At 39.4% G+C, this 72,089-nt stretch overlaps 2 protein-coding genes across 3 annotated transcripts; one reads left to right on the top strand and one right to left on the bottom strand.

Moving 5' to 3' along the window:
• The first annotated feature begins 13,095 nt into the window (after positions 1-13,095).
• LOC139728064 (uncharacterized) lies at positions 13,096-59,914 on the top strand. Its single transcript, XM_071639027.1, has 45 exons — positions 13,096-13,262; positions 14,081-14,098; positions 14,776-14,881; positions 15,400-15,511; positions 16,153-16,289; positions 17,214-17,462; positions 28,690-29,039; positions 29,572-29,712; positions 30,494-30,660; positions 31,077-31,171; positions 31,891-32,112; positions 32,849-33,037; positions 33,624-33,779; positions 34,225-34,443; positions 36,107-36,381; positions 36,786-37,067; positions 37,633-37,813; positions 38,390-38,459; positions 38,954-39,026; positions 39,365-39,392; positions 40,032-40,087; positions 40,590-40,646; positions 41,484-41,561; positions 42,124-42,273; positions 43,189-43,279; positions 44,351-44,449; positions 45,124-45,308; positions 46,044-46,164; positions 46,735-46,844; positions 47,116-47,338; positions 47,945-48,147; positions 48,704-48,797; positions 49,445-49,572; positions 50,607-50,826; positions 51,551-51,697; positions 52,366-52,580; positions 53,050-53,242; positions 53,952-54,032; positions 54,750-54,802; positions 55,871-56,005; positions 56,688-56,824; positions 57,432-57,694; positions 58,406-58,483; positions 58,827-58,974; positions 59,781-59,914. The coding sequence occupies exons 1-45, from the start codon at positions 13,096-13,098 to the stop codon at positions 59,912-59,914; spliced, it is 6,636 nt and encodes a 2,211-aa protein (XP_071495128.1).
• A 5,501-nt stretch (positions 59,915-65,415) lies between these two features.
• On the bottom strand, positions 65,416-72,051 carry LOC139728093 (uncharacterized). Of its 2 annotated transcripts, none has more exons than XM_071639056.1 (3): positions 72,006-72,051; positions 67,830-67,988; positions 65,416-66,894 (listed from the first exon to the last, which is right to left on the bottom strand). In XM_071639056.1, exons 1-3 carry the CDS (start codon positions 72,041-72,043, stop codon positions 66,660-66,662), a joined length of 432 nt encoding a protein of 143 aa, XP_071495157.1. In that variant the 5' UTR covers positions 72,044-72,051; the 3' UTR covers positions 65,416-66,659. The 2 variants fall into 2 exon arrangements, with proteins under 2 accessions (XP_071495157.1, XP_071495158.1); XM_071639057.1 differs by lacking the exon at positions 72,006-72,051 and adding an exon at positions 68,657-68,701.
• Between the last annotated feature and the right edge of the window lie 38 nt (positions 72,052-72,089).

The raw sequence follows: 72,089 nt of genomic DNA on the forward strand, positions 1-72,089 counted from the left end.
GTGGCATTCAGGCTCTGCCCACAGAAGGGAATAATCCTAATTCTTCGTCTCTCCAATCGTTTCCCTAGGTAGACACAGCGCTGCAGCCATTACTTTTATCAACTCAATCGGAGAGTAATTACATGTATTATTATATTAAACAGCTAACGTTAGATACTAGCATAGAATCGGTGTATGGCGTTGATGTAAACAAATAAATGCAAGTATGGTACCGAAACACACGATTCATAAGACGTACACAAGCGCGCGAACAGAGCAAGAAGCTGTGGGATACCCCTCGAGACACGCATGCGCACAACGCACAATGACGTCATAGAATCATGATTGAAATCACGGTTGCGTTCATGCGGTTTCTGCGATCGTGATTCTGGCAGAATCATGATTCAAAACGCCCTATTTTCTGCGTTTCAGATCGGCGTTTTGAAACGCGTTTAAATGGAAAAATCGCATGAACGCAACGCAACTAAACACGTTTAGCGACTAAACGTGTTTAGAAACGCAATTCTAGTTTCGCATGAACGCAGCCAGAGTATCTAGTCTCTGTCCCCCACGGCTCTGCTGCTAACTACGTCATGGTTGCTTGAACTTGGTGATGAGAAGTTCAATCTATGGTGGCTTGTAAACCCTCAAGCCGAACGATGAATGCACCTCACACTGTACACCACGAAACCCAGGCGGTGGAATCTCGTTCCCTCGGTGAAGGAGCCCCGGGGAGCCCTGGGGAGGCCCGTTTGGTGATGTTCGGTGACTTCTATTCCCTTCATATATCATATTATCATATCATCTATCAATGTTGACAACGAAGACAGATTATACCTTGAGACATGTGCGTTACGTCCGTCAGTACCAGATAAAAGATTAAACGCAGCCGCTGAAGAGGAGAAAGAGCAGTGTCGAAATCAGAAAAAGAGAAACAGAAACGGAGAAAACAAGAATGAACGAAAGAACGACGACGACGACGACGACGACAACAACAACAACAACAACAACAACAACAACAACAACAACAACAATAAAAGAAATTCGTTCAATGTCTTATCCTGGATGTCACGTTTCCCAAGTCCTGAGAATAATGTGCTCGGCGCATGCGCAGCTTATGGTTAGAGCAAATACATGATACTGTATTTTGCTGTTTTGGAGTTTGCCGTGAAGACATACTATCATTTATCATGATTGTGAAAGCGTTTCGTCCTTGTTCACTATAATGTGTTACAATCATCAATGTATATGATGGTCATAAAATGTGTGCCAATACTTTTTGTCAACCCATCGCATGTACACGGAAATAGAATTCCTGAACATTCGCAATGCTGCTAAACGATCACAGTACTAACAGAAAAGTGTAGAAGGGACATCCAAAGATCGTAAAAGTGTCGAGAAACACAGCAACAAAATACTAGTACCGATTCCCTGCATTTGTATATATATTTTTCATAATTCTTCTTCTGCTAAGCCCTTGTAATGTAAGCGAGAGAGGGATTTCTTCTCAGTTTATTAAAACTATAAAACGACGTACTACCGGAATACGATTTAATGCTGCTTTCTAAGCTTACGGGGCCCAGGATTCATTTATTTTTTTTTCTTATTCAGTAGCCAAGTGATGAATAGCGTGAGCTTGACCGCACAGAACGCGCCAAAACAATAGCGCACTTCCCGCGTGCTTGACCGTCTACTCTCTACTACGAAAATGTTTATAGAAGCTGAATGGCAGCATATAGGTCGGAAAAGTGTGTCATTCTAAGAACTAAACTTTCGGCAAGTAATGCGAGTCGTCGATCTTGGCAGGTCGAACGAGCCGCAAGATTTACTGTGAGCCCGCGCAGTCCCGACGGGTTAGTAGCGGCGAGAAGACACAGCGGCACCGTTGTCATGGCGAGTCGTACCGAGCAGCCCGCCTCCATCGCAAGTTGGCAAGAAAGAGGTTTTTCACCAAACTTTTTTTCATCCCCCTTTTTGGCGATGTGGAAGATTTATGCTTTATAAGTGCCCGGTTTACTCTAAGATGGGCAATTAAGGGTTTCGTTGTGGCTTGGTGTTATTGTTTGTGGCCAAGGTTATGGCAAGGGAAGAACCAAGGTTCAACGGCGACGCTTAGGTCAAACGGGTCGGGCAGGTGTGGGGATGCAGTGAAGTTTCGGTTACAAGAGTTTTCTAAAAGCGGAGTCAAGTCTACTCCTGCTGATGCTTTATACGATTCCAATAAATTATTTTATTTCATTTTATTGCGTTCTCAAGCATCACCGATTTCTTGTCGGATTCTTGACGTATGATTCATCCAGCTTCATTGTGTTTAATTATTCCATATTGCTATGGTAATTTACGGGTCGGCATGATAGGCTTGGCTGTCGCGATGCTCTGGTTGGTTGTTCTATCGTAGGACACGGAGAAGCCCTTGTAGGTCGCAATCCTCACGTTTCAGAAGGCATAATAACCTTGTGGATGACGAAACGCAGACGATCATACTTCTCTTTTTTTCTTTACCATATCCTTTTCTACTTGTGTTACCCATCTGACGTATCATGTGAAGTTCCATGTAGCTACTTTATGATACTACATCACAAAGTTTATCTCTCGCACCATTTGTATAAAATGTGGCACTGTTAGAAATGACATAGACTGGTTCATGTTGATTCATCTACGTCATATTTCACTTAGCTTTCCAATTGTTTGTACGTTGTCTTGTTCACATTTTATGAGCCCGTTTCGGTTTTCTTCTTTCTTTCACTCCGTCAGCTCTGTAAATCTTTGTTGGTGTCCTTCGCGCAAAATGAATTAGCTACAGAGTTTTGAAGGCTCGGTTTTCAAAGCTCAATGAAAGTGATGAGTAAGTTGATATGCTTTATTTCGTCATACCCTGAAAGTTTGATCATAGCACATAGAGGCTATGTTAGGAATAATCAAACTGCGCATGCGTCGGAATTTATCAATTCTAACTCTGCGATAGAAAAACGCGCGTTCGGCATCACTTCACTCCATCCGGTGTCCGGAGATCAGTGATAAACGTTGGTGATTGAACAAGACGTATATTCGCAAGATTAGGCCTATACCTTTGTTGTTAACTCTTGAGCATGATCATGTATTTTATTAGGAGTTAGATAAACTGGTTTGTGAAAACGGTCTTCACGCCAATCAACATTTTTTTTTCTAACGCAAGTTTGTTTTCTTTTGTTCATTATTTTTTAGATTCTTAATTCAACTCACAAACATTTCAGACTCATTACCTTATCGGCAAACATGAATAAAAGCAACAAAGACAATTTGAATAAATGTTTCGTTTTACACTATAAGAAGGGATAACAGAAATACTCCGAAAAAAAGAATAAACGAAACTGTATTATGCCAGTGCTTCACAGACACTGATTGTCATTCCTCTCCCTCGGTTTCTTGAATTCGATAAACGGTGAAACCTATCTGCCCCAATTTAACCCTCCTCCCCCTGAACCCGAGCAGGAAGGGTATATAGGGTGCTTTTGAGTGGGGAGTGCAGGAGCTAGAGCGAAGATACAATTGCTTCTATTAATAATGGACTTATAGGAGGAACAGCATCCATTATAATCACTGATATTACTGAGAGACACATCTATCTCATAGCGGCACCCAGCATTGTTACCTACAGGACTGTACATACAATATTTTTTTTAATCATCGCTCAGAAGTCAGTAAAATACAGACATGATCCTTAGAACAGACAGTAATTTGTTCATGTCGCACAGAAGTGCCTACTTTGCTCAATGACATTGTATGCGATAAACATATACATCTATCACCATGTACATGACAATTCTACCCTTTCCTTTTTAGAAACACGAGTTGAACATGAGATTAAGTAGAAGTAAATGGAAAATGTTAATATCATTATCTCAAGTAATAATTCCAAGAGGCGCATATTCCTGTGCCTGTGAAGGCAGCGTGCCTGCGTTCGGATATTTATCGTCCTCTAAAATGCTTTGTCCTTTTTTTACGAGATAAGAATGTCGATAAAATAAGACCCCTATACTTTGTACATCTTGTCCACCATCTGTTATTTCCTTATCCATATAGAACCTGAATGTTTTTCAAGAACACATCCGTGCTTTACAAACGGGAATCGACCCGCATATCTACGTCTTGGGCCATAAACCCCCGCTCCTTTTGTTATATACAGTCGTTATTATCATGACACAATACGAGTATCATTTTATGAGAAACATATTGATGAGGATTTGAATGTTAACAATGCGATGGTAGAGGTGACCTTTCCAAGCACTTTTTCAAAGTAAGCAAAGAAAGAATTAGCCTCTATTGTCACTCTTCATCTCTTTGTATCACTACAAGGTCTTTCTGAACGATATCTGACTTTCTTGATCGCATCTCGCAGCCGCTAAATATCATATGCTTTTAATTCATAATTCAACAACTACAACCCTTCCTCTCTAAACATTATGATTGCTAATTCAATGGAACATTCTAAAGTATCTAAAGAGCAGAATACAAATCTTTCTTCGTCAAAATTTAATTTCATTTTTTTCTTTTGAATGAACAGTTGTATATTGATCTAATGGAAATTTGTGTGGGCGTGATAGTTACATGTACCATAACCTTATCAAATTTGATATCTTGCTCCTTTCGAAAAAACAACAACCCAGTTCTATGAAAGCATGTTGCACTTCGTTTACTTTATTCTATCGATGCGAAATTGCACCGTATCTCCCCCACGACTGGCTATACTGATGTATAAAATTCAAAAGCCATTTTACGCATTGCAGTACCCAAACAGAACGGCTTATATTAGAGTGGTAGCTAAGCATGACCCGGAGCATTTTCGTCTCGGCAGCTTCGCTCTGTCACATGGATATTAATGAAGTCGATGTTCGAGAGTCAATGTTTATGTTTGCTGCGTGGATGTGACGCTCCGGACCACCGAGCTAGAAGTGCGCAGTATTGACCGTGGCGCAAAGGCAACTCTTTACGAGGCAGGCACTGGAAAAAAAAAATGAAAGAACTAAAGAAAGGAAAAAGAATCCAGTAAATTTTTTGTTATGACGAGGTTTGTTTCGATCCATTCAGCTGTCACTGTTTGATACCCCTCGAGTTGAATTGATGTCGTATGATAGGTTGGAGAAAGGAGAAAGGGGACATATTCAGCTGCATACTGTGCAAATCACACAAGACTATAGAATAACCGACCTCGTCGTTAACATCCATCCCGTTGTCTTTGAGGAACTCATGGTTCTCTCCTGCACGAAGACGAGGGTTGTTTTCATCCATCCCTTTTCTCTGTGAGAACTAATAAATTTCAGACACGAGTATACCTCAGCCGAAGCCAGGTATATATCTTATAATGTGCCACAATTTGCTGTGTCGAAATAAGAGGACTTAGCCCTCTGTGGATTGCTGTTGTAGCATATTATCATATTTTGCTCAGTGGTATTTAGTGATGACGGGCGAAGTTAGATTAAACTCAATGTACACGCAGCGACGAAAGTCTTTCACAGTACAAAATTGAGCGCAATGGCGTGAATACTATGAATTCAAAACCAACCATGTGATAAAACAAGAGTCCGAGATTTAACGGTGCTTTCATTAAATCATGTAACAAATAAACTAGTGCAACTTAATGCAGTAGAATGAGTAAAGAAACAAAACAAAAACAAAAACTGAGTATCCTCCTTAAACGTTGAAATCGAATGGTTTGCAGCATAATATGTCTAGTGGATGATTGGAAATTGTAACGACAATGATAACAATAATGATGATGATAATAATGACAACAACAACAACAATACTAATAATAATAATAATAATTACAATAATAATAACAATAATGATAACAATGATAAAGATAGCTTACGACGTTATAATAATAAAAAAAGACAACGATTAAGATTCAGAAAGGGACTGTATCGATTCTCTTTTATGTGATTGATATAAATCTCAAGAAAGGTCAGTCTTTCAATGTGATCTTTCCAATAAGAATCATGAAGCAAGCTAGTTACTAATAATTCGCTGTCATCTTCAACAAGTCTTTGCTTGATGTGAGTAACAAATTGGTTCGAAGCGGTAAAGCAAGCTTTCCTTTTATTTCAGACGTCAATGTCCATTTATATGTCCTTACTGTTCTTTCACTCCTACAAAACTATCATTACTCTAAACTCGGTTTTCAATCAGGCAAGCTTTCACAGTCCGATGTAGTGTTGAAATACAGAAACCATTGCTGGGAGAGTGTCAGGATATTGTCTAAGAAATAGCTCTCTCCCCGAAAAGTTTCTAATCGAAATTTCAGTGTAAGCCTGGGATAGTTATATACAATAAATATTTGCAAACATAGAATGTTTGCTTCCGAAAACATTCCATCATGACAGTAATGAAAAACAACAAGAGGTAGCACCTTATGAAATTATCATGATGATAAAAACTACACCAAAAGCGCAGTGTTACCTTTACCAACACACAAATAATCCTAATACAGTGTTGACTCTTTACCTGTATTATGGGTATACTTGATTGTGAGTGTCTTGCTATTTTATTCGAGAGATAGAAAATATAAAAAGAAAGAGTGTTCGTACTAAGAAATCGTAGGCGAAGCGATGTTTTTCAAGCCCTAAAACATGATCATGACAAAGTTTTATAAATCAGTCTGCAAATAGTTGTCTAAATCATGAAAATTAAGAGTAATGTAAAGTTTATATACCGGTAATACAAATTGAGAGAGGAAGAGAGGGAGAAGGGAAAGAGAGGGAGAGGGAGGGGGGGGGGGGGGAGAACGAAATTGATGATGATAATATAATATCATAGGAGTAATTCGTCACAGTATTCATGAAAGTTAGGACGCTCCTTCACGAAGACAAAAACACGATTGACCTTCTGGAAAGCGGCGGGGAAAATACAACCATCACTTCACACCTCATTCGAGTCCCATTCAGCCCAGCGCCCAACTTCCAGCGCCTATCATCAATCGAGGTGCTGCCAGTCTTACGGCCAGAAGAAGTGAAACTTTATCAATGTTGAGAAAATAGAAAGTATAGAAGGAAAAATTTTCTTCGTCTAACACTTCCAGGGGATTGTAAATCGCGGCTAGGTCGTAGGTAGGTGGCGATACGCTTGATGGGACAGATTCGGAATGTCAAAATGGGCGTGGCCAGGGGTATCGTAGAGTTTTCACCACATTATTTTGTTTAAAGTTGCTTTTTTTTAAAGAAAACCTTTTTTTCTCACCAGGGAAGCTTCATCTGCATCACGAGTCAGACTTTTTCATACGTTTATTTTTTTGTTGTTGTAAAGAATATTTTATTCTTCATCAATTGAAACATATACAAATAAATTTGTACAAAATTCTCCGGACCAATTTTATAATCCTTTACATCGGTGAATACAAAACTGATACCAAAACTTTACATCAGTTTAACATGTTTTGATACACTCTGGTACATTTTTTCACAATCCATATACACAATCAATATATAAACATCTCTTCTTTTCTAGTTTTACATTACTAATTCCTCAATCTCTTAACAATTTTATTCTTTCATTACATAATAAATTCTATTAACTAAATCACTTACCCAATAAAATAATTTCTTTTCAGCTTTCATTCAATCCAACCTAAAATATCAATATCCATTGATTGAAGTTTATTGTTAAAAAAAAAAAACCCCTCGCAACCCCCCACCACTCTATACCCCCGTCCATTCTCCCTCTTACTACCCCACCCCATCCCCCCTCCCCCTTTCAAAACCCCCATCACAACAAAACCTCAAAGGCAAACTGAAACCTGTGTTATACCTTAACGATCGATATAAAACATGTGTTAATGCAATTATACATAACATGTTAAGAGAAATATATCAAGTTTCTATTTACCAGAAATATTTACAGTTTGAGATTCGAGAGTTGACTTTTCAGGACAACATATTCGTATTACCATAATGGGCAATTTGAACGCCTGATTAATCATAATGTTATAGGCTAAATTGCGCCTTATTTTGCATTAAATCTTTACTTGCCATGTCCTTGACTTGAACTTTGTAATGTTGATTTAAAAGTTATATTGATTGAACGTGCTATAGTATAATTGTCTACAATAAGAGATTGACGATTTGAAATTAGATTCTTGTATATAGCAGGATGTGCCCTAAACTCAAGGCGGGTAGAATTACTCATGTCCATGCCTCTGTTTTTACTCCTGTCTAAGTTACGTTTGTTTGTTTGAGGCATGTGACACAGCTTAGGCAACGGAAAGAGCGATGTGGTCACTTGACGGTCCTTGATAGTAAGGCAACATCTGTGTTCGCCGTCTGTCCGCAACAGTGGGCGTGTCCACTGATTAACGGTACACATCCTTACAATCCGGTTTACACACCAATATCCGTTATCCGTACGCCGGTAAAGGTGTCGGGTCATAACGTCTGTTGCTTTCCGAAGGACCGGTGATAGATAACAGTAAGCGCATCATCTGACAAGAATTAGGTAAATGTAGTTACGCGCATGATTTGATTTAGGTACAGACAAAGTAGAACATACGAAAGGCATGCCTCTGCTTCGAATTTTGTCTGGCTTCAGAACAAGGTACACAATATGAACGCCCTGCTTTCCGCAAAGTACATCGCTTGTTTGAAGTTCATAATTGTGGATACAATTTAATCGTTACGCATCGTGTTTGTTGATTATTCGTTTGTTATCTTTTGATCAAGGGAGACTGAACACCGGAAGGAGGAGGCTGCGAAAACTAGACAAATTTAGAAAGTTAATTGTAGAAACTCGATGATATCACCTGGAGAAAAGTCACAGGTTACAGACTAAGTAAAAAGAATGCATTTATAGCCCCGGTTTATTATGGCACGGCACGTCGTTGGACCAGTGTGTGACAGAGTGCGTTGACCTGTTTTTTAAAGTACACGGGTCTACCTAGAGGAATTAAATCCTCGAGATATTTTGCCCCGTTTCTGGGCAAACAAATGTCACAAGTCAGCTTATGTCCTGTCATTAGACTGCCACATAACCCATTCTCCGTTGTATCTCCCTCGTCTGAAAAGAAGAAGAAGAAGAAGAAGAAGAAGAAGAAGAAGAAATTGTTGCTATTTGAATCCCTCAATCTGAATATGAAAGTATCCACGCATTTCTGTGTAAATCTTAACGAAATTCGATGAGGCGCTCATGTTTGAAACGCTCCGCTCTGCATACACTCTTGCGTAATGCTATACACATAGTCTTCAGTCGTTTTAATAAATGAAATACAAGTATCATGTCCTTAAAGAAACATCGACACAGTTAGAAATGATCTTTCATCTAAATGAGGAGCAAACTTTCACTTTGAACTCTACCCTCCAACTAACAAGATCTGACCCCCCCCACACACACACGCAATCAAACGATGCATCCCTTCATAATTATAGTATTACTAGTATTTCACACGTATAAGTGAAAAATAGATATGATGTTTGCAGTTTAAGAAAGTTGAATTCATCCTGACTTCATTTGTTATTTTTTAATGCAGTTTGTGATGATCACAACTTACACACTCACACATACACACACATAAACACACACACACACACACACTCAAAATCAAACCATACAATAGAAATTGACGCGAGTGTATGAAGGCCTATTCCATGATGCTTTTATAAGGTATGAGTGGCCCGAGGGTGGTGTACCTGAAAAGGAAAATTCCCCAGGGATCACCTCAACATTTTCACATCCGTCTGGATAAGCTATAATGGATGGAAAATCCCTTGTCGTGTATAATAATACCAAGGTATAGAGTCACGACTGGTTAATAGTCCCTGGCCAAATTCTGTGTACATTGTATCTGCTTTTCGTTTTGTCTTGGTTCTCTTGACCACTTTTTTGGCGAGTCCAAATGACATTGGGCACACATTTCCGTCGCTAGGTTACAGATGGGCCGGAGTGGTTGGTTACTGTCACAATGACGTCACACCTGTTGGACACGTCAGTCACGATATTCAACAGACGTGGTCTGTCATTACACTCGGTGCGTTTTCCCTGTTCTACCTTTTGGTTTGTCTTTCAAACTCCCTTGTCTGCCAAAAATTAGCTAAGAGCTAGAATATAAAGTTGTATTTCTACCTGTCAAAAAGTGAACCTGTACCTCTTTACCACCATTGTCCCCTGATACAACATCTAAATTAGCTTCATCAATCACTCCTATGATTCAGTACATGCTTAACTCTATACTACAGATAGCAATCACAACACTTATCTCCAAAATCGTATGGCTTATTCCAACATTACAAATTCTACTTAAGGTCAAGGCTGTCAGTGAACTAGCTACCAAAATATGCTGGCAGAACTGCGGAATGCCTGCAGAGAGTAGATCAAACATATACTAGTAGTCAATCTTTCTTTTTATAAAATACTTGTTTCAAATAAAATAGCAATTTGTTTCTATCAGTATTATCAACAATATTCACTTTTATATCTTTCTGTCTCTTGAAAAAGCATAATGTGCCGATTAAGCTAACGAAATAACCACCAGCTAAACTGAGTGGTCATGAGCGTCCGTTAGTTTTGGATTACCTTACAAACCACATATGTATACAACTGTATAATAGTAGTTCATGCTCAAAGACAATATTGTTCCATCAGTTACGACAAGGCTTCATCATCGCATTTTATCAAATAATGTCTATGTTTACATATTTGCAGGTATCAACATTCATTCAATTATCATTATTATCCTGTCTGTTTTTCTATCATTAATGAAACAATGAAATGACCTACCTAGATTACCTACAAAATAATATGTCCATTGCACTGCAGTTGCATCGTAGACAGATAATTATTGAAGAAGAAGCTATCATGATATAGACAATTCTCCATTATAGTTGATGTTATGGTCCGTTTTACTTATCTTTGTTAACCTGTGCAATCACCTTTGATAAAATTTTGTTGGCAGATTCCTTTGTTTTGGACTGCGGAACCCCCACATGCGCTTTGGGCTACAAATTGGCTATACAATAATCTAATAGGGCAAAGTACAATCGGCAACTATCAAAATAAAAAGAAAGCTGAATAAATAATCCAAACTTAAAATTCCAATAAATCTTTACATTTTCATAAAGTTCTGTGCCCCTCCCCTCAGGCCCATGGCCCGTTGTTACCCTTGAACTTAACACATTTACAAAGAAAATTGAATAAAAAGGGAAACAAATACAGAAAATAGAGGGAATTTTTTTTTTTCATTTTAACAGCCCTGGAAGTCTTGCGCTTTGCAACTTGACTATTTGAGGATACGATCTGGTCAAATAGAACAAGTAGAACCCGAATAAAAACAGCAACAACAGTACAAAACGACATTTGAATTACAGTTCATGAAATGTTATTCCTAAATCGAGTCTACACTAAGTTTATGGGGGGGGGGGGTCGAAAACAAGACTAAATTTATAAAGGTAGAAAGAAAAGAAACACAAAGGCTCTATCCCCTAGCATAAAGGCTCCTTTGCATGGTTTCAGCTACCCCCCCCACACACACACACACAAGAGCAAAAACAAAATTAAAAAGAAGAGAAAACGTCACCACAATATCCCAGTTATCAAGCTGGAATACCTTCATCTGTTAAGAAACAAACATGACAAAAGAACTGAATCTTTTCGCAATTACAGACTACTAGTTTTAATCGAAAATAACAAATAAACAAACAAAACTTTTTTCGAGGAGAAGAGTGGTAACCATTCGACACTGAGCTGAGCTCATCTTAAGAAATTACGATGTTTTTAATGTTTTTATTGAAGAAAAAGCATAACGTACTAACAAGAACAGAGAGTACGATGTTTAATGTCAAGGGCTGAAGCGCAGGATTGGTGCCCAGAACGTTGGATAGGTGCCATGTTAGCGTGTACGTCAGAAGCTAAGAATTAGACTGAAATATGTTTGCTGCCCTCTTGTGAGCTATACGCTGCGGGGTAAGGAGTTATTATAGAAGATCGATGTCTATTGGCTATAAGGATACCTTTGACGGCTCAACTCTCCAAATTGTCCAATCATAATAGTTATCACTTGGACATCATCCGGTAACTAGACTACGCTATCAACAATTCTGGCATTTCGGAACTCATTCAGGAGGGATGTTCAGAATAATGTCTTCTTTCACAATTACTCCGTAAATATACTGAGACCAAGCAGTACCTGTAAGTACATTATTTTGATAGCTGAACTGTCATACTGATATACAACAGTTTATAAGGGAGAGAAATTGTAATACCAACAATGATCAGACAGCGCAGCGACAATTGACCCGCGGTGGCAGTAAAAGGTGCCGTGTATCGAACGTCATCTGCCCCGAAACTCTGGCAGCGTTGTGGACGCGTATATGGTGCATTCCAATATCTGCTGCTTTCTTCGGGCTCGTTGCGTGCGGGTATAGCGTTGCCTCTCGCCTCTTAGACCGAAAGAGCAGTCTGTACTATTTATCGTTGGGGATATGGCTTCACGAAATCCCATTCCAGACAATCGTCAGTATTTCACAGAGATTGAAATTGTGACTTAAGAAATCTAGATTCCAATTGAGATTTGGTTTATCTGCATTCTGTGGCCAGGAGGGTCCCTCCGGCCAGTCATTTCCTACGAAACTGCATAAAGCGCTGCCACTCGCACTCGTATCGTATGTTGTCATTCTTTATGTACATGTATCGTGTGTTTCGGTATTTCAGGAGGATTGCCCAATTTGATGTTTGCAGTGGTTACCATGATCCAGAGATTATTTGAGATTTATTTCTAGTTACACTTAGATTTTAGAGTGGTCTAACATTGTTAGATCAATCTATCTAGCTCTAGACCGTCTATACATCTTGAAACACTCCCTAGTTACAACTTTACAAGTTGCTCAAGGAGACAAAGAGGAAAAAGCGATTACCGGTAAAACATGTTGTTCATCCAAGGTTCTATACACTGGGTATATAGACCTCTACTACTCTAGTCAACCCATAACCTCTTGGAGCTCATGGAGTCTAGAACCTCTCCGTACACCACAGCACTTTTTTTGTAGAAAGTTGTACATTGAGCCATTTGACTGACAATGACAGTCAATGTCAGTTTCCTGTCCTCATACTGTAGAGATCATGCAATTCTCCATCTGATTGCAATGCAGATCGAGTGAAATGGAAGACAGGGGTCAGTTCCGCAGCGGCCCCACGAGGGCCGAGATGCTGCGCATCAAGAAGGAGATTGAGGACATCAAGAGGAAGTCCCAGCTGGGCATGGAAGACATCCGCAAGGAGCAGGAGTTGCTGGAGCAGAAGATCAAAGCAAAAGAGCTGAAAATCAGGTGAAAATAAAACCCCATCGCCATTCGCACACCTTGAAATGCAATTAATGACTTGTAATGTCATATAATGATGTCCTTCTCCAGTGCTTATTGTCTTTATTCTATAGATTTGTAGAATATTATGTAAGTATGTGATTTAATAGTGACAAAATATGAAGTATTACTTTCCTCATGATATGAACCACTTTTCTGTGTATGATGAGTCTTTCATTTTGGGCATTGCCTTTCTTGAATTGAGTCATCTGTTTAAGATTAGAAAAAAAAAAAAACGACATGTGAAGTTTGCAGTTTACAAAAATTCAATTCAAAGTATGCTAAAAGATGATTGAATGTTTTAGGTGTATGGATTTGTCAATATACTCTTCCATGGTCAAAATGTATTGTACTGGTTCAGATTACAGAATTCACATGTGCATGAAGAATTGCATCCATCAATTATTAAAGCTAAAACTACTTTCTGTTGCAATATGACAGTATAATCAGAATTATAATTTTATCAGAATCATATATTATAGTATAAAATCATTAAAACAATTTTTTTTTTTTGCTCAACTGTCTGAAATGGGATGGTTCTTGTGTGTCTGTTAAAGAAAATGAAATAAAAGAAGCCTGCTCTCAGCAATGTTTTTTTTTATCAACATGAGTGGTAATGTGGTACGACAGTCAAATATCCTGTAGGCCTACATGCTACCAGTAAAAAAATCTGTGCAATGCTCTTGCTCCTAAGCTAGTTCCTTTGTCTGGATCTATGTACCTGAATCTACATATCTTCTTATCATTTGCATGTTGTCTCTCCTGGCTCATGGATATGATGGCAGTGCCAAAGTCCACAGTGTGTAAGTATATCTTTTTCCTTTGTAATAGTTCTCCTTGACTAAAACAATAAGATTTGTCTTCTTAATCAAGTGAATGACTTTACTTTGAAAAGCTACCTGGTAAGCTGTATGATTGCATTTTTTTCCAACACTGAAATAATCACAAATACTGACAGTAAAGCGGCAAATGTATGGGGAGAGCATTAAATGTGTGGTGCATGCTGATGCATTCTGGAGGTTTGACTCTCAGTAACTTTTCCACCTGCCCTTCCATTCATATTCTTTTACAAAGAACCAACAATGCCAACGTATGTTGTTCTCATGGACAGATCTCCTTTTATTTCAAGGACACAGTTGTGTAATGTATGTTGCTACCATGGACACATCTCCTTTAATTTTAAGGACACAATTTTATCTACACTTCCAAGGTAAAGTTTTCTGAAATATTGCAAATTGTGCGGAGTTTAAAAAACTCCAAAAAAACTGAGGAATTGGATTGGATAAGAATACTGTGACAGCATATTTTGATGAAGACTTAACATGCTATGTGACAAAACTTTCCAAAAATGTGTCGCCCTCATTTCAATGCTCATGGAATAAATGCATGTTTATATTAATTTTCATTCATCCATTTTTTTTTCTTTACCAGCATGCTGATCTTTCATTTTGAGTAATCACATCCTTTCTTTTTCATACAGGGAACTTGGTGAAGACTTTGGAAAAAAGTGCATGCCTTACCTTCGGAATTCGGAGCCCCACTTTGACGAAGAATACCTGTTAAAGCCTGTTCCACCACCAAAATATGTACGTAGTTGAATACACAATAAGAGTGAAGTTACTTTGTAAAATACTGCCATTTATTTTGTGTAAAAAAACCACACACACACACACACACACACACACACACACAACACTTTTTTTGTAATCATTCCCCAAAGATAGCACAGAACACATATTTCTAGATTATTCTAATGTCAGTTAATCAGCCAGTGTGATGTAGTGTGGACATAGCCATAGTTATAAAGGTCACCTGCTTTATCCTCATTTATTGTGTGTATGAAAATCATTCATGTCATCAAATGCTATCAAATCATGACAATTTCATCATGACACTCAAAGAGAGTACATTCTGCTCAAACTTCCTAGAGAGACCCCTTGTATTCTTCATACAACTAAGCAAATAATGTTTTGGTTTTTTTTTCGGGGGGGGGGGAGGGAAGGGGGGGTGATGTAAAATTGAGCAGATGATCCTATACAAGCTGTATTGAGTGGTATGCTGGTAGAGTCTTTGATACTATAATTTTTTCTTTTGCCTCTTCCAGGACACAGGCACAGTTCCAACGTACAACCCACTTAACAAGAGCAGCGTGGCCCCACAGCAATCCCAGACCAAGAGATTTCCCTACAGCAAGGCAGACACGGTCACAGTGGAAGGTAAACTTTTTGAGCTTGCAGGGATAACTCTTGCAAATTTTGTGATGTAGGGCACCTTCTGAACTAGCCACAGTGATAGAGATATGCCTTCCGTCATAAAACATGAATTGGACAGATAAAGTTTCAAAGACAGTCATGTCAGATGTCTTCTGGAGCGCTTTCTTCGCCCATTGGCACAGATGCCATTGCCAGTGAATAAAGATTGTCCGATCCCATTGATGATCCCTATTGCGTTGCCATGGCCTTCCTGTTGGACTGAAGCACATTGTTACACCTGAGTGGGCTGGCGTACTAGCAATATAAGTCAAGTTTATAGGAATTATCCACATGCTGATGACCATGTATAGCAAGTTATGGTTAAGTGTCCGGGCACATAAAAGGCTAAAGGAAAGATAGAGTTCATTTCCATTTCGGTTTTATTGCAAATAAAAAGAAAGCATAACAGTAAGTCTGCCGACTAAAAGTGCCATGCATCTAGAAAAAAATGCATGTATGAATACAAAAAACTCACAGTTAAAGAAAAAATAAAAATGTAAAAACCCTAAATGTTCTTTCATATTAATATCATATTCCTTACTGTCCTATAAAACATTGCACAGAGTGGCTTGATGCTAACCTTATACTGTTCTTTGCCCCGACAGAGATGAGGAAACCCCATGTCCAGACAGTGGGAGTACTGCCCGTCAGGAGCACAGGGGATGTGGCTAACCTGAATGTGATGCTACAAGGCAAGCCAGTCATATCTAAGCAGGATGCTGAGATCTCAGCTATCCAGGAGGTAACTAGCACAGTCAATGGTTTAACGAGTGTGGCCTTGCCAATCAAGGTAGCAAACGATCCTTAGACCAATTTTGTCTCTGAATATTCCACAAAAATTCATGTTTTTCCTTGGGTTTCACTGTAAAAGTACTCAGAAGGTTGACATTATCTGATTTGATTGTAAATAAGTCATGAACACTGCAGTCTTGCTTCTTCTCAAATCATGGTAAATTTCATACTGTTAAGACTTTCAAAGGCACTTGTGACAGCAAAACACATGTTATTGCCAGCCACCTATACTCCGAACATGGAACCAGATGATCTTTAACTCAACAGAGTGCTATTGTCCTTGTACAACTGTACCGCTCATTGGCTGTTGGTACAGGTGTGAATACTTGCTTGTGAATGTATTTCATTAGTATTGTGAATGGAAGACTTTGGCTATCTCTCATTCATGCTCACTTTCAGTAAACTTTACAAAGGAAAAGGCATCTTGACCTCATCGATGTACAGAAAAGAACAGAAAAAGTTAACTCAGTACCTGTTACTGGCATTTCTTTGATAGACTCAGGTGCCCTTTTGTATGATATGCATTAGCTGCATATTGCCATGCGGAATGTTTTGATTCAGAAACTGAATGACCATTGTTGTGGTCAGTATACTAACAGCAAGATACAAACTGAAATTATGATATATGAGCAATTTCTGGCCAGATCAGTTTCTGACGAGGAGTGATAAATGTATCATGGATAAATTGGTACACTAGTACATGGATTCAAAATCCTTGAACAAAAGAGGTGTATGCAAGAGAGATTAAAGGTTATTTCTCTGTTTTTATTTGCTGTCAAGTAAAAAGACTAATTAATAAAAACGACTGAATACTAAGACTTATTGTTACATAATGTATACCTTTAACACCTTGAACACTACTCTCTTTCTGCAGGAAAATGCAGTTCATTCTACCACCCCAGTCACCACACGCCCCCAGACTGCAGTCGATGAAGTGCCCGAGGCAAACCAGGCATTCCTGGCCCAGGACCTACCACTGAAACCCCAGACCCCGCCCAAGAAGCCCGCCATCCTCAGCTCAACGGGGACGCTGGCAGCCGTCACCTTCCAGGAGCGGGCCAAGCCGGCTCCCAAGCCCAGAGTAGAGAACCCCCCGGACCCAGTGCCACGGAGGAGACCCAGAGTGAGGCAGGGTGAGTCAATTTTGTTTTCTTTCTTCTTATCTCATCTGATCAAGGGTTGATGTTTACATATTTGTCATAATTTGTACCAGTATGTACAGTATGGTATTTGCAATTATAAAACTGAAATCAAACATGATGTGCAGCTTTGCCAAGCAGAGGTTTTGATTGCTCATAGTGATGATATGTTTGTATGAAGCATGAACATCTAATAATTGCATTATCCTGTGATGATGGCAAGATGTTTATATGTCAACTAATGATGAGATTGATAGTGTTATCATTGCATGGTCAGTCCAAAAATAACCACTTATAACCGGAGGGCCAAACCCCAAAAAGTCGCTTACTTTTCGAGTGAGTTGCACTCTCTCTACAAACTAAGTAGACCATGCTTATTTTCAAGCTTTGATTGTAACAAACAAGATTCCACTGGTCTACCTCAAAAAGTTTGTTGCGAAAGCCTCCAAATCCAAGATGGCGTCCAAAATGGCCGCCATATTTACTGAATTTGTTATTTGAATGATAGAATTTGATAGAAACATCAAATTTCAACAAATTTGATGTCATATGAAAGAGAATAAAATTTCCTATAAGTTGATACCATTTTTGTGGGTTATTGTAATAACTGGATCGAGATTTTAAGGAAAAAACCTAATTTTTTTGATTTTTTTCTCAAAAAACGAAAATCATGAAAATGCTTGATTCAGCATAAATCCAAGAGACACCAAAGTATTATCTTGAAACTTTTCAAAAATTTTGTTCACTATATAATTAATATTTGGAGAAAATTAGGGGTCAGTATCGTTTTTGGTTCAGGAGTTATAATGTCTCAAACTTGAAAACTCATTTTACATAATATTGTATTCAAACGCATCTGTTCCCAAAACTTCACAGAGGGTCAACTGATCCCAAAACGTGCTTACTGTTCGAGTTCCACTTTCTCTACAAACTAAGTAGACCATGCTTGTCTTCAAGTTTGAATTGTAACAAACAACATTCCACTAGTCTACCTCAAAAAATTTGTTGCGAAAGCCTCCAAATCCAAGATGGCGTCCAAAATGGCCGCCATATTTACTAAATTTGTTATTTGAATGATAGAACTTGATAGAAACATCAAATTTCAACAAATTTGACGTCATATGAAAGAGAATAAAATTTTCTACAAGTTGATACCTTTTTTGTGGTTATTGTGATAACTAGATGGAGATTTTAAGGAAAAAACCTCATTTTTTGTATTTTTCTCAAAAAAGGAAAATCATGAAAATGCTTGATGCAGCATAAATCAGAGAGGGACCAAAGGATTATCTTGAAACGTTTCAAAAATGTTGTTTGTTATATAATCAATATTTGAAGAAAAGTAGAGGTCAGTCATGTACTTGATTCAAGAGTTTTAATGTCTCAAACTTGCAAACTCCCTTTACATAATATTATGTATTTACGCGCATCTGTTCCCAAAACTTCACAGAGGGTCAACTGATCCAAAAAACGTGTTTTCTTTTCGAGTTCCACTTTCTCTACAAACAAGACCATGCACATTTTCAACATTTAGACCGAGATTTTCTGAGATTGAGACACAATTCAAATTTTACGGAATTGCAGGCGATATCGTACACTGTTGACAAGTTCACATCTTAAACTTAAAAAAAAAATGGCTTTAATGCATTTGCACCAATGTGTTTACATGGGCACATGTAATACTGTAATGGTCTAGTGACTTCCCTCCAAGAAGTGACAAAAATACCAGGGAGCTAATTTTCACACCTCGGCATTGCATTGCACTCCTCGCGTGGACATAGGCCTATGAGGTAAAACTGCACTGCGCATAACCGCCAAAATAGATATGTGGTAAAAACACGTACAATGAATAAACTGTTAATTAGGAAAAATGAAAAAAAAAATATGTATATAATTTCATATACCTGTACATTTATATGACCACTGTCAATGCAATACCAATTTCTAATAAGCTGAATGCAACTCAGTTTACGTGTTTTGCCAGTGGCAAACAGCCTCCTAAACTTTTGATGCCAGTAATGAAAAAGAGCACATCAATACCGAATAGCTTGAGCGGCGATATTTTTGTGAGTTCGAACTACGGGTATAATAAAATAACCTGAAATGACAGGAATTTTATGCTGATGCGAGTACATGATTTAACATAAATTCTGCCACTATAGAGATTACAAGAGAGTAAGGGTTAGCTTCTTGAAACCCAGTTCCATCAACCACAAGTTTTTGTTTACAATTTTTGCCCTTAAAAACCATGTAAAACTGACTTCTAAATATTAACAATATAAGTTTCTGGGAATCATTAAAAGTAAGGCAACCTGCAGAATTTGAGTATATCCTTTTAACATAAAATATCTATAAAGCATGATTTTATTGCTACCTTTTCAGCGGAAAACGGTCATAACAATACTGCTGTGAAAAGCAAAAAAAAAAAAAAAAATGATAGATACAATTACCTGGTAGACAAGATAATCATTTACTATAGGAAAGAAACGTACACTGTATTATGTTCTGTAACAACAACAAAAATGTATAATTTTTTTGCTGAGTGCCAAACGCAAAAATCATGGTGATTTTTAGATTTCAAATTCTACATATATTCAGCACATTCATTGGTTATTATTAAATGGAACAATGGATACATAAGATCATTTAAGTTGTCATCACATAGATGGGAACTCTGACAAAACATTTTTTTATCCACAGCAAATACTCCTGTCTACATTTTTAAAAAAAAATGGGGGAAATTTGCATATTTGTCTTTTTTGTAATAGTCCGATGAAATAAGAAAACAAAGTGGAACGATTTATATTACCTTCAGCAAACAAAAATGTATAATACAGTCAGGTCTCAGAAGCGATAATCTAATCGCAAGAATGACAACTACAAAATTTGTGGGAAAAGTTTTGCAAAATTAAAGCAATTCTGCAAAAAAAAAAAAGATAAGGTATCTTCAAGACGCGCACGATATTCTGTGCAATTCAAGGGTTATACATATCATAACTGTACATTTCTGTGAAGTGATCCTCTAACCAGATAAAACTATTCAGTACATAACTATTCAGTCCGTGTCTGATGTTTCACTCAGCGATTTCATACAGCAACACTGCTCATAATTCAGTATAGCTCTAGTATACAAACTCATCATCCATGTCAGAATCATGTTCATGTATTGAGCTTTGGATTTCCGACTCAAAAGCTCCATTGTCTGAAGGTTCCTCGTCAGAAAAATCCTCTGAAGTACTTGGTTGATTCGCGCAGTCTTTTGAACAAGAACAGATACTTGTGCAATTCAGTCCATGCTTTCTACAGCCACATCGATTTGTCTCACACAGAGACTTGCAGCCACAACACGTCATTTCCAAAACAATCGATGGTGCTGGCTGAACATCCATCCAATCAATCTGGAGATCCTTGGGACCTGTGACAATCCACCCATGACCATGTGGAGATGGAATGCTTTGAGCGGCATTTATGCAGTTTCTATTAATGTATGCCTGGAAGTTTGCTCTCTGCACCTTCTTCCTCAGGGCGCTCTGGCATGGAGGAAGTTTACCTGGATCAGACGTCCCGGATGAAAACATCGTGGACCTCAACTCATTGACAGTTAGAGCTGGAGGAGGAGTGAGCTTCTTACTCCTGGAATTGAAACTGTACAATATGCATGTTGCTACCTCACAAGACTCATACAAGGCATTTGACGGTGAAACGCTACGCCCAAGCAATGACATTGCAGAACAGAAGGTTACATCATTTTGTAGAAGCCACAGAACACTGGCCTTTCCTTTTCCCTTAAAGGCTGAAGTACTGTCACATCCTGTGAAAGGGTGAGCACCTATCAAGCCATCGCAGACAGATTTTCCAAGTTTCTTTGCGATTGCTGTTAGATTAATGTATCTGTTTCTTGAGCCTGTTCCTGTGAGGAAAAGACATTTGCTATCTATCCAGCCTATTCCACATGCTGCTACCCCAAGAACCATGACGTCGGTGTCGGGTGATCTTATCACAATAGGTGCCTCAGGTAAATGCACAGACAAAAAATGAGCATGTAGAATCAATCGTTGGTCTGCTTCTTCCATGTTGTAGATGAGGTCTTCAACTTCTTGGCATTTCATGAGGTTATGTTCAACGCTGAAAGCAAAGCATTTGGTTCCAGATGTTGCATAGAGAACATGTTTGCCAATCAGGCTGGCGTATTTGGGCTGCTTCCACTCCTCAATCAAAAAGTCTGCTAATGACTCCTTGAACTTACCGTCTCTAAGAGCTTTCTTGAATTGTTTGTCAACCCTCTGTTCTCGATGAGAGATTATGGTCGCGAAGCTGCCTTCTGCCGACTTCATCCGGGAATTCCGTTCAGCACTCTTGATTGAAATGTTTTGATAGGTGTCGCACACCCAGTGCACATGTACATTCTTTCTCCAGAGTTCACTTGCTTCATGATGATCTTCATGACAGTTTCAGCAAGTTCTCCAAATGTTGAATTGTTAGCAAGTTTCAACGATTGCATGAGAGCCATTGCATCCATTATGATGACTTGAGGAGTTGTCGGACTTGGCGTTTCTTCTGCCTCAACAAGTTTTTCCAGTTCATGCATCAAATCAGACTTGGTCGTTTTTGCAAGATCTCCAGATTCTGTTGCCAAAGAATACGGCAATGGCCCAAGAGGATACTGAAGTACTTCATCAACGTTGAACCCTCTGTTCAAAGCAATGATAATCATTTTGTGAAAAAGGTCTCTGGTATATCGCATCATCAGTGTCTTCCCCTGGATTTTTCTTCTTGCTGGATTAGACATTGATGCAAAGGTTTTCAGTGTGAGTTTCGGCCATTTGTCATAGAATCCTGTCTGCTCTGTGAGTTCTGTTTCATCTTGAAAATCATCTGAAGTTACAGGATCAGGATGTGTTTGCAATCTGTCTGTAGTGAACTGGATCAGTGCTTCTCTTCCTTTGTCATGAGCTCCTAACAGATCCGTTGCTACTTCTTCTGACGCCTGTCTTCCAGAGGAAATGTGACAAAGTGGCCCATTGTCTGTGAAAGGGTTGTTCCATTTCTCAATTGTGTTCATGATAAGCTGGACATTTTCCTCATCTCTTTGAATTCGTTTTCTGCCAGCATCATCAGGTGAGTATGTCGCGTTGTTCAGATCACCTGTCAGGACCGACATGTGCCGCACGAACTCTGCCCTCTCGGTTGACAACACTTCCCACTTCAGGGTGGCTGCAGGATTCATGCTTATATCTGTGATACCTCCTGGTGACTTTGAGTCCCTGTTGACACCCATCTCTGTTTCTTGATCAGCAGGTATTCTGGAAAACGGGTGTGTGCTCTTCTGGATTGTGAACAGGTTTCCATTGAGAAGCTGTTCCTCAGCATCTGGATGGGTTTCAGAAAGCCTAAGCATCATGAGTAGATAGAGCGGCTTGTATCTTGCATACACTGACCTCCCACATGCGAAAAACCACAGAAGCATCTCTAATTCAGAGTTGATATGCAGAGTCCAATTCCCTGTACGTGAAGCTCGAACGTGGCGCAGAAGTATTCCAATCAAGTCAATATACGATGACCAGAACTTGCCATTTGGGCCCAAAGTCTCGATGTAATCACTGTACAGATGAGCAACATCTTTGAAGGTATCTCCATTGACCAGCTTCTTTAGGGCAGCATGAGATGGGTTCTGACGCAAAGTATCAACATCTTGCTTCAGAGCTTCACATAAGTCGTTGTTCTCTAGCTGATCAACAAAGGATATGAAACGAAGTCTCTGAAATGCTTCAGCGGCCAGGGAATGTGCATAAAATCCTCGTTCCCAGTGATCTCCTTGAAGAACTCTGTTGACAGACCCTTCCGCGATTATCCCAGCTTCTATGAGGATGTTTCTTAACCCTGCACTGCCAAAGAGGAATCCAGGGCATGCTAGGAACCTCATTGCTGTATGAAATGGTCCTTGGTGGAGTACTATGCGATTCATCCGAGGGTCAGAAGTAGTTTTGCTGAGAATGACCTGGATGGCTTTGGACCATATTCCCATATCAACAGCAACTTGGACGGAACATCTGCCCCTGCCATGATCAGGGTCCATCACCTTATCTGTCATTTCTACTGATCTGCACAGAAATGTGTAGATAACATCATTGTCTGGTGGCTTGTGAATGGTTTGGCAATAGCCAATGCTATGCGGCATGAGAGTGGTAGTCTGAGAGGAAAGAATTGTTTTCTGTATTGTGCTGTTGAAGCCTTTCCATCCTTGTACTCTTTGATCCTCAGGCTTGACACTTTCTTTCAAGCTGGAATCTAGTCTGATCAGTAACCATGCAAGGTCAGTTACACATGCTTCTTCTGCAACAGCTGGGTTTGTGGTTGTCAGCTGCTTGGCAGCATTAGGGAAATGCGGAGGATCTGTCCTCTTGCTGATGATGCATGACTTGATGTTTTGTTCAGTAGGCTTGAGAGACCTTCGTCTGGTTTTGGGGTGACTCTCCAGCTCTGTCACTCTGTCAGCTGCCACTGTATGAGTTGATTTGTCCAGGCTTGGTTGTGCCATGTATCCTGTAGTATCATGAACCTGTGATGATCCAGACAAATGTCCTCGGTTGTTGAAATCATTATTATCCCATCCAAATAGAGGAGGAATGTTTTGAACCATGCCCTGTGGCATGTGGTAGCCAAGGTCATCTTGTGCTAAAATGAGCTCAGCAGTTGCTGTGTCCATCTCCTGGAGCTTTGTCTTATTCATTGCATGCTGATTCTGGTTGAGCAGGGTTACTACCGCCATACTTCCTGTCTTTTGTTGCACTGCTTTTGCTATTAACACATGCTTCACAGTTACATGTAGTGTGCGACCAGAAGTTGCTGCATGAATAATATCTTGTCCTATAGAGAGTATTTTCTTGTGAATGTCATCTGTCACACATACCCTCTTTTCCCTCCAATGCAGTTCATCGAGTGAATTCCCGGTAGTACCTGAAGGCGTTCGTGACCTGGTAGTTGGCTGATCTGATGCTAAACTTTGCTCATCATTTTCTAGCAATACCTCATTTTGTTTGTCCCCACCTATCATCCATGCCAAGCTATTGTAGAGAGTATTTGGTAGGACAATATTGTTCTCAGTCATATGTTCTGGACGTGGTGGCCAGGGCAATTGTGGTACAGAATGAATGTCTTTGTGAATCTGCAAACTAGTTGTGAATGCATATCGCAGTTCGTCTGGATCATCTGAGCCTTCACTGCGCAGATTACAGAAATCTTCAATTCCTGCTTCTACTTCATTCTCACGTCTCTGTATTTTTTCTGTGATTCCTGAACTCAAGATTTTTTCACTCACATCTGTGGCAAACACAACTTGTGATGCTCTACGTGATGGACGCGAAAATTGTAATTTTGTACCAAATTCCTTTTTGAGACGTGATTTAAGTCGCCATGGCGGGTATGATGATGACAAACCATGTGATGCCAAATTTCTGTTCATTTGGTGTGTAAGGTCATTCATTTTAAGAACCTCATGTCCACTAATGACTCTTCTTTCAACTACTTCAGCTACATCCTTAAAAGCTTTGTTATACATGGATGTTTTCTCTTCATTACAAGAAAGGAAGTACTGTATGTTTTGTTTGCTGACATATGTAGCACGACAAGAGTTATGTACCAGTACATCCTTGGCGATCATATCTCCACCATCAGTCATATGACCAATTTCACGAAGAATACGTTCATCATTTCTTTCCATAGCACTTTGAATGATAGCATCTCCTGCACTGACAAGAGTAATTTTCATGGGACGTTCATGCTTCTTTAGTTTTGCCTGCTGAGCCATTTCCGTTCCTTCAGGCAGATGAGGCAATTTACACCATTTGCCCTTTCTTGGTCATGGGATCTTGTGACGATTCCTTCAGCTTCGTGACTTGCAGATTGTCCATAGGCAGTCATCTAGAATTAGAAAATGTACAAATTTCAGAAATAATAAGCATAGGTTTCACATATACAGATCCCCCCCCCAAAAAAAAAAAAAAATAATAAAAATAAAAAATAGTCACACAGGAGGGCGATTTTGAAAAACAGTTTCAAAACAAATACCGGGCAAAGTCACCAATCAGCCAATTTAATCAAGAAGTTTTAATTTAGAGCCTTTTTTGTGAAACAGTTTTCACCTGTACTCAACTTCAAGGTAATGATCATGCTGCTGATGGAATCCCGTAGAATTAGATCATTTGCTCTATGCCTGGCATTATGAAGTTGTTGCAGAAAAGAAATAATTATTAGTTACTGAACTTTTCCCAAGGAGAACTCGTGGAAGCGCCATTTTTTTTTTTTTTTTTTTTTTTTTTTTGGGGGGGGGGGATTTAAATAGGCAATTCTATTAGTTGTAAAGAATGACACATTAGTTTAAGGAAAAAAACACACCTAAATGGATGGCCTCCCCCCCCCCCCCACACACACACACATAAACACTTTTTTGTAAGCCTATAAAAAACTTTTGAAACGTGAATTTCTTATTTGTACTATTAAGTAATGAACTTTATCTCTCACCAAAAATAAAGTAATATTTACAGGTACATGCTGCCGGGGGTTTGTTCACAAGCACCCTTCTTCACTGCTCATGATCTTTATTAGATTTGCAATCAGTACAGTGCAATAACCCATTGGACAGTGCTTCCAGTCCAATCAAGATCATAATAGGGCAAGTTATAATGATATTCCAATCACCTTTGATTCTAATTTAGCATGCATTTTGTAAAAACGGGTGAGCGACATCACCTCGCTTTTTTCAGGTTCGTTTTACTCATGCCATTTTGAGATTGATAATGACAGCTGTTTCAACTGTTGTTAGAATCATCACTATAGGTGTAGTTACAATTGTAAACATGAAAAGAAGTTGTATTCACAGAATTATAGCAGCAGTAAAACCAGTAGAATGACTGAAACTGTCTTAGAAATATCGACTCTACACGTATGAAAGGGAAAAGTTTCAGAGGGTTTTTTTTTTTCTCACCAGTTTTTGAGAGGAAGTGGCAACAGGTTTTTGTGTCTTCCTTTCATGTTGCTCCACGGCCCTTGGATTAGTGTAAGTCCGGTAACATTCTACGTGCTTCTGAAGTTGTTGAAGGTCAAGAGGAAGTTTTTCTTTACTTGTGATGTAGGCTTCTAGTCTAATGAATGTCTCATCCATTCTCCTTTGGGCAGCATTGCAAAATATCTCCCAGGAGTGACTTGTCCATCTGTGTAATGTGTCTTTTGTGACGCTGTTACATATAATACACAGACTGAAGTCCTGTTTCTTGATCTTCTTTGGAGGAGATGGAAATGAAATAGAGTGCAAAGGAGAGTGTTCTTCTGTACTCTCATCAGTTCTTTCAGATGGTTCCTCAACTTCATCTGTGGTTATTTCCTCTGAACTGTCTCCTTCCATGCTTCATTTGCCGCTGATAGGTAAAAATAATGCAACATATACAGTGTGGCCCGGAAAGAGTGCTACAGTTATGACCTTTTATTATAAAGGTATGAATAACTGAATTAGATCATTGTTTGTGTTACTTGATAGAAAAAACATTTCAAATTTTATTTGATATCATGATCATCAATTTTTGTGCAGGCATTTTGATGCTATTGTCAGTTTTCTGACAGGTTTTTAATTGCAGAATCTGCTCTTGCAACCAAAATCACATTTGACTAAGAGAGGACATTGCATTCCTCAGCATCCCAGTGAAATCGTTCATTACGAAAGCGCAGTGGGTCCACCAGCTGTGGAAAACAAAGACAGAGAGTTCTATTCACTGACCCACGCAAAGTACAATGATTGGGACTGCACTGTACAACTATCTTGAATTCTGAGAAAAGGTTTAAAAGTAAGAAGCATAATTATGGAAAATGAAGAATCAATTCTGACCAATTCACAAAATATTGTGCTCTGAACTTACCAGTTTCCCCAGAAAGTCATGGAAAACAGTCTTAGAATCTTCAATTCCACCTGCATAGATGCGTTTGCTGTCTTATACAGATGTAAACCTAGTTAAGTTTCACAGACTTTCTAACAATGATCACCTGGGGGCGCTACACTTAAAAAGCTGAGTAGACTACACATTTTGTTAATAACAAATGAATTATTTGTCAGATTTAAGACAGATGTGTATTCACCTCAGAAAATTGTTTCCCGTTAATTTTAAAAGATTTTCCACTAAATGTTTAATTCAAAGTGATTACTTTGAACGCTTTTTTAGAAAAACAGTTTACTATAAAGAAGTAATTATTTCCATTTCTATCTGGATAGGTGATGCCCAGATATGCAAATTAGGGGATCATTTACATATTACATGTGTTATATTTTTATCAGGGCTTTCATCGTAAGTCTCCCTAAAAGTTGTTATAGAAATATAAAAGTGTTAGATGAAATTTCCTTCAGCTTTTAAAATTCTTTACAATCTCTTCAAGGAGCACAATGTCCAAGGTTGATGCGAACAGATCATGCAAAAAGTAACATTTTTACATAAAGTGAGTTTTCAAGTTTGAGACGTTATAACTCCTGAACCGAAAGGGGTACTGATGCCTAATTTTCTCCAAATATTGATTATATAATGAACAAAATTTTTGAAAAGTTTCAAGATAATACTTTGGTGTCTCTTGGATTTATGCTGAATAAAGCATTTTCATGATTTTCGTTTTTTGAGAAAAAAATCAAAAAAATGAGGTTTTTTCCTTAAAATCTCAATCCAGTTATTACAATAACCCACAAAAATGGTATCTACTTATAGGAAATTTTATTCTCTTTCATATGACATCAAATTTGTTGAAATCTGATGTTTCTATCAAATTCTATCTTTCAAATAACAAATTCAGTAAATATGGCGGCCATTTTGGACGCCATCTTGGATTTGGAGGCTTTAGCAACAAATTTTTTGAGGTAGACCAGTGGAATCTTGTTTGTTACAAATAAAGCTTGAAAATAAGCATGGTCTACTTAGTTTGTAGAGTGAGTGCGACTCGACCTCTGTTTTTAGCTTTTGGCCCCCCGGTTATTAATATGAGTGTGCATCATGATGTCCAAAGGATCTCGTGGTATAAAGTTTTTTTAGAGTGATGGGACATTTCAACTAAGCAACAAGGAAATCAAACAGGATGAGATGTGTATTGCTGTGTAGTGTGGAGTAGGCAGTTAAACCGGTTTTTGAGATAGTACATTGAAATTTATATAAAGTGAAAGAAAATATGGATAATATCTCCACAGAGGATAAGGAAAGCCTGTCAGTTCCCAAGTCGGCCAAGTCTTCGCGATCCTACCAGAGTGAAAAGAGCGTGGGCAGCCGTCGGTACGTCAATGGCAAGACCAGCACCATATCCGTCCGCTCCATCCACTCATCGCGCCATCAGATGACTGATGACGAGAGCCACGATAGCAGCGGCGACGAGAGCTCCGTGGATGGTGGACACGTCTCGCGCCACACGGCCACAACCCGCACCAGCCACCTCAGGTCACGCACCACGGGCTCGGCCGCCTCCTCTGGATCCCACAAGTCCTCCAGTGAGCTCCTGCAGGAAGCCCAGGAAATAGCCAGCATGGACAGCCTGTCTAGACCCAGGTATGCCATGTTGGCATTGTCACAGCCGTAGATCGCAGCCAGTTTGGATTACTGTATGTGCTCTTTTGTTTGCAAATTCAGTTAACAAGTTAGTATTTAATAGACAGAAATTGATACCTGATATGAAGCAAAGTTGTATGAAATTAGTGTGAAATATCTGTTTGTCTTCTTCCAAAATGATTTCGATGTTGGAAACTACTCATGCATTATATATATGCAACTTTATTTGGCAGACCTAATGTCAGATGGAAGCTGTACTTTGTGAGGAAGCAATCGTATGAAATTGAAAGTGAGAGCATGTATGGTCTACAATTCACTAAACTTTGCAAGAGGACTTAGACTGATAGGATTAAGTTGTTGGAAAAAAAAACCACCACAAACTGTTCAGGCAAACTCCCAGTTATAGATATTGACTTTGCTTATCCTGAAATTCTCTGATTGGACTGTAACCTTGATGCTCTTTGCATTTGATGGATGTTTACTGTGCCATTGTTTTTTTTTCTCATCCATTTCTGCCGCTGTGCTTCCGCAGAAAAAGGAGAACTCACAGCAAGTCTAGCAGGAGTCAGGGCAGTGTGGCAACCACTGTCCATGTGGAGAAGGAAGAGGAGGCACCCAAGGAGAGATCAGTGGATGACATCATTGCGTCCCTCAAGGCCCAGAGAGAGCAAGGGTGGGTCAACTTCCTTTCATGTCACTCTTAACCCATTCAATACTGAATTCTGAAATACCCATAGACTTAGTACCCATAGACTTAGTACGCAGCCCACCAGGTTCCCACACGGAACGGGTTAACTTCCTATGATGAGCTGGGATGTTGTTTTCTCTTGACTGAAATTCCATTTATCCATCCGCCATTATTTTCCATTTGACTGCTGAGTTACGAAATGCAAATTGTAAAAATCTTTTTGTGTCTGCCATGAAGGAATTATTTCTGACATTTCCACGCATGATTAGGGGTCATTTCATACTGAAAAGTGTACCATCAGTAAGGCTAATTTTATGTTGTGTCCTGTACAATCTTGTGTGAAAGCATGTCAGTGAAAAATCGCAGTTGGCAACATGCACATTAAAAAAATGACCTGTAATCAACTGCTTATATTCTGTCATCTATGCCTAAAGGACCTTATCTCCATACATTTGTTCCTTACAATGCTTTACTTGCACAGGACTGTTTACTTATGGCTGTTTTGCAATGTAGACATTTCTCGCTACAGTCACATTTATGACTTCAAGAATGGCATGACAAAATATTGCTGAGGAAATAATCACATTGGCAAATATTTCTGCTTTCATTAATGTTTTGCTTGTTGTATAAATGGTCCTCATAAAAAATGAATAATTGTGTGTGCATGTGTGTTTTTCATTGATAAACCCTTTCCTCTCAAGATGGTTATCCTTACATTAGCATGCAACTGAAATGTGAAGTGATCATGTTGTGCACACTTCCACAGATCAGTGAAGTCCGAGGCAGATGTTAAGATCATGGAAATCATGAAGAGGGTGATGTCGAGAACGGCCGAAGTCCTTGGGTCCAAAAATGACGGCGTGACAGAGGACAGGAGGCCGGAGCTAGATGAAGGGCTGGAGGAAGAACCAGAGACAGAAGCACAAGAAGGAGGTGGGTGTGGCCATGCAGCACCCCTGTATGACATGGGTGATGATCCTTTACCTCGTAATTGGAGTGGAACATCTCTTGGCAAATACACCAGAGTTTCAACTGCAATATCGAAACCCCAATATATTAACCCTGCTGGAACTGTAATCACATAGGCAAGAGATAGTGTCACAATGATACCCTATGTTTACCATGGGCACATTTCCTGGTGTGTTGTTGTAGAGGTGGCATTCCTCCTTCCCCAGCCTTCCCACTATACCTACTTCTCTCTTCAACACTCCGCCAGTAACAAGAGGAGATTTACTGATGTGCGGAATGTGTACTCTTCCCTTCCCATCTTCTTGTTTTCCTTCAGTTCCACTTTTAAGGGTACATCTTATCTCTGTATCATTGCCTTACTTCCCATTGTTCCTGTGTAGCTCTCGGTGTTCCAGAGGTTAATGTGGAGGAGACTGATGAAGTGGGAAAAGAATCCATGGACACAGATGGCACTGGGGATTCTGGCCTATTGAAGGTGAAGATGCCTTGTGATGATGATGATGATGATGATGATGATAATGATGATGATGATGATTACCAATAACACATTTGATAGTACAGATGATGATAATGATGATTACAACAATATATTAAATGATAATGACAGTAGTGATAAATTATGAGTGTGATGATTGAAAATTAGCAGATATGTTGATGACGATGATGATGTTTGTGTAAGGGTCTGATATTGCAGGAGATATTCCTACTGGTAATGATGAGAAAGAAATTAAAGATTATAGTACTGATAGTGATTTGTATAATATTGTACATCGTGTGCAGCCCACCTCACTTTGGCATACAGTATATAATGTAAATTCACTGATCATGACAACATATATAACTGTACTACAAGAGTACCATAGTGTTCTTAATGGTTTAAATGTATTGTTTGATATTTCATCATTTGTGATCTTTTCAACATCGTTACAGCTATGAAACAAAAATGATGCATACAACTTATTGAAATGAATCTGCAAATTGGAGTACTGCTCCAATTACATTACTTGTGGTTAACCTTTAAGTAATTCACTAGTAGACCAAATGGCTGCATACCTTACCCAGTAAGACCTGATGCATTTTCACTCTTCTGACACTGCTGATGCCCACACTAGCTTTGTGGTGTGAAAAGAACGTTATCGAGCTGTGCTATCTGTAGTTATTATAAATGTTCCTGCCTCTGTATATGACCCTCAGGGTGACATTGGTAGCAGAAGGCCTAGCAAGGTGTCGATAGTGTCAGATCTCAGCCAGGCTCCCAGCAAGGATCTGAGCGACACCAAACCGGGAGAGGAAGGCGTCGACGAAGACCAGGATGAGCTAGAACTTAAACCCTCCGTCAAATTCCAGGAGGCTGAGATCGTGATGGAAGTGGAGGAGACAGAGGAAGAAGAGATTGACCTTGAGAAGGCGTGGCAGGTAAGCAGTGGGTTAGAGTGATTGCTCTTAGAAATTATCATGATCTGGACTTTCAACCTAAAAGTGAATGTTGCACACTTGATGTGTCCACTTGTGTTCACATGGAACAACCTACTCCAAGAATCGTTTATCAACCCTGGCACTGCAAAAGTGAACTGGGCACCTTAACTAATTGCACATCCCTGTACTTAGCATTCATTGTGTCTTAGAATTATCTGGTCATCTAATTTCCTTTCAGCTGGTGACCTCTTGCTTCTAAATCCTATTTGATTTTGCATCTTGTGTTTCATTATGTCATATGTGTGTCATCTTGTTTTTTTGTCGACTTGTTTCCATGGGGGTAAATACAGTTTCATTGTGCAAAATGATTTCAGTGATTGCCCCCTGTACTGTGGAGTAACATCCCCGACAAGATAAAAGCACCAGACTCTATTGATCAGTAAAAAGCTGCCCTTAAATCACACTCTTTTTTTTGTGTCAGATAATTGAAGAAGAAAAGTTTGTTGATGATGAAACTGTCCTATTCTTCTGTTGTTTCTCTTCCTAGAGCGTATAGAAATGATATGCATATTTTCATATGCACTTTATAGACATGGTACATTATTATTATCATCGTTATCATCAACTTTTCAACATGCATTGTTGTGACAGGTTTAATATCACAGTCTGTTACTGTAGATATCAAACCATGTACATATATTGCTCACCCCACTGCGCTGTATCCATCCCACTCCAGGAACTGACAGCTCCCCTGGACGTCAGCTATGCCGACGTGGTGAAGGTGGAGGGTGAGAAGAAGGCGATGCAGGAGAGGGCGGTGTTTGACCCCGCCCAGAGGGGCGGCACCCCGGTCCAGACCGTCATCGGGTCCTCCGTCTCATTCCTTTCCATGTGGGCTCCACAGGAGGAGGAGAAGAAGAGAGAGGTGAGAGCCCCCTCACACACCAATTTTTCACTGTGTCAGTGGTAGTCAGTTTTATTTCAAGGCTATAGAACAACAGTATTGCTGTTATCAACAGGCCCATTGTCCGTATGGGATCAAAGTCTCCCCTAATAGTGGAACAAAACCTGTTTCATTATTTGATTGAGAGGAAACTTGAGTGTACGACTTGGCTGTATAATGTGTTCAAACTTTTAGATCTTAATTTTAGCCATAGGTGAAATTGAATTAAATTGAAAGTAATTTCAAGTGTGATATATTGAAGCTTGAACTTGTCACTTGCCAAAATTGAAAGAAACCAGGTATTTGTGTTTGTTTAGATGTTTATTTTTTTCACATGCAAATATTTGCATTTGGGTTTGATTATACAAGAAAACCTTGTTTTGTAAATTAAGTCTGAGGATATATTCCAGCCCAAGTGAATTTTGAGCTTCCATGATTTAAGATTGGCAAATTGTGTGCACAATCACAGTAATTAACAACCAATGTGTAAAGAAAGGAGCTTTTAAGAAAAGTTCTCGCATGGATAGAAAATATCGTAATGAGAAAAAAAAATGCCCTCTCTTTCTAGGTTACTTCTGAGCCCATGGATTACAAGCTGCGGGAGAGCATCCATCACTTCTGCAACATCCCCACCGACCTGACCCTGAGCAGAAACCTCCAGATGGTGACCCGGTCCCACCACGCCCCTAGCAAGGATCCCGCAACAAGACACTTGGCTAATCCAGTGAGTACCTTTAATCTCTTTTCCTGGTACTCTCTCCAGAGCACCATAGTATATTGCAGCTTAAATAGCAGTAATCATGCTGGATGTGTGTATTGGCATGTGGAATGTAGAATCAGAGATATGCATTTTAGATCCATTCTTAATGTGTTTTCTGCACTTTGAGACCAATCTGACTCGCATTGTTGATGGATAGATAGTTCATGGCTACCGTAAACAAATATGGCAGGGTAACTACATGAGCAATTTCAGTTCATTTAATGTAATACCTCAGGAGTAATCCTGTATTATATGAACAGAACACAAACATTTATGTCTTCTGTTGACGCAAACCCTCAGAGTGAATGTAAGGGGTTCTGTGTTATGGAAACAATATAAAGTTTAAACTTTTAACTACCAAATGTCTGATTATGCACCAATCACATACTTTCCTGCCGTCTTGCTACAGCTGGCTCCATCTCGTGCGACGACGCCTAGCAACACCCCCTCCATGCAGGAGAGACAGAAGCTGATGTCTGCTGCTGCCAGACGCATCCTCCGGGAGGCGGAGTCCATCGATGCGGGAGACCAGCATCCTGGGGCAGGGGGAACAGGAGGAGGGGCAGGGCAGGAGGAGGAGGGGGAGGCGAGGAGTCTGGAGACGTGGGAAAAGAGGGCCATGCAGCTGGTAGGAGGAGTTTGCTGGAGTGAGAGTTTGAATCAGGATCTCAAAAAGCCATTTTTGTTTCTTTGGGTGTAGCTGGCTTTGCTAATATAGGATGACACAGAATGTGTGTGGAATGAAATAAAAGAAACAAAGCCATGCTAATCACCGCAAGTGAAAAAGGAGATTATAACCAATTCATTAATAAAAGTAATAATTAAATATGGACTGATACAACAGAGAGCTATTGTCAAGTGACTTTGATATCAGGTATGTAATACTCATCATTTTTTTTTGTCCCCGCCGAACGAGTTCGAGCAGGGGACTATGAAACGGGCTCCGTACGTGTGTGTGTCCGTCCGTGCGTCCGTGCGTCCGTCCGTGTGTCCGTCCGTGTGTGCGTCCGTGTGTGATCAAAATGTTCAAAATGCTACTCCTTCGCCATTTCTAACCCGATTTTGATTCTGTTTGCTTTATATGATAGCACTACATGGGAGCTTTGAAACTTCTATACAGAATTTCAATTGTGACCTTTGACCTTGACCTTTGACCTATATTGTACATTTTGCTTCAAAATGCTACTCCTTCGCCATTTCTAACCCGATTTTGATTCCGTTTGCTTTATATGATGGCACTAGGTGAGGGCTTCAAAACTTCTACACAGAATTTTGACCTTTGACTTCTTTGACCTTTGACCTTGATTTTTGACCTATATTGTACATTGCCTACAAAATGCTACTCCTTCGCCATTTCTAACCCGATTTTGATTCCGTTTGCTTTATGTGATGGCACTAGGTGAGGGCTTCAAAACTTCTACACAGAATTTTGACCTTTGACTTCTTTGACCTTTGACCTTGATTTTTGACCTATATTGTACATTTTGCTACAAAATGCTACTCCTTTGCCATTTGTAACCCGATTTCAATTCTGTTTGCTTTAAGTGATGGCACTAGGTGAGGGCTTCAAAACTTCTACACAGAATTTTGACCTTTGACTTCTTTGACCTTTGACCTTGATTTTTTTACCTATATTGTACATTGGCTACAAAATGCTACTCCTTCGCCATTTCTAACCCGATCTTGATTCCGTTTGCTTTATGTGATGGCACTAGGTGAGGGCTTCAAAACTTCTACATAGAATTTTGACCTTTGACTTCTTTGACCTTTGACCTTCATCTTTTTACCTATATTGTACATTTTGCTACTAAATGCTACTTCCGGCGGGGACATATATTACGCACCGCATAATTTCTACTTTTCCTTGTTTTTTTTTAAGTGAAGTGCCACTGATGTCACATTTTCTTGAATTATTCATCCATGACATTCTTGGATGCAAGAAAGACGCTTTCTCTAAAGTTTAAAAAAAAAAAAAACTTTTTACATTGTGCAAAATTCTACATGGTGTAAAATGTGCATGATGAGCTCTTTATTGCACAGTCTGAAGTTATATGACTGAGATATGTGTAGAGATGTTCACAGAGTGCCATGTTAGATAATTTGCTGATGCTTGCATAAACTTTCCATTAATTTGTTTAGTTTCGCTCAAGTTGTGGTGGCCATCTGAATGTCACAGTTTGTAGTAAAGATCAACGCTGTCTGTAGGAGTAAGTAACTTTTCCCTGAGAGATGAAAAGCTCTGTGGTCTTGCAGAGAGAAAGGATGCTCACCCCATTCTTCCCTCCTTTTAGTTTGATGAAGAGGCCCTGACCATCGTTGGTCAACCGGCTCCAATCCGCGGTGACCAGGACATCTCCCGCCTCTACTGGACCCCAGCCCCGCCCAAGATGAACTTTGAACCGGGCTACATCAGGAACATCCTCTACCCAGAGTTCCAGGGGATAGGTGTGAGCCAGGAGCTGGAGAGGCTGACCTCCGTGGCGACGACCGACGGGGAGGATGCGGATGTGGATGTAATGTCCTCCTGGAATGAGGCAGACCTGGAGGAGAGGTTGTTTGCAGAGAGGTACATGCTACCAATAATTTCACATCATTCTCAGAAAATTTGAAATGACTTTCTCCTCCTCTGCATACAGTGTGCTACCAGATATTCTTGAATTTTTCCCTTAAAAAAGAAAATGAATATTACACTTGAAATGTTTGACTTATTGATCAATAGTTGATTGGATTGTCTTTTTATTAAAGTCCATTTTGTGTGTAATTGGCTTTCATATTTTGTTTTCCATGTGAAATCAAGACTTTAGTCTTATTGTACACACATACTTTAATGTAGTAAATGCTGTCTCAAAATCTATTTTTACAAAAACTGTGGTAGCTGTGCAGTTATAACATCCAGATATTTTTGTTGGAGACCTGACTTATCGTGATCCCTCATAACAGAGTGTAAATTTTATTTGTCTTTTTTGTCAGAATCATGGGACGCAACTACTCGTCCAGCGAGGACCTGACCGAGCTGGGCCGGGCCAAGTACGCCAAAAAGCTGAAGGGGAAACCCCCGCCATTCCTCCGCCCCACCTCTGCATCATCTGAGGTCTTACCCCCGGAAGAACCTGTAGGCATTCAGCCTGCTGCTGGGGAGGAGTCAATGGAAGGAATGCGTGCACCATCATCATTTAGTGGTAGCAGGCTGTCCTTCCACAGCAGACCAGGTTCTGTGCTCTCTGATTCCAGACCTCTGCTTCACCGAGTCAGGTACAAATGCTCATTATTTTGTTCTTTCAACTTTTGCCTTATATGCTGTAGTATGTTTCTTTAGCAACGCCCAAATGTTTTCAACTGGCAATATGCGATTTACCTTTTGTAAACATTCATATAACCTACAGCATAGTTACTGTCATTACAGTGTTCATAAATATGGAGTAGGATTGAATATTTTCATTTCTACCTTTTATTCAGGGTATCCTCTTAAATGCAAACCCTGTTTTTGCAAATTGCCATGTTATATATTACATCCCAGTATTGTTGTACATTGTAGGTAGCCATTCATATACATGGTTAAAAGAGACATAACAGGTTGAACAACTTTTCTGTGGATGCATGCACCAAGCAGGGTTCAAGTGCAGGATATTCTTTCTACAAGTCTGAAGCCTGTTTCACTAACTAACTGCTACGCAGCTAAAGGAACACTTCCTTTTAGTACATTTATTATTTGTTTTTACTCTCCACCTCACTGCTACCCTTTGGATCAGCTTAAGACTAATCTGTCCCTTTCTCACCCCTCTCTGTCTTTGCACCTTATTTCCCTGCCCCCCTCCAGGAGAACCCGCTCGGCTCCCGAGCTGGAGGGAGACGATCTCCCCCTCCAGGTGCCCACAGACTTTGAAGCCTGCATGGAGGATGTCAAGAAGCACAAGCTCTACCTGACAGAGCTGAGGGACCGCAAGGAGCTGGAGGAAGATGAGGAAGTGATTGCAGATGCAGAGCTCAGCAAAGAAGGGGTGAGTTGCACATGTCTGGCAGCTTACGATGACATCACCTGTGGCCACTGGACACTCCCTTGATCATCAATGTAGACTTCTATGAATACTGTATCTTGTTGTGTGCATTGCAACCCCATGACGTACAACCAAGGAGAGAGGATTTTGAAGTGACAGTATCAAATGCTTGCTTTCACGTATATGTATCTCCTAGCTTGTATATCATCTTATGTACTTTTAAAAAGTGTGTTTACATCTTTAAAATGCCTCTATAGAGTGTTTCCAGAATACCACATATATATCTTAACCCGTTGAGGACGGGTCCCGAGTATACTCGGGCAAGCGTCTATGGGAAATGCGTGTTGTAGCAAACTCAAACCATCCTCAATGGGTTAACTTCGAAATATTCTGTGGAATTAAATAAATCCAGCTAATGGTGAGTTTTGTAAATGTACATTATGAATTGTTCAGTATTGGATGGAGTTCCCTGGTTCTCAATCTTGTCGGCTGTGTGTGTGGTAAGACACTCTATTCTTCCTTGGGGAAAATTCTTAATGTAAATGAGTGAATTTGATATTCTTTTTTGTTTGCATATAGTCTGATCCAGCTGCAGTCAGGTCCGAGGTCAAGTCAGCTACTCCTGAACACAGTATACTTAGGAGACCAGGTAAGAATTACTTTGTACTTCGACAAATCAGACTTTAGAAATAATTGTAATTAATTTCATGTATACGCTGTTCATACTACTGGTTGTTGATTCTTCAGGTTTTTTTCACATGTAAATGGTCATATAACTACATAGAAACAAAATACATGATAGTCTCTAATTTTGAACTACCTATAAAGTTAAGCAAATCATGTTCCTGGACTTCAGTCTTGTGAAGCATATACATTAAAAAAAAAACACCAAACAACAATTTGTGGCAACCACAAAGCTACAAATGATGAGATGTCCTTGAAATATACTGTATAATTTCAGCCGAGAAAAGACAAGAGTTATACAGATGTTTCACTTGCTATCCTACTCCTCTTAGAAATTGTCTCTGTAACATTTGGTAGATGTGCCAGTGTAATCATATCATATTGATGATTGTATTAGGTATGTTTATTTTTCAGCTCATGTTTTTGCTTATCTCTATTTGTTTTTATGTGTGTTTGTAGATGATGGGCCATCACTTGCCCAACAAGCAAGAGAAGCTGGAATGAAATATGTCATCTACCCTGCTCGCAAAGGGTGAGTGTATGATAGACTGATATAGATACATTGAACTTTGTGTTTTCTGATTGATAAAGCAATTCAAAAGTACTTTCTTACTGTAATATATTTTGGGTCTGTCGGGGAAAAAGCAAACAAACATCAAACGTGATAGTCTTGATTGTCACTTGAGCAATGTAAGGGCAATTTTGATGATTTTGATAAAGAATCTGGCAATGAACGGCTGAAAAGTTTGAACCATGATACATTGGTCATTCACATGTGATTTGATTTTTAATCTTCTTTCAGCCCAGTAATTGCTTATTGGTGGCAAAACATTTATTCTTTCTCCTTCGTTATTGTTTTGTCTCTATTAGGAAAAAGAAGAAGAAGCAATGGGATCCAGTAAGTACATATCATACTTAAGTTTTGTATTGTTCCCTTTAAACATAAATTTGTGTATAACCTTTACAAACTTGCATGATACTGTTTGACCATCAAAATACTTTGAAGAGAATGACTGATGTGTTGCACTTCAAAACTATGATTTTTGGAATGCATTTATTTGAAGCAACATAATGACTGATAATGCAACCATGGCTGATATTTCCTTGAGTTACATTGTCTAGAAGGTAGCCAGTCACCAATATTACATCAGTATGAATTTGTTTATTTACAATCTGCACAGAAACAGTAATTAAAGACAAGAAATGTTATCTATTACATCAAATTGAAAATTGCTATATGTCAAATGACAGACCATATACAGGTGACTCCTGTTATAATGAAGTCCTCTGAACTGGCAGTTTTCTTTTGTTAAGATAAAGAATAAAGACATATTTGATGATAATTTTGGGACCTGAATTATTACTTCATTGTGACAAGAATTCCATTATGTCCCTGTTTATTATAACAGAAGTGCACTGTCTCAGCAGCGTTAAGTGAACCTATCAATTTAATCATTTTGTGAGAGATAAAAGAGGAAGATTCCTACTCAGAAAGTTTGCTAATATCATGCCTTGTCCAATTCTTCTGTGCACACAGAGACGATTAAGACAGATTGAGGACTTCCTTAGGCAACAACCCAACAAGATATCCAGGTAAGATATATATATATATATTCCCTCCCCCCTTTTTTTTTTTTTTTTTTTTTTTGGGGGGGGGGGTCTTCAAGAACATAATGGTAAAAATGTTTTCGTGGCTTCAAGCTAATTTTTCCTATCAGACAGAGGTAATGCTCTTTAGATAAATGCAAAGTTTTTACCTTTCTTTTTTTCAAGGAATTTGAATATTTGAAATCACTTGATGTGATTGAAAAACTGATGTTATACTTATAGTATTACCTACTAGTTATGGACTGCTGTGCTTTTTGACAGATAACGTTATGCCCATCTGGGTTTCTGCACTTTCTTTAGATTCCTCTTATGCAATGTGTATTATGAGGTTTTGACCTTTTCCTGTATCTTGCAGAATATTGCAGTAATTTATCAGTATTTCTACAGAAATGTACTGTTGAATCGATGATATGGATCGCGATTGATCGTGAAATTCAGATGAGAACGATGTGCCTTTCCTTTTCATGTCTCCCACATGACATTTTAGGTCTCTAAGTTTGCCGAAGATACACATACCAGTTGATCCAGAGGTCAGAGTCTCAAAGTAAGTCACTCTTTTTGCTGTTTATATTAGAAGCTTTTTGATCTGTGACATTGCTGAAATGTGTTTCCATTCACACGTCCACGCTGCCTAGGGAGTGTTGTTCAGAGTAAAAGTTTAGAGAAAGAAGCTTCAAAGGTCACACAACTGTCCTAGTGAGTGTATAAGGGAGGTTTAGATTTCAGTACCGAAAGTGGTAGATCTGGGCCCTGTTTTATGAAGAGTTGTAATTGATTATATAGTTGATATCTATCATGAGTCTATGGCAGCCTGTGTGTTAAGGCGATTTATGATTTATAATCAATTTTATCTTTTGATAAAACACGGCCCTGTACCTTCAGTGTCCAAGTACACTTGTGTAGCAGTGGCTTTGCATAGCTTTTGTGTCTTACCTCTTTTTCTTTCTCTTAACCCGTTGAGGACGGTTTGATTTTCCTATAACACGCATTTCCCATAGATCCTTGCCCGAGTATACTCGGGACTCGTCCTCAACGGGTTAATTATGTGTGTGTGTGAGTGCTTATTCATGTCATTGTATGTGCATGGGTATTTCATTCTTACAGCTACCTCTTACAATATATTCCAATTTGTGTAGCATTGATGAGCTCATTGTTATCTTTTCACTAGTCACACATTGTTTTTTCAATGTCTGTGTTCAGAAGCCAACAAGAAATTTCAGACTATCAAAATTGTGCATTATATGTGAGACTGTGGTGAACATTTTTGAGAATCTTGTTCAAACGTGATTAGAAGTGCATATTCAAAGGGTGCATATATATTCAAGTTTTTTTTTATTCATTTGACTTGAGTGCTGATGTTGTCTGTGGTGTCATTTGACAGGAGGGTTCGTCACAGGAGGAGAAAGAGTGAACCTAGTGACTTTGATTTTGACCAGTTCCTGAAGTCAAAGTTTGTCAGGTAAGTGATATGTCATTCTGACCAGTAGGAAATGAATATTCATACTTTCACACTTTCATGCTTTTCAGATTTTGTTTACAACATGTATAAGAATTAATTGTTTCTGTGCCAGAAACTTTAGACAATGTGTACAGCACTATGGAGTTTTATGTGCCAATCAGCTCTCAAAGCACCGAGAGGGTTAGGCAAAGGGTAAAGAAAATGTGCATTCTGTATATGGTTTCATTGCATCCAGACCAAAGCTTTCAGTTTCCAATGGTTAATTGTTTTGACTGTGTGATTAATGTAAGTTTCCTTTTTTTCTGTTTCCACACATCTATTCGGGGATTTGTGAGTCAAGTGTTGGAAATGAGAATTGTGTGAGTGAGTGGCAAACCATCAAGTTGTATATATACACATGCATGCATTTATCATGACATGATACAACATTGATGGCTTGTAAGCACTGAGATTCCAGACACTCGTTTCCAGAAACCTCTGATACTTCCTCCCTGATTTTCTATAAATTAGAAAACAGTTTTTAATTTTTCTATTCATGAAATTCACTCTTCTGTTTCTGCAGGAGAGAAATCAATGTCCGGCAGTGGGTGCGAGACCTTTGGGACGAGTGGTTTGACGAGGTGTACCCTCCCAGTGACACGGCCAGTGAGACAGGCAGCCAGGGGGATGGAGGAGCGCAGTCAGTGACCAGTGGGGCCACGCAGGCCAGGAGGTGGGGGTCAAGTATCCTGCTGTAGTCATGACTAATACTTCTGTCTTATTCACTGGTACCCAGGGCAAGTTTCTTCAGTGTAAATATTGCTGTTTCTGAGGGTCCTGGCAATTTCATTCCCCCAACATTGACAGGTGCCCATTTATATACTGGGGTCAAGAGGGATGTTAATGGTGATGCAGCTTGTCCAGGACTTTGGCACTTTGTGGGATTTGAACATGGGAGCTCATTTGTATTAGATAGTGTAGAGCCTCATCCACTCTACTGTAATACTGATGTGGTAGACTCGCTCTGTTCCACACACAATAATAGTCACAGACTTGGAGATGTGGGCCGTGACCTTTTTCCCTTTAACCCGTTGAGGACGAACTGATTTTGTTGTAACACATATTTCCCATAGACACCAGCCCAATTATTCTCAGGACTCGTCCTCAATGGGTTAAAGAAGCTAGATGATGACAAATACAAAACATGGTAATCAAATCTGTTTGTTCAATATTTGCTTACCTGTCTGTATTGCTTTTGTCTATCACTGACTTGAGAATGTTCTTCCCGAAGTTGTCAGTCAGACTTGATGTGATGTGAACAAAGGGGGTGGGAGGGGGGTTCGAAGGGGAGGAGGAATTTTTCTGAGGTGCTGTGCAAACCACATTCAGGTTTGTTTGATACAAACAGAACCTGATTACATATCCCATCTTTCAACAAAGCACTTTGAGTACAGTATGCCACATTTCTATATTAAGAAAGTGAAGACTAGGCAAGACTGCATCCAGACGTTTTTACTGGACTTGCTGAAATGTCACCTTGTAAAAGTACTTTCTTTAGATCATCAATGAATGTTAGTATTAAAAATGGAGTGATTGAAGTCTTTTTCTCCACTTCTGTTTTCTGTTTATTTTTTCCAATCCTGTTTAGGGGTCCCTCCACCATGAGTGCTGCAGTGTCGGTCATGTTAGAGGATCTGGACATTCCACCGGACACCGAGGAGGAGGGTCAGCTGATGGAGGTCAGTCCCTTAGCAGGATGGACAATAACTGGACAATAACTGTTCAATAACAAGACAATTAATGCCCAGTGATAACTGACATGTTTTGTAAGGCAGTGTGCATACAAACAATATGATGTATTAAAACATGATGGACAATTAATGCGGGTATTTAGGAATGCATGTGTTGAAATGAGGTTAAAACAATTTATTTGTAATTATTCGTTTCATAAAACATAGGCCTTAATGTCTTTGCATTACACAAGAAGTGTTTTCCAATGTTTGTTCCTTGGTCTAGTTTGTATACTTTATCCCTTGCCTGTATGATAGGGATTATACAACACCTACGAAAATTCTTGATATCCGATTGGCCGACTTCTCATCACATGACAATTGCTAATAAGTTATTTACATTTTTTTGTTGAGTAGTTTTGTGTATTGCACTCTTATGTCATCCCATTTCATCATTTACTCCCATGATAGGCTCTTTTCATAATCTACTTGTAATTTTGCACTATTGCACTCATCTGATATGCAATGGACATACTTTTTCAGCCGCACTCAGTTCAAGATCATGCTGAAACACTAATTTCCATTGTCTGATTCTGATTGTACCATACTATTGCCATTCGCCTTTACCCAGAAATAGTGCCATTTCTTCACTACTCTCAGATCAGGTTTGACCACATTCGTTGACATCCAAGGTGTCGTGTCGAACAAATTGTGAACTTGGTCTTTACTCGTGCAGTGAAAAAGGATTTCACATTAATAGGAGAAAATTATGAGATGTTCTATTGAAGTTGGCAGCACCTCATTGAATTGAGCATGTCATCTTCTGTTTCGTGCGAAGTCTTGTACCTGTGCACTCTTGTTTGTTCACTATTTGTGTACTGTGTCACTCATTGCAGTGTTTTTCTATTGTAAAGGTTTCTTTCTCATACTTATCATTGTCCTATCTTATCATAATATACAGGGTACACTGTAGAAAGGTACCCTTGCTCACTTTATTGTAGTCCACCTTGTTGATGGATTGTTGAATTCACTCATGGATGCATACAATGGTTTTTGTGTTGATTGTCTCACTGATTGCAGGAGTTGTACAATGAGGCGTTGTACATGACCGAAAAGATCAACACGGATCCCAAACCATCGCCCTTTGACCTCACAAGAAGAGGAATCATCTATCGCAAGGTATGTCAGGGTGGAGATGGTATTTCTGTCTCCATGTTGTTCAGTTGCCAGCATGTTGCAGAGGCTAGATTGTTGTGGCTTGTTGCTGGATAATTTACTACGTGCATGAGCATTATATGGTAGTCATATTCTGGTTATGAATGAATAGAGGCATTGCGTCAATTTTTTGTTCACGCAAGAGAAGTATGTTTGTTAATCTGACGTTCGCACTATTTTAAGTACAGTGTATTCCTCTTTCTGGATACTATTTCCAAGCTTGAATTGTATCTCAACATTTTAATGGCAATATTTCATTGCTGTGTAAAGTTCTGTGCTATGTGCAAGTAGAAAGCACTGCACTTTTTCAGCAATTGGTTGTTCTCATCTGGACCTGTCTCATATCGTCAGGCTGACTGAGACATTGACAATGAGTATGCATGTGGCAGAGTGGGAGTTAGTGAGAGACTGTGTTGATGTTTGTAGAAAGTTTAGTTAGATGTTTTCCGTATTGTAGCAACTTGTTGTGGACATTCTGAACATCTGTTCATAATATCAGCCACCATAGGAGGGATAACATCAGAAATGTGCTTTACAGAGGGACTACTGTTTATGTATCATTCATGTTTGAATGGCTGGAAGATATTTTTACATTGTTAAATATAATTTGTTCAAAATTTTTCGTTCACACACCCTAGCTTGGGAAGCTGAAACAGTCTTGGGACGACCTGAACAGAGCCATCGCCTTAGAACCCCTCCTCCTGGATGCCTACTGGCACCGACACCTTCTCTTCCTCCTGAAGGAGAAGCCCACCAAGGCCCTGGAGGACCTCAACACCATTCTCAAGATCAACAAGGACCATGTAGGAGCCTACCGGTCCAGGTGAGACCAGATTAGGGCTGGATTGCTTTGTTTTCAGCATTATTGGTTCTTACACTGTAAAAACATAAATTTTCGAGCACATGACACTTTATAGCGAATTTCGTTATGAGCCAATATTCAAAAGTAAAGTTCTTACGGAAGTTCTTGTTCTCACATTGCATTGAATGCCAATGGCAATTCAACCCATTGAGGATGGGCTGCTGATTTTGCTGTTACATGCATTTCCCATACACACCTGTCGGGTATACTCAGGACTAGTCTTCATTGGGTTAAGAAAAGTTTCATTGACATGCTGTGACTGCAGACACCATGATCAATGGGTATGCTCTTCCCTATTATGTTTGCAGCTACAAGCCTTACAGGGGGTGAAAGTGCTTGGTGACTATGAAATATAACACTGACAATTGGATTACGGATAATACCTACCAGTAAGTAACTGAAGGTTTGAAGGGCAAGCATCGTCATAATTTGCAATTTCAGTGTCGTGAAATTTGTCATGTACATTTTCTTTAATGCATATGTCAATTATATTTCATAGACTGGGGGAAGTTGAGTTCCATTACTCAACATTTTCCTTACAAAATTTTGACACCTCCTTAAACTTTCCACAAAATCACAAATTTCCTGAAGATAGTGGGCTATGGTAAGTGCAGTTGTCAGCTGTATATACATAACCCCTCCAACAAATTTGCTTTGCCTCGGCTAAGTTTCCCTTGCTTGTTCCTCTTATGCTAGGGCTGAAATATTCACTGAGATGGGTGACGTGACCATGGCCATCATGAACTTCACCCAGACGGTCAAGCTTGACCCTCATGACCACGAGGCCTTCTTCAAGCGGGCTGAACTGTATGAACAGGTCAGTGTAGTGGTAGTCCTCTGACAGCAAACAAACGAGAATGACTTCATGTCAATGAGGAAAATTAAGTGGTATGGTGTATGAATTGGGTAAAGTCCATAATATTGCCTGCTTTTATTTTTGTTTGTAGACAACTTCAGGGAGTGTCATTTTGTCTGGCCTTACTGCCTTTCGGAGTGATGCCTTTGTAAACAGTTGTTATTCTGATATTTTATTCTTTCATCAAAGTTAAGTTACTCATCATACAAATGATGATCACTGAGTATCATAAACCACTTTGGCAAAAACTTTGTCTACCGTGATGCTTGAATGTGCAACTGTCTGGGATTTTTTGATACAAAATTTATGAACCACAAAAACATTGAAGTTATGCCCTTCTGTGTGATCATCATAGATTATAGCTTGTGTGATAGAGAGGATGTAATGTAGACACAAATTATCTTGAGGGTCATGATATGTAAGTCCTGTATGGGTCCCTGTGTCTTGTGTGTAAAGAGAAGCAAACCCTGTCGAATGCAAAAACAAGAACTGTTACGTAAAAGCTCTACCATGACATGCCTTTGCCTGCAGAGAGGTGAGATGCTACTAGCCCTGGAAGACTACCGGGAAGCCACCCGTCTCATGCCCAACATGACCAAGGCCATCATGAAGAGGGGTCTTTACCAGTTTGAGATGAACAAGTGAGTTAAAATCAGCAGCAGCAGGGGTTACTCCACTCTCGGTATTATTGTGTTATCATGTGCATGCAGTCTGCTCCAAACACTTATTGTATGTGATGATCATCAACTTTCCATAAGTTTTTTTATATCCATTAGTATAAGTTCCTTGAACATTTCCATAAGCTTTTCCTCTGAAATGCTATTGGCAGTCTGTTGATAAAGTAGAACATTTGAGTTTGTAGAATTTTGCTGACCGATGTGGGCATAATTACGATGTTATTATACATTGCAGGAACTGGATGGCGGCCATCAAAGATTTTACCGAACTCCTGGTGCAAGAGCCTAACAATGCCATAGGTCACACCTATCGAGGTCGGGCCTTCGCCAAGCAGGGTATGTACAAGGAGGCTGTGGCGGACCTCTCGGCTGCTGTGCATCTGGATCCGAACAACAATGTGGCTTTCTACCACAGGGGTTGCCTGCTTCGCAAGTCACACCCCAAGCAGTCTCTACAGGTACCACCCACAGCTAACTATTGTTAACTGGCAATTTACCAAGACCTTAACTACATATACCCAATTGCCATATTCACATATTCTTCCAATTGACACATAGTTTTAGTAGAGAATATTTAAAGGCGCATGTGGATTATGCTTGAGGCACAAATGGGCCTACCATCTAGTTTTTGCACCCTTCTCTTGCTTTGGTGATGGGAATAGATAAATCATAATGCTGGTGCTGAAATATTCAGTAAAATTTTGCTTCAAAATGTACAGTGTACTGAATGTAAACAGTGTTCACACCAGCTCACAACTGTCCTAGCACATTAAGGGTACAAAATGTCTCCTGACTAATCACCATCATTTTCCTGCAACAGGGCCAAAGAGTAGAAATTATACCTCATTATTTTCTTGTCAGGTTTTGCAAACTTCCTGTGCTTTTTAGGCTTGTTGCCCACTTACTTAACTTTTATGCTGAGGTAAATCAACATGACAGGAAAAAAAAATGATGATAATTTCTTGTCTACATGGAGCAGACTAACCCCAATGTATACCCTCCATCATCACACTATAACATCTTTTAAATGCAATCATGCCGTCATTTTCTCGTTCTTTGCCCAGGATCTGAGCATCTCAATCATGCTGAACGACAGCTACGATAACGTGATGGCTTTCTTCCACCGCGGCATCCTGTACATGGACATGGGCCGACACGAAGACGCCATCACGGACTTCGACAGCGTGCTCAAGCTGGACCGAACCATCGCAGCCGCCCACGTCAATCTGGGACTCATCTACATGATGGACAAGGACAACTATCACAAGTATGTCAGGTGTCCTCTGTGGGGGAAAGTCTTGGCAGAAAAGATGCGAAATATCAATACTCCCGCTTTCTCAGTGAATTCCTAGATTTTTTAGATCCAGAGAGACATGAAATTCTGAGAGGCAGTGCCGCAAAAGGTCTTTTTGATCTTTGAAGTTGATATTAACTGCCGGTAGTTTTTATTATGAATTATCATATTTCTTTTATTAGTTCTTATCATCCACTATTTCCATCCTGTAAAAACATGAAAGCCCCCCCAAATTTGCCTCCATCCTCAATAAACACAGTTTGTAATTTCTGTTTCCCTTATGTTTTGATTGCTTTTCATTTATCTGCCAATCCTGAATTATCAGGGTTTTTTTTTTATTTATGCAGAAACTTAATTTTATAGGAGTGTTTATATGCGACAAATAGATCAACCCAGCCAATCATTATCGTAGCAGATGATATATAGTTGTCGTCTTAATAGGGATTATGCCATCAAAATCTTTGTCCTTTTGTAATGTGTACATTACATACAGTAATATCTGACTTCCATACTTTGTCTGTGCCTGCAGAGCTATCCAGAAGTTCACTAACGCAGTGAAAGTGGATCCAACCTACGTCAGAGCTTTTGTGTGCCGAGGAGAAGCACATCATAAGATCCATGATGTAAGTTTTTAAAATTCTGTTTTTTGACACAATTAATTATTCAGTGTGCTGTTGATTTCTTTTGTAGCATGTCCTCTATGGTGTAGTGGATTTGGCTGTGGATTCTCACTTCAATAGAAGGAGCTGGATTCAAATCATTTCCTGTACTAAAATCCTTGCACAAGATGTTTTTCCCCCTATTGGTCCGTCTTCACTTTGGTGTAAATTGGGTTTCTGATAATACTGGTGTAATAGTGACATAGTCCTGTTTGAGAACAGAGCTAACACTGCAAAGGCAACCCTTGGTCAATAAACCGTTATACAATGTACTGTGATCGTCTATATGTGATCATAGTGCATTGTACTGAATGTGATAAGACTACATTGTGTACCGTAAATAAAAAAGAGATAGATGACCATTGATCTTGCATTTGTTGATGAAAACTTTTGTCTGAGGATCTCTCCAAATAATTATATGACAACCTGGCTCCCTGTCATTAACCCTCGGCATTCCAGGATAAACGTACCAACATTCGATGGTTTATGGGTTATAATGCTATGAAGGGTCTGTTTTTGCCCTTAGTTTGGATTGTTGGTGTCCTTGCAGATCTGAAATGATTGGAAGTGATTGATTCTAAAAATTTGTGTGAAATTGTTGATATTCACAGCTGAAGAACGCCCTCAAGGATTTCACCAGAGCCATCCACCTGAGGCCAGACCAGCAGCACTACTACATGCTTCGTGGACAGATCCTCCTCAAGATGAACAACCTGGAACTTGCCAGCTTCTGTGTTCGGTTAGCTATCAAATTACTTGTATTCACATGAATGTTACCATCTTTATCATCGTCATCTTGATATTTTTTTTTTTTGATTTCTTAATTATCTAATATTATTTGGGGGGCTTGGGGAGGATAGCTAATACCTTCCTTGTTAAAATTGTATTTGTTCTTCTTGTTGTTTTATATCTTTGGCAAAATCTGTCATTCTGTTATTTCACTTGTTTTTCAGATGACATTTGTGATGACTTGTGCAAATTCTGCCTGAGTGATGATTTATCACTATGTGCCTTCGTATTATAGAAAGAAACAAGCAAGGTGTTATGATATGGAACATTGTAAGCCATTTTCATTACCAACAGCTATTGATATGAGTGTCTGGTAGTGAAATGTAACAAGTGTGTGTAATGGTCAGCAAAAATTTGTTCTGTATGGTCTTTGTTCCTTGTAGGTTCAGTCTTGCAGACAAGGCCACATGATATGTTATTGGCCTACATAATGCAGCTGCTCACAACATTGATTTAATTATGACAGTCTTTGGGTATATGCTCATTAATTTCCTTGTACATGTGGCCACCAAAGTTACATATACAATTCTGTGATGTGGTGTAAATGTGAATTTAGGGCAATTTTGTACGAGTTATTTGATTTCATGAATGGATCATATTCATATTGGATCTAAATGGTTCTGGGCCCTGTTTTATGAAGAGTTATAATTGGTTATATAGTTGATTTCTATTGTAAGTCTATGCCAGCCTGTGTGGTAAGGAAATTTATAAATGATTATATCTTTTGATAAAACCGGGCCCTGTACTTGATAACCTAATTGGCTGTAAGATAAGTTAACACTATTCAAAAAATATTGTGAAATTGAATCATATAAAGATCAATCATTTCATTTATCAAATAAAACAACAACAATTGAATATACGAGCATTCTCTCACCAAATTAGAATGAACAGAAACCTGGAAAAGGCATCATCATTCTCCCATCTTATCCATATTGGTGTTTACTCTCGGTTTTTACTCTCTTTTCTGCTTTATCTTAAAAGACATGCAGCCGAGTTGGCCCATGGGCTGGGCTCCTCACCCACTCAGCAGGCGGCTGTTCAGAGCTTCCTGCACAACTATGGCCGGGCCATCGACGTCCTGTCCAGCACGGCCAAAGTCAGTCCCTCCGCCCCGCTATACATCCTCCTTGGCAAGACGGAAATCAAGGCCAAGAAGTACCGGGAGGCTGTGGAGAGTCTGGAGAAGGCCCTTGGATTCATGGTAGGCTGCCATGTGGTGCTGTGGAAAAGTGGCTGTAACTAGTCATAAGAGAAAAAAGTAATAGGTTCAATCCACAGTAGATGACATGCAATTCATGGTAAACTGCCATATGGTGCTGTGGTAAAGTGGCTCTAACCTTGTCAAAAGAAAGAACAGTCAAAGGTTCAATCCCCAGTAGATGACAGGCAATTCATGGTAAGTTGCCATGTGGTGCTGTGGTAAAGTGCCTCTAACTTGTCACAAGAGTGAGAAAAAAGGTCATACTACGTAGGTTTAATTCCCAGTAGATGACAACCATACTTTTGCTTCTTCATAAAGACCAGCAAGTGAATTTTCATCGTCAGAGCATGCAACTATTTAAAACTGTAGAGTTGAAATAGATAAAACTTAGCATTTTAGTATTGATTTATTACCGTGTTGGATGCCATTTTGAAGATGACTTAATGATTTCTGAACATTGTTTTGTGTTCGTTGAGAATGATACTTGCTGCCTATCATTGTCTGAATAATGACATTTTTTTTTTTTTGTGGGTGAGGAAACTTAGTATGAAGTATTGTATGTTCCTTGACAAAAGGCATGGATTGCCAACTTCTGCATTTTGAAGAGAGAGTGTGTACTTACATTCTAAGTAACAGGTATATGCTACATGTAGTTGATACTTCTGTATCTCTTTAACTTTGTAAAATGGACGAATGATTTCATATCTTCACTGCCATTTTCCAGAAACCCTGGCAAGAACGTCAGACGTGGCCGATGGAGGCGGCAGAGGTCTACTACCTGATAGGAATGTGTCACATGGAGATTCCAAACATACTCAAGGCCTACGAGGCCTTCAACAGTGCTATCAAGATCAACCAAGATTACCCAGAGGTAAGGCAAACCTCGACATGAGTAACTCACCAAGATACCTGAATTGCTCAATAAAGCTAGTTCTCATGAGCTGATATCCTGAAGTATCAGACCGTGTAATTTACAGCTGATGTTGCTGGAGGAAAGAGGCTCGTGTGAAATTACCTGCAAGGTTTAAGAACCATTGCTTCTCTCCTGCCTTAACTGTGGAATATCTGATAGTTGACTCCTTACTTAATTTCTGTACAAAAAAGTACAATATGTCATTACTTCCTGCAGTACGAAAATGATTTGTTTGATTTGCAGTGTTGGATCAGGGGGCATTTCATGAAGCATTTTGTCCAACAATTTGTCAGACAAATTTGCTTTCAGCCAGTCAGATGCAAGGATTTCTGTAGCTTGTAACTGTTTGTCAGAAAAAAAAAATCTTACAAAGTGCTTCATGAAATACCCCCCCAGGACTTTCCGGTGTGTGAGAGAGTCGCAACTCATGCACGTAAAAGATCCCACTTCATTCATTCATCACAAAGAGCAGGGTGTTTAACCCGGTGAAGTGGTCCCGCCTCACATGCAGTTGGACCCCATGGAAGTCCAGCTTAGTGTAATTGAATATGGGCTATCCAGCCATCTTCTCAGATGGAAAATGAACAAACAAACAAACTTTCTTCTTGTGTGTATTCTCTTTACAGGCCTACTACCAGAGAGGTCTGACAAGGACCAGGCTCCATCAAGCCAAGGGTATTCTGGATTTTAACCGAGCCCTGGCCCTGAATCCCAAACTCTTCCAGGCCTACCTGAGTAGAGCTGCATACTATGGCCAGCGAGGGAGGTACTCTAAGGGCATTTACAACTGTAACCAGGCCATCCGCCTGCAACCAAACAGTGTCAGGGCCTACCTCTATAGGTATGTGCATCATGAATTTGGGGATATCTTATTACAAATATGCATACTGATGGGGCTACCCTGTTGAAAGAAGACTGAATCAAATGAAAATGAAAATAAATAATTGCATTCATATTTCCTCCTTTGTTTGTGTATATTTCTCTTAATTGAGACATTGCTTATTCATTGATGATTTTAAACCTGCCCATTTGAAAAAAACAAACTTAACAAAGGGTGTGATAAAACACTTTCCAATATATTCAGTGTTACAAGCTATATACATGTATACCTTGTTGTATGGTTATTTCTATGTGATCAATGATGGCAATGTTATGTAATGATTTGATCATGGAGGACATCTACTCCAGATCAGCATCTGCACTTTCCTAAACATGCACATCAAGCGATAGACCACAAGCCGATTGCTATCAAATCTTTGTCGCTATAACCTTGATATGTAAGTTGTTAGTGCATCTGTTGTACATGACAGAGGTGCCCTGAAGTACTACATCAAGGCCTTTGACCTGGCCATCAAGGACTTGTGCCAGGCCATTGAGCTGGACACCACCTGCTCTCTGGCCTACTTCAACCGGGCAGTCTGCTACCACACCGTGGGTGACTACCAGAAGGCGCAGAGGGACTACGGGATTGTCCTCATGCTGGGGGAGGAGAATTCTCTCAAGGTGAGCGCTTTCACCTCTTCCTTTCTTCGCGATTCTGCTCTAGATCTGCATTTTACTGGCATTCAGGGTATCGTTTCATGAAAGTTGTCAGCGCTGACAAGTTGTCAGTCTCTGACAATCACCATAATGGTAACAGTCAGTGACCAGAGCATCTCAGCCAATCAAAACCAAGGATTTTGCTAAAATTGTCAGTGCTGACAACTTGTCAGCGCTGACTAGATTGATGAAACACCCCCCAGATGTGCTTCATCAAAATATACAAATTGACTACAATCTAGGCACACATATCATGATTTCTTATTTCCAAAGAGCTTATATCAACACTTCTTATCTGTCTGTTATCCAGAGCTTCTTTAGGTGTTCTGTTGCATAGTTGGGAATTGTGTAAGAAATTATCAGTTATATTGTGTGTCATTCTTGTCTCGTCTTTTGAGATGGTTGTGTTGCAACCCTTTCTTTTTTGCAAAATGTCTCTGCTTATATTCATAGTATTTTCATTTGCAACAAATCAGGCAGAAGAATTAACATATTGCATCATACTATTCACCATTTTATAATTTGACATGTATGTATTTAGATTTACTCTTTAATTGAAGTTATAAAACCAGGATGAAATCCAAAAGTTCATTATTATTTGAATGATTGACTCACAATGGATGAATGCCTTTACCAGCAATTAATTTTCTGATTCCTTGCATAATTCTTGTAGGTGTTGATCAACAGAGGACTCATGTACTTTGCCCAGAAGGACTACAAGAATGCCAGAGATGACTTTGCGCAGGCTGTGGAGGTATGTAGCATTGAATGATTCCAATTTTTACCGTTGCCAAGGGAGGAGGAGGTCCCCCTAGCAGAAACTAGAGCATGCACTTTAGTCCATGTTCTAGTTTCTGCTAGGGTGAGGCGTGCCGCGCAGCTGGAAGTTAATGACAAAACAAAAGGCTTCTATTGGAAATTTGGGCAACTTTCAGTATGCATGCATATGGGTTGAAATCACTGATTTCTATGGAAGAACAAGATCAGTTGTGGAAATGAGTTGCTTGGCTGAGGTCTACACTCTCAGAGTGCTTCTCTATAGTTATGCATGTTTCTAGCCTCATACATACAAATCTTCAGCAGCTAATCCTGTCCTAATAGGGCATTATGTGATTATAAGATGAATACCCACAATACTCGTGTGGTTGCCTTGTAGCTATTTATATAGTGACTGTCTTGTAAATTTGTTTGTGGATCCATTGTTTGTACCTTTCTCCCTTCCTTTATTGTGGAAAGTGCTGTGCTGTGCTGTCACAAAATCTATTGAGCATTGTAGACACATAAAATCATTGTCATCCAAAAGGAACCTGTTGTGCTCCTCATAAAGCATGCCCCAACTTGAGATACATGTTTAGAATTTCGATATTGTAATTAAACTTTAAATCTTTGCATAATGTGCAACCCTGTTTCCATTTCATTCTTACATTATTGAGCCATCTTGGTTGATTTTTGCATCATTGTGAACATACAGGTCAGTCCAAGGGACCCCAAGATCAGACACACACTTGGACTATGTTGCCATAAGTGAGTAATAGGAACTTGCTGAGATTGTGTACATGTGTGTAGAGCATCTGAGAGATGATCATGAACCAAAGCCATAATAGTCTGAATATACAGAAAAGAGAGTGTGTTCGGTTGATTACTGAATATTATGCAATTACACACTGTTGTGAAACTTCTTGAAAGATACTGGTGTAGTAAAGAGACATGACACTTTTTTGTCATAATACATCATGTGCTATACTCAATGCAGATTCTCTTACAGGAAGAAGGCATAGTTTGGATACTGGTGATTGCTAGGCAATCTGACTTTCTCATTCTGTTTTATGAGTGTTCAAAGAGATAGAATGTGACTCCGACATCGAAAGACATTGAGATATGGAGAACATCACATTTGTGGAAGGACGGTATCAGAAACCAAGAAATAAAGGGTACAAAGGCATGTTCTAGGACACTAATTAGGATCATTAAAGGGATCGTACAGTTTTGGTTGAGACCTAATTTCAGGTTTCTAACATTTTTTTTTGTGAGATAATGAGAAACCTCTTATGAAATATGAAAGAGCATGTAATTCTATGAGGAATTCAACGTTTATTTGATGAAAATTGGTTTGGAAATGGCTGAGATATCCAAAAAAGAGCAATTCTGATAAAGTGTGGGACCCACACTTTATTACGATCGCTTTGTTTTACTTTGTTTTTGGATGTTTCATTCATTGCACACCCGATTTTCATCAAATAAACTTTGAATTCCTCTTAAAATGGTATGCTCTGTAGTATATCATAAGTGTTTTCTTGGTATCTCGCAAAGAGTTATAAGCCCAATTCTCATCTCCACCAATACTGTACTATCCCTTTAAAGTCAAGAATATTATTCAGAGGAGGTGGAGATGGATGTGAGTGACTGCAGGTATAAAGGATAGAATAATGAAATATTCATATTGTTTAACCTTCAGAAGGAGTCATGCCCAAAGATATGATAATACACAGATAATATAAAAAAGCTATGGTGACTCTTGAAGGTCCATCTTCATCAAGAATTTGGATGGTTTATACAAATTTCTTTGTTTGTATTTTGATTTTCAATTTCTAGACTCAATCGTCTAGAGGATGCAGTGGCGATATACAGTAGTGCACTGGAGGTCAACCCATTCTTCATCGATGCCTACCTTGGGAGGGGTAATGCCTTCATGGATTATGGCCACAGGGAAACAACTCTTCTGGCAAGGTATGTGGCTAGGATCTTGGGGTTTCCCCATCCTTCACAACCAGATTTTTATGTTTTACATAGTACCAAAAATATTGGTTGCATATTTACAGTTGGACATGCTTCGAGGGAATCATCATATTGTACAAATGTTATGTTAATGAGGGCAAAGTTCTTGGACCTGTCCCTTTAATAGAAACACGACCAAGATTACTGTTGTATCGGAGAGTCATCATCTTCTTACTGTGTTACACATCATCACAGCTTAAAGTTGCTTGGGCAAAATTTATGGTCATTGCAATGTAAGTGGAGAAGTGGAAATTTCAAAGGCTCTGTTAGTATGTAGAAATATTGCCCTCTTTCCAGTATCAAAGAATGCTCAGACACTATGAAATGCAATTTGTTTTTTCATATCACTTTTTTTTTTTCGTTATCAGTGCCCTGACAGGGTATGTTCTTGTAGCCACAATATTGTTATTTGAGGGTCAATATTCAGTATTTCGTCTATATTATGCATGTTACCATAAAAAACAAATTTGCGATGGAATTCATGTTATTTGAAATTAAGGTCACAGTCTGTCGAGTGAGTAAATGTCTTATTTGCTGTGAAATTCATGTTGTGTGAGATAATGCTCACTGTCTATTGAGTGAGTAAATGTCCTATTTCCAATCATGTTTTCAACTCTCACATTATCCCTTTCAGGAGAGACTACCAGAGAGCCTTGCTCTTGGAGCCGGAGTGCCTGGTGGCCAGAGTCAATCTTGCCTACAACATGCAGATCAGTGGCCAGTACAAACTAGCGTGGAACCTCTTCTCTGCCTGCCTGCAGCTCAACCCTGGTGAGTGTAAGAACCTTAAGATAGGTTATGTCACCATTCCCATGCATGGAATCTGCTCCAATCTTGAGTGCCTCTAAGAATTTTTCACCACTGTAGCGTAGGAGTGAATTTTCTGCCATACGCTCTCAGTTATGCACCCCTGTAACACTTACTATCCGTCCAGCTCTCAAATGTGTCTCCATACAATGAAAGCCGAGGCTTGCATTAGGATGCAAGCTTTCAAAATATACATATTTTAAGTTCTTATGCAGAAACCTGAAATCCTCATAAGCCATCCATAATTCACAAATGCAATATGAATAGGTTAATTGTTTTAGTGTATCAAGCATATGTGCTAACTGACCTCAACTTCTAATCCCCTATTATTATTTACGAATTTTAAAACATGCGAAAATATTTACCCTGATCCCGACATGAATGTGACATGCATGCATACATTTCTTAGTTTATTACTACGCTCTACAATCGCAAATTTAACCACTCACGAAATTGTCGGGAAATCTTGATTCATGAGAAATTAGACTTGCTAAATATATGGCGTATACAGTATAAGGATATTATGAACAGTCCATTAGGTTATAGAAACTATCACCTTCTCATCTTTTAGAATACCGTCCGGCCCTGGAAGGGCGAGCCATGGTGTCGCTACAGATGAGCGACCCCTATGCAGCCCTGCTGGACATGAACACCGCCCTCCGCATCGCCAAGACTGCGGAGCTCTTTGTGAATCGGGGTGTGGTCAACCAGTTCCTACAGGACCACGAGAGTGCCATGACCGACTACCAGGCGGCCATCCGAAAGGACCCCAAATACGCCCTGGCCTTCTTCAATGCCGCCAACCTCTACTTCAGCAATCGACAGTTCATTCAGGTACTCACTGTGTGGGACTTACATAATGTATGACTCCCCTGTCTTACTGTAGTGGCTTCATCCATCTTTACTGTATTTCACCTCTCACTATCACTGATGGTACTTGATAAAAGTTACCAGAACCTCTGAAGCATGATCATACAAGCAAAAACACAAGATCCAAAAACCTCACGGCACTTTGTTGGACAAGCTTCTCTGGTTCAGCACTTCCCTTAAATGAGCACTGAGTTAAGTATCAAAAAAAAAAAAAAAAAAATCAAAATCTCGGAACAAACCTCTATATCTTCTGTATACTATTTGGTAATTTTGTAGTTAGATATTATGTAATATCTCATCTTGTGAATATATTTTGCATAGTTGCACAAATGCTGAAAATATAGCTTGTTGATTTTAGCATTTAGTTCACAACTAAGGAACTATGAGAAGCATTTGTCATTTATGCCTGACTCTGAAAATAGGCCAACATGTGTGGATTAACAGAAGTTATAATATGACCTTGAGTGTTTGTGGTAATTTGATATTCATAAATTCATGATATGTTGACTTTAGTATCTAGAATTTGCTTGATTTTCAAATTTTGAGTCATACTCAAGTGGCTGCAGATGTAGAGATGTATTATTTACAAACACATTCTGTACAGACAAAGTGATATACAGTAAGGATTGCTTGCCACATCTAAGCTTCTGTAACTATGTCCTTTAATTTGTACAGGCACTCCAGTTTTATGACAAGACGCTGGAACTGAATCCGTCAGATGAATCAGCACTTCTCAACAGAGCCATCACAAAGGTATGTGTTGAATCACACCATTACACCAATGTGCTTCATCCAATCACAAATTTAGCGTGTGTATCATATTCTCCGTGGAGGATTTTATCAATAGAGAAAGTAAAATGTTTTGCTAAAGTATTCATTTTGCAACCGATTTATATTTAAATCTGGGCAGCGTTTTGTAAGTCAATTTGAGTATTGTATATATCTGTGCTTGAAGTGTGTGTTTATCCATGTGATCGTATGATTTATTAGGCTTTAGTCATTATGGCCTGCCTCTGTTGCCAGGTTTGCCCTCTACCATATGCTTCCCTATCTTTAATCTCTCCCCCTCCCTTTCACTGCCAACTCATCATCCCAGGTGCTGATGAGGGATGCGAGGGGAGCTCTGGAGGACTTCTTTGAAGCGGTCAAGCTGAGTCCATTCTCTGCTCACCTGTACTTCAATCGAGGCAACCTCTACACATCTCTCAAACGCTACCAGCTTGCTGAGAATGACTACTCGGAAGGTATGCCATCTGTCTTCACATGTCCATGTGCTGAGTGATCTTAACCCGCCGAGGACGGACTGATTTTGCTACAACATAAATTTCCCTTAGACCCCGGCCTGAGTATACTCAGGTCTCGTCCTCGACGGGTTAAAGGGATGATGTAGTTCTGGTTTAGATGGGGATTCAGGTTTAAACTTTTTGTGAGATAACAACAATTACAGTTAAATTGAGTCACACTTTTTATTTGGACTACTTTGTTTTACTTTGTTTTTGGATATCTCAGACATTTCAAAAGGAATTTTCTTTAAATAAACTTTCAGTTGCTCTCAGAATCATACACTCTTAATTAGTTCATAAAAGCTATTTCAAATTTAGAGTCGTATTCATATCTTTGCATTCCTTTAAATATGTTCCTATTTGTTTATGTTTTAGTTTCTGATTTTGTTATCTCTGAAACTCTTGAGTCTGAGGGACAGCTATTGTAGTCCATCATCATTGTGAGTGGGTCATGTATTTCTAAGAGGAAGGATGTAGTTAATTGTGTTTGAGGGTTATTAGTGCACGTTTTTGAAAGCTGTTGAATATTGGAAATCCCTGTTACGACACAAACTGCCGAATAACATTTTCTGTACTGGTATTCTCTTTCTTGAAAATTTGACACTGATGGGGAAGTTCAAGTATCAGGAGAGCAGATCTCGACACTGTTGACTTTAATCAATCCCGCTACTGCAAATCAAGTTCCAAACTGGGTCTAGATTTGTGTGAAGTTCATATGTTTATGTTAACATTTGTGTACTGTCGTTTCCATTGCTCCATATCGCCAGCCCTAAATCTACAACCAGACGACCCCTTGGTCTACAAGCGACGGGCGGAGGTGCGGGGCAAGTTGGGCAAGAGGGGAGAAGCCATCCAGGACTACAAGAGAGCCATCGAGATCCAGAGCAAGAAGCACTTTTGACTTTACCACCATTCCACCTCACCTCACCTCTCTGCAATCAGTGCAGCAACACTCGTACTACCTAGAGCAACCAAAGCAGAAAGATTACTGGACACACTAAGATAATTTGCAACAGAGCTGGAGTTGCAACATCATTAATGGTAGTGAACAAACTCTAATCCATTGTATGCCATAGGCTGTTATGGAAATATAGCTGTGATGTTAGACTCTGGCAGCAATCATCGGGTGACTGAAGTTACATGGAATAATTAGAGTGTATACGATAAGCTGTGGAAAGAATATGCAGTCAAGATGCTGTCTGGCATTAAACCAGTTGTTCTATAGGTGGTGTAATCTATTGTCTGTCCTTTATATTCCTCCCGTAGAGTGTGGTGAGGAATTGTGTCCTATGTTTCTTGTCAAATTTCAGGACCTATAGCAGAAAGAAAGACAGTTTTACAGTGAGATTTGACATCAAATGTAAATTGGGAAATTTGAAGTCGAAGTGGGTGCAGAAGTTCTGGTTTTCTTTGGCCATTGAGCTTTGCCCTAAGCAGATTTTAAAAGCTGTAAAAGTATCAATGAAGTGTCAATCACAGATTTGTTACCCATACTCACAAGTATGCATGAAGATAAGAATGACCTCAGAATCACCATTGGAACTCAATACTACATTCACAGAGTGTGTCTGTTTGAATTCTCATTTGACTTGATAATGGCCCATAGGTTTCGAGGTATTACAAAATATATTTCCCCCACTTAACCCGTATGAGCAGTGTGGGCCAGGGCCAGGCAAGAGCTCACCCACATTACTGGGCTAACAGTGAGTTTTAGTTGCCCCATGTGAGGCTACTGGGTTTGTAATATGTACATTGAGTTGCCATGACAATATCTTTATCTTTGATCTTTTACTTACATGTATGAGAGACAAGGGAGTCTTTACAAAATTACATCGCTTTTAAAACAAGAATATGTAACAAAACATGATCACTGTTTTCATCCCATGACCAGGAGACCATGTAATACATATTCACATTGCAAGCTATATATATCACATGGCCATTAATGATCATATGTGAAGCAAAGTGTTCACACTGAATTGTCCATAAACTGCACTGTGTGTGCAAATTGTGTGAGACATCCGTCCAAATGTCACCGTGTGTAATTCTGAAGGTAAATTGATTTGAATAACTTGAATGCATTTCCTAATATATATTCCGTCCATTCAAATTATACTCGTGTCTGGAAGGTAACAATATATTTTTATATGTGAGCTCTTTTATGGAACGTCTTTCAGGATAGTCGATACTCTATAATAGATTACCATTTCAGTTTCTCATTTTTAGCAAATATGTGAAAAGTATCGAAGAGCTGTAAAGTTATGTATTATATCACAGCAAATGTATGTGTCATGCATAGACCTACATGTCTATGTTTGAGACCAAATAAAGTGTTATTTATGAATAGTAAATGTATTTCACATGTTTGTTTTGCCCTTGAAGAAGTGCCTACTAAAGGAAGTGACAAGACCCAATTCCATTCAGAGTTATGTACGGTATAATCATGCAGATGACATGGAATTTCTGGACAAGTGTTGAACAACATGGACAGCGTGGGAAACATAGTATTTGATGGCATATTTGCCAAATTTTATTTGATAACTTTGCCATACCTCCATAAAAACTGCCCAGACTTGAGAAAGAAGGGCAGGAATTTATGGATGTGCAACAACTGCATGGGTAATGGCATAGATATCAGGTACAAAAATTTCCCAGATTTGGGATTGATTGGTAACAAGGTGGGGAAGAATAATGTATACCTGTGTATAGTGACAAAATTTGCGTAAAGTGAAAAGAAGCAATAATTCATGGCACATTTAAAATCCCTCCCTTTTCATAGACATTTTTTTTAAAAATCTTTAAGGGTTACTAATCACACAAAAAAATCTCAACAGCACAGCTACTACTCCTAATTATAAATACATACCGTACTTGAAAGTCCACTGAACATGTTCCTCTTCCACAGCGATTTCAACTCATTTAAATGTCCACCTATAATGTCATAAGGAAAGGCATATACATGTACAGTTGTACCACGCACTTAATGATGCTATTGTCATCAAAATCACAGTAATGCAATCTTTAAGAAAATGGATCTGGCTGCTTTTACGGATGTGGTAACTTGGAGATGAGTGAGTCTTTCCAGGGCCCCATTTCATAAAAGATGTTAGGATAGCAACTCTTGCTGGAATGGCACTTTCCCATAGCAACAGCGGTAATCAGGGAGCTAGATCTTGTTACCATGACATTTGCAATTCCAGCAAGAGTTGCTATCATATCGACTTTTTAGGAAACGGGGCAACTGCTACAGCGTAGATGAAATCTGAATGTTTGCTAGTACTGGAGAAAATGGTGGACTCTCAAAATATAACTCTGTAGGACCAGTATAAACATTACTTGTTACGTTGGCATAATGTTATACAGTACCAGGGTTAGAAACACATAAATACATGTACAAAGAAAACCTTTCAGGGCAAGAAATACTTACTTCTCTACAATGAGAGTTTGTTCCATCAAGTGTTCTTTACTAACAAAATTCTATGTACTAAATATGTGGTGGTGACAAATACACCAATGAATGTCCATCAATGTGTGTGTGTGTGGGGGGGGGGGGGGGGGGGGGACTCCTGCCTCTTATCAAGATGCAGAGTGCAAAGCATGTGTCTTATTCATATACTCTTCAAAAAATGGTGCATTGAAAGTACCAGTAATGGAGGTGAACATCCAGTTGATTTCGATACCCGTCTACCCTCCATTGTTGTTTAATCCAAAAGTGAGTGATTTCGGACACGCCTGTTATACCAGGACACGCTGATAGCACCTTAATCTCAGGTGCCATGTACCAATTGCACGGGATTGATCGTGCAGTGGTGGATTCAAGCAGATGAGTGAGTGAGGCATCTGACTGCAGTAGTGATCATTACAAATGGTAAGCTGTCCTTCAGGTGTTCGGTGTCTACATGCATGTGTGCAGCAGGTTATACAGGGGAATCTATACCTAATACAATACACATGTACTATGAAATGAATAGACAGCCTTTGCCACATTAGGTATATATAATACATTGGTTCTCTTCTTCGATGAGATTGTCAGAATAAAAATAGTAACTATTTGTACACTAATTTGGACAGGTTGATGCTAGACCAAATTACACAACATGTATGGACGACATGAGCAGGCAGGGACTACGTTTACATCAACACATGTCACAGTCAAGAAGAGTACACTGTTTTGACTTCCGTTAAGTCTCAGTCTGTTGAATTCTAAAGATCAGTTGTTTTATTTTCTCCTCTTACATCAAAATATGTTTAAAAAGTGACAGGAGAGCCTGAAACAATTTGTGATTTTGTTGAGAGAACTATACATTCAAAAGTGTTTACTTTTATAGTTATTTTCACTTTTCAGACCAAAATGGTTATTTCTGCTGTTCAACACATGAACAGATATCATGCTTGTGAAATTTAAGGTGCCTATAACATGAATAGTTGCATCATGGGGAAACGCTATACTACACACAGGAGACTAAGGTTTTTATGCCTAACAAATTCCTTGTAATAATTATCCAAGAACTAAAATCAATGAATAAATAGCACTTTATGAATCTGCCAAGGAAGCTAAAAAGATGTAGCAATCAAAAAATAATTTAATCAAAAGAGGGTAAGTCGGCAAATCAAAGGTAAGGCATTTTTTTTTCTCTCTTCTTCACACTGTTTGCTGAGGGCAAAAGTCTGCTTACGACTAAGTACAAAGTGTAGTATAAAACCAGAATATTGTAGCATGAAATTTTCGTGAATTACCACAGGTATTCAAAATAGTGTACGCAAGAACTTTTGTGTTCATTTTAATTGTGCAAATCTTGGCTACTTATGAAATTTGTGAAAATTTCATGCACACTAAAATGTCTATTTTTCAACAGTAAACAGCAAATAGCTTAAAATAAAATATCTTGTTTGTGACTTATATTTAGTTCTCATTCAAACTGAGGAACTGCTGATGTCATGCCCTTGTTTACTTCACAATATTCAGACACTTTCTGACTTTGATACAAAGTGTCCTCAGACAAATGAAAACACTTGACCACCATGTCGACATCCTGTCTAGTCCCTACTGCACTCTGTATCGGAACCAGACTCCAGAAGTGTATCCAAAGCCAGGGGAGTCTTTCCTTCCTTCCACTTCTAAATGCACCTGACATCAGCTATTACAGTGAGTAGTGGTGACATGTTACTAACCCTCGCAGTGCTACAAATTATAACTGTTATCAATATTTTTGAGTGATTAATTTTTTGTGCTTAGCAGCTCGAAAACATATTCGCAAGTTGTTGAATTCGGGCTGTGCAATTGTCGGTCCATTCAGAATGTGCAGAGAAAATTGTGAAGATATTTTTGCGGGTTTTAGAATCTGCGCTAGCCAGAAGTAGCGGGAAATATACGAAAATTGTTGTCCTGCAAAAATTCCTGCGTTTGCAGTAATGTAAGTCCTCATGGTGACGATGGACTTCCCAGACATTTTTTAATCCATCAAATCTCACAAACTCATCGCTTTGGTCTTTTGCACACTAATGTAGACTGATATTAAAGAAATTGAGCAGGTGTATCACACAGGTTGATTGAGTAGAAACAGTGGGTGATGTCTACATGTACAATTCAACTTAATACAGAAGATTATTTTAATACTTTTCCACAAAACAAATTCACCACTTTCAAACTACACCAGAGACATATTCCCGCTGGAGACCGAAATGTTATGCTGATTGAAAGAGAACCCACAATGCTACAACTGTAATGCAACAGTTTTTCTCCATCCATCCATCATAGGTACACAACCGCAATAAAGAGATTTCTGGTACTCGTACTGAGCAATGCAGTTGGCCACAGTTTACTGCTGCTAGTGATTGTGTGCAATTTACAAATAGTGAGCACAAGTTTGTTACGTTCTGAAATATGCTATGTCCAGTGGTCAGAAAGTGACCCTAATCTATAACTGATAAACCCCTCCCTCAGTGGAGCAGCAATCTTTCTTCTCATATACTTTTATACCTTGTGATGCCTGCAAGCAGATGAAAGCTGATATTACTCTGTAAGCTTTATGCTGTGGGGAAAACAGAGAACCTTCAGCTTGCAAAGCGCCAAAAAATTATATGAAACACATCTCAAACTGGATATCTTTCAAGATATCTTTGCAAGGTCTCTTCAAATGTGCACTTCTCAATATGAGTAAAGCACAATATATCACACTTGGTACATTGTATGTAAATCCCTTCAATGTACTGATGAAGTTTGTAACAGTGCTAATTGACTCTAATGTACTATGAAACAAACAAATGGAATATTTCATTTACTGAAACAACGCAAAGCTGCATTATGCCTCATGTAATCGTGAGCATGAAAATAATACATCAAATGCAACAATCTAAAATGACAACGCATTCCTTATTCATTCTTACTAAGAAACCTTCACTTGCATTAAATACGTACATTGTAATCCCATACAAGGCATCAAAGCACATACATCTCTGCAATACTCCAAAACATTTTCTCGTGCCAAGTGCTCATACATTTGTGTTTCATTATTTACCTAGGCTGTGGGTAAATCCCTATTGAGACAAGAGAAATTCACCCCAAAACACATTTTTCTTTCAAATCTTTTGGCAAGTAAATACATGTACCATAAGCCAAATGTCTAACAATATGCACACATACATAACAATCTACTAAAAGACAATCAAAATGACTGAATCAAGTGAACTTTAATACAGTTAACATTTCACAATGTGCAACTCAAGTGTCCAACGATCTGAAAGGCAGCCATTTGGTATGGACCTACATGCACCCACTGGTATTTCCTGTACTGCAAAAGTGTACATTTTCGCGGTGTGAAAATTTTCGCGCATTTCACGCAACTAGAAACTAGCGTGAAAATAAAAGCACACAAATATTTTTGCATGCCATATGTTCCAGTGGAAAATGTCCCAATTGTGCGGAATTAAAAATATGTGAAATTCATTTTACCTGGCCGAGCGTGAGAAATTACTTGCGTGAAAATATCAAATTTTCCAGTAAGTGATTCAAAGGAGAGACACATTCAGCGAGCCTGGTATGCACTTCACGGTTGCTACCATTGTATTTTTATCTGTAGCCATATCTTTGTAATCATTCTTCCAACATCAACCCTGTATTACAGTTGAGCTACAATTGTATCTGCATGGATAATGTGAAAACATCATATACATAACCTTTCACAGGTATTTGTTATCAACAAAATACCAATATATATGACAGTAGATTTTCACTCGCTTTGCTGACCCAAACAACATGTCTTATACTGTACTCTACGTTGGCATAGTGATAGATTTTCCATCACCAATCTCAGCTGGCTGAGATGGTGTGACAAAACATGTGCGATGCCCTGAAGATTGGATTGCAAATCAATTGTGACGAGATGTATTGCACCATGTAGCAATTCCATCAGAGTTTCATGATGGCTCTTGTGACACTCTTACGTGCCGGCTGCAAATGTCATACCAATGTCTCCAAAGTTTCGTAATCCTGAATGACACCAAGCATCTTTCCACTCTTCCTGCAGCCTGACAGCAATAAATAACATCAACTCAGATTCCCTAAACTCATAGATGCCTTCACAGTACTTTATTTTTTTTTTCCAAACATCACATTAGATGTCTCTATTAAAAGGATTATTCCATCATCAGCGTTTGCGTTTTTTCCGTGGCGCGCTGTCAACACTGCTGTTGCTGTCAGAGTCGGAGTCGCTGGTTCCCGACGATCCCGACTCCGAATCGCTGTCCGAGCTTCCCTCCGACTCGCTGTCACTCGACTCTTCGGAGCTGGTGATCGTCGACGAGGAATCAGAGTCGATGGTCCCTGAGGATGATTCACTGTCGTCGTCTGAATTGCTTTCACCATTCGATGGCTTTCCGGCTCTGTGTATAAGGAGAAATCAGGAAGGCATTGCTTTACTTACCAATGAAAATTTACAAGTATGGCTTATGACAGGCTACCGTAAAACACAATATTTTCGAGGCATGAAATTTTGCAAATTGGCGTTGATGGCCTTTTTCACGGCATGAAATTTTCGCGAGTTGCCTCTAACATTCAATCTGTATAGTGTAGACATTAACTTTCACATGTATTTTAATTTCGCAAATCTTGGCTCTCGTGAAATTTGCGAAATTAAAATGCATGCAAACATTCCTCGTTTTACAGTATATAGCTTCTCTCAATCAATACTAGTCCAGGACTATACCAGAATAATACCTGCCAACACATGATATTTCAACTGAACATTTTTTTTTTCAAGTTTCATATAACGTCCAATTTTGATGCATCTGAAACTTAAAATTTAGATAAGCCAATTCATGCTACCTATGCAAACATGTTTCCTACAATTGTATATAAATCGCTGGTATGGCCAGCTAGCAAATGAAGGTCCTTTGCTTGGTGCTTGAGACAACACAATTTGCATTTAGACCATGGTATAGTACAGTAGAAAGTCAGTATACGAGATCCCTGGGACCAAGACAATTTGTTCTTTATAACAGATTTTTTTTTGGATTATCAGCAGTCAATAAACAATGAAAAACAAAAACAAATTCACTGGGACCAGAGAAATTAGTTTGTTATATAGTATTTTGCTATATCAGATGTATTTACACGTATATCAAGTTCCCACTGTATAAAGAATTTAACAAGATAAGCTATTAACCCATTGAGGATGAGTCCTGAGTACACTCAGGGAAGTGTCTATAGGAAATGCGTGGTGTAGCAAAATCAGCCCATCCTTAATGGGTTAAAGAGTAATTAATTCCCAACCACCATTTCTCTAAGATGAAACCACTGTATTCCACCACAAACTTACTGTGCTCCTTCCTTCTCTTCCCGCTGCCTCTGCTTCAGCTTCTTGTTGAGTGTGGATATTCTGGACGGCCGATGGACGTACTTCCTCTTGCCCGTGCATTCGTAGGTCCAGTGCCCCATCTCAAGGCACTTCTGGCATCGCACATTCTCCTTGTTTTGACTGCAATTCAAGAGCAAGACGGTGGGAAACATTTAACTGGCAATTTGAGTAGCAAATTTACTCTGCACAGTCTGACTATGCAATCATGAGAATTAATGACAAAAGAACGGCTGTGTAAGTTTACATCTTAACTGCAATTAAGGGAAGATGAATACCTTACAGGCGGGTCTAGGGCAATTACCCCCTGGGCAATTACCCCGCACCCTTCCCCTGGCCCTAATCCTAATCCTAATCCTGAACCTAATCCTATCCCTAACTCAAACTCCTAACCCTAACCCTAACCCTAACCCTAATCGTTACTCTAAGCTTACCACTAACCAGTATTTAGCCGGGGGGTAATTGCCCTCTCGGGGTAATTGCCCGGATACGCTTACAGGCACATGGACCCAGCGGCTTAGTTGAATGCGTGCGCAGGCAGACAGTGCAAGTTTCCTATTTGAGAGACCTATGCTATCAACTCCTCTTTAGTGTTTATGCTTCTACCCTTTTTTTATGAGTCCGAAGGAGTCTGATCCACTGTAGTCAGTGGTCCGATCACAGTTTGGCTCTTGATTTGGCTAATGATGAGAGCTTTAGCAAACTTCTTCTGTGATGTCAAACTAGGAAGCACGCACGCTGGCATCACTATAGACTGCATGATGCGCAGTAGACAACGAAGGCAACGTTACCTAGCAGCACCTACGCGCTATACTCTTGATGACAGCTCAACTGCGGCAATCTTCTTATCAATGCAAACGGTGATTGGCACTATCATCCAGCAGTCCTCCACAACTACCGGGTCTACGCACCTTTAATCGAAATGGAAGAAATAAAATGGAAATTTCAGTGTTCAGGTCATGTCTTTACCTTGTTCTAAGAGCTCTACCATACAGTAGACCAAACAGGCAATGTTTCCTCGTTGAGTCAAAATTCCTTCAATCAGGAATTCTCTGAAGAGATGTTGATTTCCTTCTTTCCATCCTAAAGTGGAGTGGTGGGTTTATTCTTATTTGTATTGTGCATGCACCACAAACCCAGGAAAACATATTTATGCACTCATAGAGCACAAATATAAAATAATTCTTAAACTTTGGTATTGTAAGAACAATATCTTTTGATTGGCCATGATCTCTAGTCTGCACTCCGGGTTATTGTGTTTTTCTTCCAATACCATACTATTTTCTCATTGCATTTTGTGAATTCCGCTGTCCAACAGCCTTTGGGCGCCTTTCCTGAATGCCTCCTGTGGCATCCAATGTAGACAGTGCACAAGCCATGCAATAGAATGCTATGTACAGAAAGCCTGATCCTTTTGTGCATGTGCAAGCTTTCTCTGAAAATCCCACAGCTTGCATGACTTGCGTGCTGTCTGCAGCGGAACACTTGCACGAAAGGCACCCACAGGCTGGTGGACAGCAGAATTCAAGAAGAAATTTAATCCAAAATACTTACACAGTGATTTGTTTGCTAATAAATTTGAGTACCCGGTACCCAACTACTCTTTCGGTGTGGAATAGTACATCATTGTAATTTGGAATAGACAATAATGCACAAAGGTTAGCTCTGATTTTATTTTTCTCTTTATCAAAATTTGTAAAATTATAGACTTCACTTTGATAGGGCCGATTTGAACGTGGGTAGGCGAGAGCTGCAGAAAAAAAGCACCGAATATTTGTGACCGGCGACAACGGTTTCAGGCAAAAGTCGGGAATTTTGAAAATTCATTTTTTCACTGAATCACATTGCCCATTTCCTAAGCTTTGGATTGATATAAAACACTTGTATTCTTCTGCACCATAAGTGGGCATAGAAAGAGAAATAAAATGCACTTTTTAAGTTGTTAGCCTGACAAAATTGCGAGAAAACAGGCTTTGAAGATTCACCTCTTTCTCAAAGACAATGTCCGAGCGGGGATGTGAGGGGAGAATCACCCATCCGTACGATCGTGCCAATCGATGTTAAGCTCCGCCTCTAGCAACCACATTGCCTTCTGATTGGCTCACTGAGAGAGTCAAACTTCCCGGGCACCTTCCTCGGAGCTCAGCATGTGGAGCCAAAAAACAATGCTTTTCGCTCGGGTTTGTTTACCAGTACGTCTTTCAAGATGGCGAATACGATAATTGCACGTATGGTGTACATGTACATGTGTATGGTGCACGCATTACGCAATGGCATCCACACGCCATGACCGTGTGCATGGAACAGGAGCGGTGCGAATCTACACATTTACAAATCGCGTTTTCACTGTGGTTGATTTGTCTTTTACGTTATCATTGGCGACCCTTTTTTTAGGCAGAAAATTGCTAGTGCTGGCAAGGGTCACGCTTTCTGTTTGTTTTGCTTTTACAAGACATACATAATCATGTTGCTTTGTTCGGTGGTGCTTATTAAATTAAAACAAACAAACGAACAAACACGACTCGTTTGGTGCGATCTTGACGTGTAGTATTGGAATATAATTGGTCACATGTGACCGCTCCTTTCCTCTCATCTATCTTCCATTGAGTCAGTCTGCTGTCGTAATTTTTACTACATGTACAAGTAGACAAATTTGAGAATATTAATTTAGTTTTCTTTTCACGTGATTATGTCATGCTACATGATTTTTGTTTCACTTCCGTTGTCGAATATTGCGGTAGAATAGTTTGGATAGAAAGTCAAACCGAAGAGCACGCACTATTGAACGGAGCGAGCGTACACATATACCACTTTCACAAGAACAATGGAGCATGTAACCGTGCACATGTGGACAAAGCATTCCCCAAACGCTGCAACTGGTGTCTCCGAAAGCCAAATTATGTAAATGTATGCGACGCACCAGCCAATCGCATGCGAGACCCTGCGCCGTAGCAACACTGGGGATATTGGCGCGGCGTTCGAAAGAAGCTCGAAACTGACATGTGCGATCCAACATAGGGTGCTTAAAATTCCATTTTCGATAGGAAAAACTTAGTCTTATGCTATGAAATTTAGTGTAGATGTAGAAAACATATCAAAGATTCGATTTCTGCAAAAAACCTAAATCGACAAAAATAATGGTCAAAATCTTTGTACCCCGCCTAGGAGGGAATTCGCTCTTGCGACTTTTGCCTGAAACCGTTGTCGCGGGTCACATTTTGAGTTGTATCATCAGGGCAATAGGTGCTGCAGCTCGCTGCACTGAGATGAGCGAACCTGTTGGCACCCGTGTTTCGATGGGCCATGGCACATCTGTTGATCATAAATTGATTTTTTGTCAAAAAAGTGTAGACAGATTTTTTGTTTCATATTTTCATCATGGAGAGTGAGCACGTGTGTGTAACAAAAATTTAAGTGCAAACTTGCGACAATCTATTGTCAGATGTGAGATGGATGATACATGTGTAGGTGAACAGAGGGCCTCATGAGCACCCGGCCGCGGCCCGGCCCCAACCTAATTTAAATGAGGAGGAGGGATCCTTATGAGCAGGAGCCCCCCTCGTGAGCAGGTTTCTAGGACTGTGGTCTACACGCCTGTTACCTCCTCGTCTTGTCTAACTTTTACTTTATTTCTATCCATCTACCAATTCAAACAGACCAAGATCATGATGATGAGTAAAATGATATAAATAATAACAGAAATTTCACACACAAATTTCTGGCAAATGGGCAGACAATCATTCACTGACTCAGTTCTCAGCTCTGCTGAAAATAACACCAGAAGAGGGAAATCGTCTCAACCGGGGTGAAACGGTAACATCTTCTGTATTTCTACACCCAAGAAAGTCCCTTTCCAAACCACATGGCATCGTGTGATCACGATACCTACGCAATCACTTCCCCCCGAAGTCGCCTGCCAAGCGAGATCGCGCCCCACGCGCCGGCGACTTCATCCCCTTCATGAAGGGTTCGAGCCCGCCCGCCCGGGCAGTTCTGTCTCCACAACAATGTATCACACCTCTAGAACCCTATGGTCAATCTTCCATTTCAAATTCACTCACAATAATGGTATGTGAGCATAGATCATAAATCATACATATTGTAACAAAATGAAATGATAAAAAAGGAAATTTTACTTACTTTCTCTTGGCGTTCAACAAAGCGATTCGGGTCGCCATTTCGACAGTTACAGCCCTCTACGGTCAGACAGGGCCAGTAGTACTG

The sequence above is a fragment of the Diadema antillarum genome, unplaced genomic scaffold, assembly GCF_040938485.1.
Source record: "Diadema antillarum isolate AM-2024a unplaced genomic scaffold, OU_Dant_1.0 seq00000163_RagTag, whole genome shotgun sequence".
Lineage (NCBI taxonomy): Eukaryota > Metazoa > Echinodermata > Echinoidea > Diadematoida > Diadematidae > Diadema > Diadema antillarum.

Coding starts and splice junctions, on each gene's coding strand:
- LOC139728064 (XM_071639027.1), top strand. CDS start 13,096: ATGGAAGACAGGGGTCAGTTCCGCAGCGGCCCCACGAGGGCCGAGATG. Junction 53,243..53,951: donor GGGAGGAGAATTCTCTCAAG/GTGAGCGCTTTC, acceptor TAATTCTTGTAG/GTGTTGATCAACAGAGGACT. Junction 57,695..58,405: donor GCAATCGACAGTTCATTCAG/GTACTCACTGTG, acceptor TAATTTGTACAG/GCACTCCAGTTTTATGACAA.
- LOC139728093 (XM_071639056.1), bottom strand. CDS start 72,043: ATGGCGACCCGAATCGCTTTGTTGAACGCCAAGAGAAA. Junction 67,989..72,005: donor TTGTTGAACGCCAAGAGAAA/GTAAGTAAAATT, acceptor CTTGAATTGCAG/TCAAAACAAGGAGAATGTGC. Junction 66,895..67,829: donor GAAGAGAAGGAAGGAGCACA/GTAAGTTTGTGG, acceptor CCTTATACACAG/AGCCGGAAAGCCATCGAATG.